At 41.2% G+C, this 72,089-nt stretch overlaps 1 long non-coding RNA gene across 3 annotated transcripts; it reads right to left on the bottom strand.

Moving 5' to 3' along the window:
* Positions 1-30,152: 30,152 nt before the first annotated feature.
* On the bottom strand, positions 30,153-67,139 carry LOC119886567. 3 transcript variants are annotated; one of them, XR_005441514.1, is made up of 4 exons: positions 66,990-67,139; positions 40,289-40,418; positions 33,108-38,874; positions 30,153-31,380 (listed from the first exon to the last, which is right to left on the bottom strand). It is a non-coding gene; the product is annotated as an uncharacterized LOC119886567 (long non-coding RNA). The 3 variants fall into 3 exon arrangements; XR_005441512.1 differs by having other exon boundaries at positions 30,153-38,874; positions 66,990-67,135; XR_005441513.1 differs by having other exon boundaries at positions 30,153-33,255; positions 66,990-67,132.
* Positions 67,140-72,089: the final 4,950 nt, after the last annotated feature.

The raw sequence follows: 72,089 nt of genomic DNA, 5'->3' as shown, positions 1-72,089 counted from the left end.
TGGTTCACAAGGCAGCTACAATTTGTAGACCTGTTTGCTGTAGGGGCTTATTTAGTTCTCCTGGGGTCTAAGAAGGGAGAAGAAAACAAATGGACTGGAGGACAGAGAAAGGAGACATTGGAAAAATTTGACTATAGTGTGCAAGGAGAGTCACCGAAAGGTGATTGAACAGAAAGAAGAAAATGACAGCGAGGAAGACTTGATATGACACAAGAGAGAAATAATTGTGAAAAGGTGCATGGAGAGTTAAGTCAGGGGAAATAGAGGAAGATGGACAAAACATGTCCAATATAGGATATGCTCAAGGAGGTGAGGGGAGGTGAGACACTGTGTTGAGAAGGAGAGAAGGATCACTTAGGTTAACAAGTGAAAATGTGGGAAGAATAAGCAACCACTATCCTGCATGCTTTGTCTGCTTCCCCTTTACAGTATCTCTGCTCCCTCATTCCTCTCTTCTTCCCCACTCCCATTCCCACCCCCCACCCACCCACCCCGTCTCTGGCAGAGTGTTCAGGGAACACAGTCCTCCTCTGTCAGGCCCCCACACCCGGTCTTCTGCTTCACAGGTAATTAAATGGATTTCCTGTCTTGTAGTCGGCAAGAGAACATGACCCTGCACTCTGCCAGAGCGTGTCCAAAGGCACTCCAGGGCCAGCTCCCTGCACCATCTGCATCTTAGTGTCCGAGTGGAGCAGTGGCCCTAAACAAACACACTCCACCCTGGGGACTGTCAGGCCACAGGCTCCCCAACTAAATACACTCCATAGATACAGTGAGCGGTAATGAACTATGGGGAGATGGAGCTGTAAATACCAAAGACCTAAACAAAAATAACACACAGTGCTGTATCTACTTTAACAATATCTGAGCTGCAGTTATTATTCAGGCTAGGCCAGTTAATGATGTATAGAATTGCTGTGATTTACAGTAAAGAGGATGCGCATTGTCTAAGAAGTCTCTTAAGTTTGAACTGAAATGTGTAAGAATATATAAAGAGAGTACAACCTTCATTCTACGCCATTTATGAACAGAGCCAATTTGATCTTCTCCGGATCCAATTTAAGATGATATCCAATATGATATCTTAAGAAGCTGTGACTTTTTCTTCTTTGTTCTTTCTTTTTCTTTCTTCAAAATTCATAATGTATAAGCGCATTGTAATCCAGCCATGTTTCTAAAATGGCAACACATTCTCATCTCAGTGCGTCATTAAGCTTTCAGACAGCCTGACAGAGCGTAGTTATTTGACACTAAAGGTACCCTTCAGCATCCGTATGAAACGTTGCAGTTTGCTACTTCGCATCAACACAAATTGCATGCATTCACCGACTTAGGTTTAGGCACAAACCCCTGTGATGGTTAGGGTAAGGGGCTTCGGAAGGGCTGTCAACGCCTTAAAGAGGTCATATTACACTCTTTCGCTTTTTCCCTCTCCTTTATTGAGTTATGTACCTTTTTTGTGCATGTAATAGGTTTGCAAACTGAAAAAGCCCAAAGCCCACCCCAAAGGGAGTTCCCATCTCCCACAGAAAACACTGCTCTGAACTGCCTGAAAACAGCTCGTTTGTAGTCCAGCTGTTTTCCTTTCATCCCTGTAACGACACAGAAAAATGCGCGTCATATTGCTCGCCAAGCGCCTAGTCCAACATGCCCTCAAAAACACCAGTGGAAAAACACTGAGCTGCCGCACACACCTCCCCTCTCCCTTCCAAACATTAGCTAGGAACTGCGCATGTGCAACTCCCAACAAAGATCTTGTAGAGGTAAGATGTATCACTCAATAGCTAAAACAAAGCATTCACCACACAGGGTGAAAAGAGGAGCTGCAGCAACCTCTTTAAACACAAACTTTGCTAGCTAGCTAGCTATCAACCGGAAGTACTAGTAGCTTTTTGTGGTCGCCCCAGGGCGTCTCATATACACGCACCCAGCGTGTCTATTACAGATGCCGTGGGTTCCTTTTGTGTCAAATAACTACACTTTGTCACCCTTTCTCAAAACATTGGTATTTGATGCCCTGAGATGAGAACGGAAAATGCACTGTACACCTTACCCACTGCATGCTCTGTTGGGGTACTGTTGTTGTATTTGGTAGCGCAATTAAATATAATTGGATAGATTTAAAGTGGCTACATTCAATTCAGTTTTAGAATAACAATGTATTAAATGACAATTTGAAAACAATGTGACAATGTGAAAGGGCTCGCTTGTACTGATGACCCAAGCCAGACTCAAAACTTCAAACTGTGACAGATGTATCATGACAGATGACATACTGTATGGACACTAATTCTCTGATGCCATGATTATGTTCTACAAATGTGTCTTTTTCCCCTTTCATGTTAATCTCTGAAGAAACCAGAGGATGTGGGAGATAAATGCAGTCAACAGAATGAAAGCCAGCGGTTCCCAAGGGCAGCAACCTACTGTCCAACCCCCCACTGTGAGGAACTTACTCCATCAGCAGGGCCTGAGTGCACTTCAAATAGAGGCCCAAAGATTATCGGCGTGGGAGCAGATCTCTCTCTCTCTCTCTCTCTCTCTCTCAACTGCTTTACTTCAAGCATCTTGACACAAGGCTTCATACTTCTGTCACGAAGAAGAATTACACCTGACAGTCCGCTTACAGGCGTGTAAGAATGTGTGTGTGCACACAGGAATGCACTGAGCTCAAAGCATCCACATGTTGTTCAAATTTTACTGACAATATTAGAAAGTCAGTACTGATGAACATGTAACAGTTACTTTGACATCTCTATGTTCTGTTTAAGCTGCAAATTATTATCATCGCTGAACTGTTTTTAAGGTACATTTCACTCAAATGTTGTGTTTTTATCCAGGTCCATAAAAACTTTTTTTTAATGACAAGAACATGTGAAAAAAAAGGTTTTGCCAGGATAATCCTGAAAAGTTCTACATATTTTTGTCAGGATAATGTTTGTTTTTGTAATACTAATTATGGTCACAAGAGGCTGAAGTGCACATCTACCCTATGTTCGAAATAGGACTAAAGCATTCATGTTTTTTTCCAGGTGAAGCGACAGTAATGTTACAGTAACACACTATTTATGTAGCGTATGTTTAGAGTGCTTAAAGAAATTAAAACTCACCCAGAAGAAAACATGAAAAAAGTAACACCACTTGTTTCAGTACGATTCAATTTTATTTATATAGCACCAATTCACAACAACAGTTATCTCATTGTGATTTTCATATAGAGCAGGTAGACAGTACTCTCTGTGATATTATTTACAGAGACCAAGGCAAGGAAAAACTTGGGGGGGCGGGGGGGGGGGGGGGGGGGGGGCATTATGTCGCGCATTTTTCTGTGTCGTTACAGGGATGAAAGGAAAACGGCTGGACTATAAACGAGCTGTTTTCAGGCAATATCCACACAGAAATAACAGACAGTAAGGTGGTGGTGGTATAGACTCCAACTTTCCCCTTCAAGATATCCTGATTGGCCACTTCAAATCTACAATATGAGGAATAAATAATAATAATAATAATAATAATAGCTTTATTTGAATAGTACTTAGCAGAGTTAATTTTATTAATATTGGGGGCTTAAAAGGTACAATGTATAAAAATTGAGACACAGGCTGTGTTCAAAATGGGCTAAATTGCTGTCTCAGAAGGTGTCTAACAGGACAGCGAGGCATTGAGTGCTGTTCGATACGGCGCAAACAATCTCTTCCTGTCATGTAAGATGCCTTCAAAACTGGCAGTAACTGGGGCAGTTTGAAGGAATCTTACTGAGCATCGATGGTGACTTGATGCCGCCTATTACTCTTAAAACAGCGCGGCTACGGCCGCCGTAGCTTTCGAAAACTGGTTAAGACAACGGACAAACAAGCAGAAATCATACAAAAATATACGTTTTAAAAGACTGTAACCAACCAAGTTTGTTCAGTATGATTTCTGAGGCATTTGTTAGCCGTTTGGCTTTTCACTAGTTAGTGAGCCGGGTGAAAAGTCAACAGAACTGTCCAAATGGATCAGGTGGGTTCTTGAGAGGCATCAAGCGGGAGAGGAGTGAGTGGGAGGTCGGGCATCAGAGAGACAGCAACATGGTGTAGAGAATATTTTCACATCCAACTCTGTGAATTAAAAGTGATGCGGTACACCAGCTCAAGACAGTCATACTCACATCTCTCCTGCTAAGCTGACATAGCTAACTACCAAATAAAAAAAAAAAAGAATGTATTTTTATATGTTTAAATTACAAATTACTTTAGTTTTATTTAAATCCCTTTGCTCATACCAGTATTTTGTATTTTATATTGATCCATTTGATGATCGAGTATTTCCAATTTGCTCAAAGCTCTCTCTGCCTGCAGTAACCACTGGAGACTGAAGGTGGACTTCACTATTTCCCTGGCCTAATGACTCTACCATTAGCAGGCAATTGAGATGAACCAATAGAAATCACAGCTCACTCTCAGAATTCATTAACTGCAAGCGTGACGAGTCACAAGAAGCACATTGAGGGAGAGCAGGGCAGTACTGCTCAACGTTTTTTCCCTCACCATGACTGCTGAACATAAATCAGACAATGAGACATCGTCATCGAGACGGAGCACCCCTGGAGTCTCTCTACTAGTCAGGAAGGAGTATGCAAATGAGGACCTTGACCCAAATCAAATTCCAGAGCTCGTTCGTTAATTGCAAATTACAGACCCCGGCAACCCCAATCAACGGCCTTTTAAGGGAATGATTTCAGACTCATTTTTCCAATCCTCAGAAAAATATGAAAGGGCAAGAGGAAGATGCAAATGTCTGGATTTGTGATGAACACAGCAGCGTGAATGGAGTGGGATCCTTAGTGAAAGCATTGGTGGTCAATCCGGTTTGCCAGTAAACAAAGTGATGGCTATTACCAAGGACAGCGGAAGTGGTCATGCTGTAAATTAGACGGTTATAAAGATTAGAAGTCCTCCTCCTCAGTTAGCCCGCAAAATGAAAGCCCTCCTTATGTGGAGCCAGTTGTCTTATTACCGCATTAGAATGGGCCAGAATGTGGCAATCTTCCTCTAGCATTAATATAACATGACAGGCCAGGAGACATCAGTTTGTTAAATGCAAATCTCCCCAGTGTTCCTCTGTTGTTTTGTCAACTGCCCTGCAGGCCCAAAGACAGCAAATGAGTCCCAATTCATATTATGTTTTCTAGTTTTTCACACCTCAGCTGTTTTCTAACAGACTGCAAATGGGGGAATACAATATGCACAATTTACGTACTCCCCATGAATGTGGAAAGTAGTGCATTTTGTTTCTTTGCATTTGGGATGTGCGCCTTGTCACCTAAGTGATTGTGACAGGTATTTTGCTTTCATTATTTCTACTATCTGTTAAATCAGCAAAACAGTTTCTCTCTCTCATGCCTCATAATGCAGCCGGTAAGAGGAAGAACTAATCATGTCATGATGCCTATGGCAACTGAACTACTGTATTATCCTGAGCAGAGAACTGCATAGACCACCCACAAACAAATGCATGCCGACACACACACCCGCACACGAATACACACGCATGCATCCACTTCCCCACAAATGCTCTTACTTGTCTGTGAACAAACACACACTCAGACACATTGCAGGAAATCAGGCTGTTGGGAGCTGTGAATGAAGCAATATTGTAACCTCAACCTATATGGCACTTTCCCACTGTGGGTTCAGCCAATGAATTATCCCCTCCAATAAATCCTGTTTGGAGGATAATCCTTTTCCCATCTTCTGGACAGACACTTTCTGTAATGAAATGGCCCCAGGTCCTTCCCTGTAACCCAGTCCCATCCCGGCCCTCTAACTCTGCCTGTCTCAGGGGAAAGAAGGGCTTACAGTGTGGCTTCAACCCCACTCAACCTCTGCTCAGCTTCAGTGGCTTGATCACCTCCCACCTGCCCCCACACCTAACCCATCTTCCCGTTACTTCTTCCTCTCCTTGCTCCAGGTGCAACTTCATTTCCTGTAGAGCTCCACTACAGTACCTCTGCTGCGGATCTCTCTCGGCTCCGCTGTCTGCACCCACTCATCCCTGCTTTGCTCCTTTCTCGGTTTCTCCTCCCTTACTCTCTCTATTTCTTTCCCTGTTCAGCTAAAAAACAACAAAAAAAGATGCCAAGCAAGCTCTCCCCTCTTCTGATGATCTGAGTCTGGGCAAACACCAGCAAAAACGCTTCTACTGCTGTAATGAGATGTCTTGCTGCGTCATATTTGCCTTCTCCATTTTCTAAGAACCCAGTTTTGCTTGGGTCCCGGATTCCTGGTCAGCAGGGGGGATGTAGCTGGCGTTATAGAGCAGTGGGAAGGCAACCTAAGCCAGGGTGGAGCGGGAGGTGTAAATGACATTGGTGGAGAGCCGAGAGGAAGCTCTCTGGGGCCAGAGATGGATGCAGGATGCAGTGCAGAACTCTGGGAAGTCTAAGCCAGGGTTTTACCCAGTAATTGGGTTGCTTGGAGCAGCTGGCAAGCTGGGCAAGAAAAGCTTTGTAAACAATGCTGCACGTTTGAACACTCAAGCACTGGTGAAAATGCTAGTCACTGAGGGAAAAATGTTTCATTCATTTAAAATATAAAAATCAAAACAATGTGATCTATCTGCAGTCTATCTGCACAATCATCTGCAACAACATCCAAACACCGTATTACACACAACCACATATGCACATATTTAACAATAAAAGAATTCACTTTCATTACATTACATTCAGTTGGCAGGCACTTTTGTCCAAAGCAGCTTGCAAGTGCATTCAGACAACTTTGGCGATTTGGGGGCAGCGCAACAAGCTGTAAACAGAACATGTCACCACTGCATAAAGTTCATATGTTAGCAAACAGTGGCTTATACACATCCAGCAGGTACAGAGTAACATCAGGATTAATTTGAAGTTGTGTTTCTGGCAACGTGATGAGCTCTGTTTTCTTTTTTTACTAACTCCTGGGGGAAATTTCTGGCTTTTTAGCTGCTGTTCACCAGCTAGTTGCTGTCTGTCTGTCTGTCTGTCTGTCTGGTATGTGGTGCTGAGCAAGTAATGTACAGTGGGTTGTTTTCTTTTTCTTGTTCTAAAAACAGCTGTCTACTGCATCTGGAACCACTGTTGATAAAAACAAATGCAGTAGTGAGGCACTGCAGCGTCCACTCTGCCCTCAGCCCGACATGAGAGGATGAAGAAGTTGAGCTGCCCCGAGGGCTTGTCAATCAATGCTGCTGCATGAACTGCTCTCCCTCTCCATCCCTCTCCCTCACGCTCCTCAACCTTTCGTTCCACCGCTAACTCTCCTGCCACCACCTGAACTTTGCTATTATGTTTTTTAAAAATAATGTGCTTTTTCCACATATTTGACAATTGTGAGGAGCAGACACACACTGGCATAAGAGACGCCCCTCCCCGCAGATCAATTCACCAGGCGATTGTCTTTTTAACTTCATAGTTGCAGAAAAAGCAATGCCGGCTAATCCAGGAACACATACAAAGTTTAATTTATGATGTAATTATATAGATAAACTCTAACGTTACATGTGATTTGGAAAGAGAAGAGGAGCAGAATCACTAAGAGACTAGCCTGGTTAAGGGGAGGAGGAGGCGAAATAATGCCTCCTATTTGTTTGGAGCATGTGGCCAGCAATTACAATTGTACCTTTAAAAAGGCAAAACAAGATGCTAGAAAGATCTGTGGAGCTGAGGAGAACTGTGGAGTTTGTAATATCTCTCTGTGTGCTTTAATATAAGTGACCCCTTTCACATATACTGTAAGTAGTCAATTGATTCAATGTTCAGTTGATTCAAAGAGAAGAAAAATATGGCTTAGAGCAGCTTTAAATGTTTAAAGTGTTAATTCAGATGTAAGTCATCCCACAAACCCAATTCAAGAAGCCTGGTTTAAACTATCAAGTTAAATCTACATGCAAAACTTTAAACCACCAACCTGGGATATGCTAAAAGGGCAAAAAAAACATACTTTTCAATTAACAGACAACTTTCATTTTGCTGTAGGTGACACAATGGACTCCACAGTGAAAAAAAAATACTTCTCTTTATCGTTTTTAATTCAATTTAGACTTCAGATTGATACATGACATGAAACTAAACATCTTACATCTGTGACAGGCGGATGTTTTCAGTGATCATCTTAATTAGATGTGTGAACATACTTGTAATATATGTGGTCGAAAACATATCAAAAAGCTTTCACTTGGCCGAACAGGAGCCGCTCAGCTGGATCCGGCAGCAGCCTTTACACCTGGTTCTTTCTTTTTGTGTTGTGTCTTTTTTGTGTGGTGTTGTCTCCATCTCCCACACCCCCGTATCCTCCGTGGGGTCTGTCAGTCCCCCCCCCCCCATATCTTGTCCGTGGACACCTGGCTGACACGGAGGCTAGAAGGCTGGAAGCATCCCCTACTATCATCATCTTTGTCTGCCAGACATGTGCCACACTGGCTGCCTGGCAGGCCTGGGAGTGAACCTGTCCTCTCTCTCTCTCTTTCTCTCTCTCTCTCTCTCTCTTTGACGGTGGGTGCACGTTCAGAATAGGCATGGGCCTGCATATAATTTGAGTTAATGTCTTGGAGAATGTTTTGGAGATTTAAAGGAAGATAGCAAGATACAGATGCAAGAACACATATACACACCAAACTAGTTATAAGCATTACAACTCAGACAAAAGCCCCAGCGTAGAAGTTTTCCATTTTCCATTACTGCCTACAAAAACATTAGAAAATGTTATTTGTGAACTGATTCAAAACATTCGGATCAGATCGGTTTTGAGCTTCCTGTGCCATCTGTCTTCAACTCCTGAGCAAAACATATACATTTCTTCAAAGACATCTGATGTCTTTGATCACATATTTAACCTGTGTTTACCTGGGAGCCAAACTGTATATCAGTGAGCCTTTGTTTAGGCTTTGATATCCATGCACGACCCCCCACCCCCACCCCACCCCACCCACCCTCCTGCTTTCCCTTATGGGGCTGGGAAATGTTAATCTTTGAGATGCACTAATGTTTTCAATTAATTGGCATCATTAGTGAAATGGTCGACCCACGGTGCAGAGAGACATGATAAATGGGCAGGTGGAAGGAAGGGAGCATGAGAGTAAGAACCTGTGTTGTCTGGCAAGTTGATGTGTGTCAGGACATGTGAGGTATCATTATCCTGTGTTTGGCATCTAAAGAACAGGCTGTACATATTTGAGAAGCTATAATGTCAAACTCTGAAATGGGTTTGAGAAATGTAATGTTAATGTGTCTCCCATTAGGATGTTAAGTTTCCTTCTGCAGAGACCACTGACCTAAATATGAAAGAATATGGCTGAACACGATTTGTTGTTGGTCTGGTTTTCTGGAAGCGTGAGTGTGTGTGTGTGTGTGTTTGTCAAGGCTATGTCTTACACCTACACTTTGATCAAGTAAAAATAACAAGAATGTAATGGACCTCATTTTATTCCTTTTTTTTAAATAATCATGGATTTATTGGAGGAACACTCCCTCCTCTCTGTGATGCATCTATATGCCAATTTATCTGCACGCCCCCATGATTCTGTCAATAATTCTCCCCCCTCCCCCATGTTCATTACATAAGTATCATATATGGCGAGGGCGATCACACTGAGAGCCTCAGCAGTCTTTATCAGAAGAGGAGAAGGCAGGAGAAAAGTGAATGTGAGTATTATGTTATTTAGTTAAGACTTTTGGGTCAAAAGCTTATATTTGGAAGGTTGGTAAAGCAATTTGGGAGCTTATATGAGTTTGTACAATAAATATAGGTACCTGCATATGTGCATATAAGCGTAAGTGCTTGTTCTGTACTGTATTTTGAGGTGTTGAGCAGCATGGTAACACATGACAGGTTGCCTCATTTGTGAACATCATTAATACTGTAGTCATTTCCCATGATACTCCTGCTGAGGTCGGGGGTGAGTGGTGGCCAAGGGGAGGGGGGGGGGGGTCTATGCACTGCTCCTTTAAGAGGGGCATTTAAAGAAGCTGCCAAGTCAATAAGCAGGGGATTTAGTGTAAGGAGTTGGGAGCCAGCATTTTAAAAGGTCAACAGAGTAGTCTTTAATGATTCCCCTATTAGCAAATTTTAGGGGAGAGGACGGCTCATTTGGTACATGTCTAGGCTCATCTATGTAAAATAATATGACACCTAGGAAGCCAAAGTCAGTCAGCAGCTATGTGACTTTGAAAGCTGACTTTCCAAGACAGCAAAATACTTTTTTAAGCATGAAACATCATTGAGATTTAGCCATTTTAAGAGGGCTTAATGGTTCCTGTCTCTACAACACATTCATTTCCCTTTCCATTGACAAATTGTTCACACTAAATTATGATAATTATTTTAAATGATGGATAGACAAGAAAACTATGCACATCAGCGCACCATATATACAGTAAAAAGTTCAATTAAATAATGTATGTTTATTGAGACACATGACTGTATACAGGTTTGAGGTAAATGAAGCATTCAGCCTGCACAAACATGTAGAAATGCTAAAATTAATTAGTGGGGAATATAATTAAATGAGATCAGAATGCACAAAGTTGAGTTGTAGAGCTTCCCTGTTGATTTTCTCCACATCAATGATTTAACTAATTAATTTTATCTATTAATATTTATGCATGGGGAAAATTATTCATTAATGAAACGTCAGAATTGAATAGATATCTTTTCTCTGTTTCATCTTGACGTGAGGGTGTTTTGACAGCCCTCATCCCATCTGGAGATCTTATAAGAGCAAGAACAGACTGCTTATGAATATTGACATTTCTCCAGTCCGGAAAACGGGCAATTTGTGTTGAATTATTTCAGCCTATCAAGTATGTATAGTTCTGAATAGATTAAACAAACTTTAAAGATTGATTATCATTCAAGCGAATATTTTTTGGCAAACATCAATTTCCTGATCTGAGCCCCATTCAGGATTTTTTACTTTTATTTTGCACCACTTCAGTGAACTGTGTAGCGAAGGCCTGCTGATTATTGTTGGACAGATGGTTCTCCTCATCAAATTTCTTTCTACAGGTTTTTCTGCTTATCCAGCTCCAAATTAAAACCCACAGTGGTATTATTTTCATAAATTTTATATTATTTAAGCATTTCTTTCCCAGCACCTCTGAGTTAGTGGAGATCGACAATACCCTTAGGTAGCCTGAAAAATACTGTTTTTGATCCAGTTTTGTGTCTCGTCACAGTACGTGATGAGGGCATATTGTAATTAATCTCTTCTCCTATCTGACTGTTAGATCTTTCCCTGCTAATGTTGTCCTGCTGGCCTGATCTGGGGAACATTAGTTGTTTTGTTTTGAAATGTGTCAAGCATGAAGGCGCCATTAACAACTAAGCCCCACTGGCTGCCCTCCGGCACACTGTTGCGCATTGTTGCTATATCTATGTGATCTTTTCTCTTTTGTGTTTTTAAAATTGTCTTCTGAAGGATAGCTTCCTTTTGATATACACGTCTAAGCTCGGTAGAGAATCCTTTGTAGGGACTTCAGGTAAAGCATTGGCCTTTGTATTTATTTAAAAGAAATTGACAGCGATGGAACTCTGCCGGATCTCAGTATTGTAGTTAAATATTGTTATTTTAGTTACACAGAAATCCATATTTGTCTCCATTTTAAAATTAATCACATTCACTTCTGCCACAATCTTGTAGAAACAAACCACAGATATGATGGTATAACTAAATCATCGTAAGGTAATCGATGCTGTAATGTGACACTGTTTTTATTAAACAAGTAATCAAGGATTATAGGCACGGCAATAATAACTTCTTATGAGATTCATGTGCCTGTGTGTGTGTGTGTGTGTGCGCCTGTGTGTGTGTGTGTCCTTTCTTTGTTTTCCGCACTACTAATGAGTTGACCTCAGCCCCACAAGGCCAGGAAAAAATATCTTTAAAGTGATAAGCACTACTTATTATTTAAAGTCACCACCACTGTCTAGGGTATTAGTGGGGTACGTTAGTGGGGGGGTTTTATTCATCTTTCTGCCACCCCAGTGCTGAGTCTGCAGGCCATTAGTTCTGTAGAAGCACATAGGGACCGACCGTGGAGTCTGTGAGGTACAGTAGGACTTAGGCAGCACAATGTCTCACTTTCTAAAGAATATTATTTTACAGAAGCTGAAAGAAGAGCTCATAATGGGAGAATAACCAGTCATAGAAGCAGAAGCTATACTGCTGTGTGAGGATTATTTTCGTAGCATAAAGCAAAGGAAAAGGATAACCTGATATTTCACTGGTTGGATCCATTCAATGTCAAGAGAGGTAAAAAAAAAAAAAAAGGCTTCTGGGCAAAGTCATCATTTCTATCAATGTGGCACGCTCAGACAATATCTGTGTAATGGTCTCAGCTGGCAACTTGTGTGTGTGTGGGTGTAGGTGTGTGTGCGGTGTGTATATGTGAAAGAGAGAGAAACAAAGCGAGTGCACAAGTAAGGGAGCACACTTGAAAGAAAAAAAAGAGAGACATTCTTGGAGTCATTTGTAATGTGGCAGCCATGCTCTTTCCATCTCCCAGGGTGTGTGGCTCCTCAGTGGTGTGTGTAGCCTTGAGGGAAACACCAGACAAGGACAGAGCTGGGGTTGCTGCTGACGCTTCGTCGGGGGAGATACATCTTGTAACACAGCATGCTAAATGACAAAATGATATCTCATCAGAGGGCCACCCCGTGTGTGTGTGTGTGTGTACATCTCAGAGGGAAAGTCCCCGGATACCTCAATGTGTATATGCTTTCATGGAGGAGCGCTGTAGCATGCTGTTTGTAGAGAAAGCTTTGAAACAGGGTGCTGGGCTGCTGTTGTTGTACTCCACTGGCGGAGTGGAAACATTGCAGGGTGTCTGCACTAGGGCTGCACAATATATCACCGGAGCATCGTCATTGCAATGTGCTCCTGTGCAATAGTCACATCGCAGAACAGTGCAATATCAAGCAAGTCAAATAACTAACTTTTTTGCAGCTTGATAGAAAAGGAAAACTTGGACAGTTCTCATTTACCATGTCTAATCTACAACAGAAGTTTGTCTGATGTAGCATCCTTTACCGCGATTAAAGAGTTCTTGGATACACAGTTGTAACTAGTGAGTGATGAGGAGGCACTGCATGCACAGTGAACGAGCAATCCCAATATTATTCTCGATCAGTTGATCAATTCTTTTAGGATGCTCAATTATTTTCAAATAGAGCAACTGAAGTATTCTGGTGAAACTTCCTGTATTTTTTCATATCGCAATATCTATTGCAAAAAAAGAAAAATGTTGCAATGTCAATTTTTCCAATATCGTGCAGCCCTAGTCTGCACTGCAGTGACTGACTGTCACACAGAACAACATCTGGACAAGTAAAAAATATATATAGTTAGAAATGTCTGCAGTGTACACATGTACCACTTAGTTGAGCTTTTTACTGGATGAAATGTGTATCAGCCTACATCAAAGTAATCCACTGAATGCCCACAAATGAAAGAAGAACCACACACTACACCTGAAGCCAAGCAAACTGCCAGCTTGATAGATTTTTTTATGTTCACCCGCACTACATAATGCATTATAAGCCGGCAATGGTCATACCGCATTCCCACCTCTGAAAGGTCAAAGCAGCCATCATGATGGTACCAGAAAGATCCACAGAGCAACCAGGTCAAAGGTACTCGAGGGGCGGACAAAAGCCCAAATAAAGCTTTTAATGCGCCAGCTATTGATCCCTTCACTGAAATAAACTCAGGAGTATTGGCAGGCCCAGAATCCCACTTTGAAGGGACTCCATAATGAAGCTGGTCAATGCTAAGCTGTCTGCAATCAATCCCCCACATAACAGTTAATTACAAGTGAGGCTGCCATCAAGAAAAGAGGGGAGAGAGGCGGGCTGAAGGCAAAGAGAGGGAGAGGTGGAGCGCTGTAGGATGAGCTTTGTTAAGGCGAGGGGGTGGAAGAAGAATATTGAGCGGTTCAAGGCAGGAGATATGAAAATGAAATGCACCAAGTAGAGCGTGTGTGTGTGAGTGTTTTTCTAACATGTTTCCTATATAAACTGTATAACAGGCATCTCTTATTAGCCTTTCCTGTTCTGAGCGTGTCAGTTTCTCCTTGCTAATAATGCTAAAATGTGCGCAGAAACCTGCTGTCCATGTCCTCACACCACCCTGTCACTCGACTATAGATGAATTGAGACTACAGCTTTTTAAAGGGCTCTTTTCTTTTCTTGTCATTTGAGTGCTAGGTGTACAGCACAGACAGCCTTTTAATACCACTGACTGCAGTTTTTCTATTCAGGAATCCTAAAGGCTTACTGAGCTTACTGTATATGACTGATGAGATACCGTTTTCCAAGCTGCAAAATTCTTTCAAGAGTAATGTAGCAGAAATCTGTTGTGGTGCTAAATGATACCTATCTGGTGTATTCCTGAGGGACCAGTGGACTGAAGGCTGTTGTGTAAAGCTTTTGACCTTTGTGGAATCAGGTCTTTTCTTTTACTGTTCCATCTCCGACACTCACCTCTGTATTGCAGCTTATGAAAAGAAGTGCTATAAAAATGTATGTGCCATGAATGCCTAATGTGACTGTAAACATCTCTGTGACACCTCCTTATGTTCCGTTCAGACAGTGTAAACAACTGGTGTCACTAGCAGACCGGCTGAGAACTGTCTGTGAAACCAGGGTCCAAACACTGAGATCTCCTAATGACTGTCATCTTCTGCCCCTGTTTGTGCTTCTGTGCATGTGTTGTGTGTGTCTCCCAGGCTAATGGATTTACTGGAGATGGCGTCGGGTATTTATTACCATGTGTAATTGAATGCAATGATTATCGTTGTTGTGTAATGTGATTTTAATGTGGCAGCGATGGTTATGTATAAGGCCTAATGACTTTGCCTCCAAGGGGGTATGGCTCCCAATTAGAAAAAAAACTAAAATAAAAATGGGGGGGGAATGTATCGGAGGATGATTTCTAATTCCTCTCTCTTCCCCCTTTCTTCTCATGACAAATAAATGCAATCATTTAATCAACGTGCTACTCATTTAATCAAAGTGTCTTCTCAATAATGAGTTTGCCCTTTTGGAGCCTTTGTTTACATGGGTGGTCATTAAGTCAAAGGTCTGTGCACATCTCTATCTGTGTTTGTATTCCGAAGGTACAACATTCACATCAAGCCAAAGCTAAGGATCCTAATTGCTGACATATTTTGCATGAACTGGATAAGCAACTGATTTTAAATCCTGACATATAATGCATTATTAATGTCAACTATATCTGCCTGAAGACAGGGGGATCAATAAGTGTAAACTGAATCATAATCTTGCAAGTCCTACACATACCATACCATTCATGATAGTTGTGAGTTAGATTTTAATGTTTGTCGTGGCCAAAATCCACAAGCTAACAAGAAGGGGGAAAAAGCTCCCAATAAACACACAGCAACCCATCCACTGTTATTACACTCCTGCTTATTGACCTCTCACTTTATAGTTTGCACTGTACTGCAGGAAAATTAAAGCATCCCCAAATAAGAAGCTCTTGTATGCAGCTGCTGCAGAAATTGAACTCACAAATACACGTGTCAGTGTGTACGCGCTCATACACAACCGTACACAAATACACTATAAAACACCTTCACCTCTCCACTGCACACAAGCCTGCTCATTCTCACTTCGTTGTAAATCTTTTGTAGTGCACGTGTGTACACTTGCAAATGCTAGCATACGTATACACACACACACACACACACCTACACACAGCTCATACACCACACGCACACTCACATTACACAAAGCTGAGGCTTTGCTTGACATTATTAGTTTTGCATTTGGGCGCTCTGCCCAGAGTAACAGTATGGATTTTTGCCTTGGCTACCTATAATTGGATGAGTTAAATTTCTCCATTCATTACATGTGCATCTGACCTCTGGACCCCGGCAGCTCCTGTGTTTTATTAGCACTCTCATCCCCTGATAATAGGGAACCCTTTCCCCACCAACACTCTCCCACTCTCACACATATTGTCTCCTTCTTTACAAATTAACCCTTTGTGTTCTGAGTCTCCCTGCCCAAGAGGGACACACACACACACACACACACCGAGCAACATGGTAACCAAAATAAACCTTTACATTATGAAATTAACAGTTTTAGAAGAATAGAAAAATAAGTCTGAGTTCTTTTTCAGTTTGATATTTAACGATTCTTTGGAAGCGGGTGACGTTTGTCCTCAAACATTGTCCACTACAAGACTGGCATTTTATCAAATTTTCCAAAGTTACATTTAAATTAGATTTTTAGATTACTTGAATAAATTCTGACCTTATCATTTCTACAAGACTACATATTTTTTCAACAAAAAGTGAGTTTGGATTAGTATAAAAATATATATTGTCTACATGGATTGTCTATTTATGTTTCATGCCAGAAAACAGGTGAAAAGCAGAAGACAGTCACAGATTTTTATCATTGTGGCTCAGTAGGAGCTATGTGAATTCTAGGGATTTGTAATCATTCACTGCTATATCCATGGGCTTTGTATGCATACCATGGTCATGTATATTTCATCGGAGCATGTATATTTAACATAGCAATGTATACCATATGTGGGCATGATGAATGGATACTGACAACAGTCCTTGACATCATATGCACAATTACTCTTTGCCCCTGCAGTAAATCCTCGGGTTGAACATGGTAAACAAAAAAGCAGGGAATCTGTCTGGAAGATGGAGGTTGAGCAAGACACAAGGTCAAAGCTATTGTGGACTTCATCTGTGGCTTTATACAAATAACATGGATTGAGAATCCATTTGTCACTGAACACTTCACGGAGATAATGTATGCAGCCACAAATGTCCACATCTAACATTACTGAGGCACAGAGAGGAGAAGGCTTTCGCAAGTCCAGAAGTTTAGGTTTTCACATTCAGATCTCCCTCCTCCCTTAACGACCAGGTGACACCTTATTGATCGCAACCATCATTCAAGGCCGAGAACCTAAAGCCTTGTGTGGCACATTCAATGACCTGCTGTAACAGTAATGTTGTTGGCTATGGCTCTCTGAGGGCCTGATGCACAAGTATCCGCCCGACTGCTGGCTTTTGGATAAGAGAGTCTGACAGCTGCAGAACAATGCTAATGGCTGCTCTCTTGTAGCAGCCAATGTGTAATCAGCTCAGCACTCTGCTGTTAAAACTTTATAACAGTAATGTATGCAAACATGAATTCCATTTATTCCCCACCAGGTCCCGACAGGCAGGCCTTAAAGTTGCAAACTGTCTTACATCACAAATTACTCTGCTGGCACTTAATGCATTTTATATCACTCATAATCCTGGTGTTCCACACTAATTAGTTGGAGTTGCCAGCATGCATATTTCTCCTCATTATTTGGTAGCATCAAACTCTTTTCCTACTCATTTTCAGCACTCTTGGGTAGAATGCAGTTTTCATGGTTTTTTTATAGCATTATTTTCTTGTAAGAGAAGAATCTGCCACTAGTGAAGAAACAAAAGTCCTCACTGGTGGCAGATATCTCTCTTAGCAGACCCTGAGCATGTAGTTAGGTTTTGATGAAAGCTGTAAGAATTTTCAAAAGTAATTAAACTTTATTCTAACTGAGCAAAGCAGATGATTAAGAGAATGGTACTGTAACTGTTTAGTTCAAGGAGAGATGTGCTTACTAAGTGAATGGCACAATATTGAAGAAATAACATACAACATTATTGTAACAGACCCTTTTTTTTATAGAATTTTAGGCCCATTTCTAAATGATCATCTATGTCCAAAATACTTGAAACATTGTTCTTTCTCAACTCTCTGAGCTGTGCTGGACAACTTTCAGTCAGGTTTCAGAGTACACCATAGCAAAGAAACAGCACTGATTTGTTGCTTTTTCGGTGATTCTGGAAATTATGCCATTCTACTCTTGCTTTACCTGAGTGATAACGTGCAACCCTTTGCAAGAAATCTAGATGTTATCTTTCTCAGCATTAAAATTTAACATTAGTAATGTTGTCAAAGGTATCTTTTTTTCATCTGAGGACCACTGCAAAACTAAAATCCTTTCTCTCTCCTTAGGATTTGGAAATCATTTAGCATGCACTTTTAACGTCCAAAAATAATTATTGCAATTCCTTGTTCTCAGACATTTGTCACTCATTATTATCACGCTTGCAGCTTGTTCATAATGTGGCTGCTAGATTGCTGACTGGTAGAAGGAAGAGGGATCATATCTCCCCGATACTGACTTCTCGTCACTGGTTACCAGTCAAATATAGAGTATTTAAGGTGCTATGGTATGTGGTATAAACTTCCCACTATTATTAGGTCATCCCCGACCACCGAGACTGTTAAGTCTAGTCTCAAAACATATTTTTATTCCTTGGTCTTTGAGTCAGTCCAGGGACACTCATGCTTACCTGTCTTGTTTATCTCATGATTCCCTTTATTGTTCTTTGTTTTATTATTGTTGTTAAAGCACTTTAAAATTTGCTTTATAAATAAATTGACTGTACATATGAACATATATGAAGTCTACTTTAGTGTGGATTTTTCCATTATTTTGCTTTTCCGTAGCTCGGCTGTATGACAGTACAGTACTTTGCCATTCAACACATTGCATTCATTGCTTACTGTTTAATGCAGCAATTAAATACCTTTACTTTGTCTTTTAAATGATTGCATCAAGCAGTTTTATAGTATTCTGCACTGATTCTACATATGGAGATGGGGAGTATTTACAATGAAAGTCACTGATATTAATAATCGGCTTGCTCTTGATTATTATTTTATTGTTTTGGGGTTTAGAGTCAACCGCTCACCACCTTTGGACTTGAAATTGTAGCGGTAGAAAGTTTGTAGTTTGCTCCTTCACAAAGTTTAAAGGCAGTGCTTAGCTTAAATTCTTTATCATTGCAGAAAATGCATCAAAACATCCAATACTTTTAGTCATATTTTTGACAAATTACAATTAAATACATTGCTTCTTTCTTAGTTTTAACTCCTTTGATGAGTAGGCATGTATGTTCAAATGTACGTGTTTTTCAGATGGCTGGTCACCAAGGAGACCTGATATATTTATATTTTTAGACAGTCTCTCCCAGAAAGTGTTCATAGTGTTGCACAAACACAAAAAGAGAGCTAAAGAGAGAAGTTCAAACCATAGCTCCCTTTTCACCTCTGCACTTCTGGCCAATCACGGCGTGAAGTTAGAGTGAACATCGGATCGTTGGTTTCGAAATGTTATTGAAACGGTCGGAAACGCCCCTCAGTTTAGACATCTGATGAAGCGTTCAACATTGGTTGTTTTAAAATTTGCTTAATAAAAAAATTGACTTGACTTATGTACATATGTACTACTAAGTCTACTTTAGTGTGGATATTTCCATTATTCTGTTTTTCCATAGCTTAGTTGTATGACAGCACAGTACTTTGTCATTCAACACATTCACAGCCACTCTAGGGGCCTTTCCGAAACTAGATCCTCACCACTTCCACTCCGACACGGAGTGTACTCTGGTCAGAGTCACCCTCACAGCCAATTCGAGCTCCCTACCCGCGTGGTGTATACATACAGAGGACAACTTTCGGACAAACTACCCTCTCCCCCCAGCGTAAACAGGATCTGACGTTAGCGCTGTAGCCTAGGCCTACTCACTGCTATAATACGTGTATAAAATAAACAACAGTTGTATGAAGTTTAATTTATAATTATTATTATTTTTCTTTAATGCCTTTGTTGCTTGTTACGTGATCCCCCTGTGTATCTAGTTATGCCATGTTCTATTCTGTCCTTTAATGTAGGCTATTTTATTTTGGCTGAAGATTTTGGCATGAGATGAATACAATTCAATAACAACAACAGCTTTATTGTCAATCAGAAAAAAGCCTTTTTTAATTAAGCACAATGTTAACCGGCAAAATCACGCAGAACTCGCATTTGAAAGAAAGGTCCCCCATCGTGCAGCAAAGGGTGTTACACACCTTCAGCAAGCCAGCATCGGTGCTCACTCGGCATCTGAGGGTTTAACAACCCACTACCACTCCGCCCTCACTGGTTTCCGATGCCACTCAATGTGGCGGACCCTCCACATGAACGCGCAAACGGAGTGGAAGTAAGTAGGGAGAGGGAGTAGCAAGCAGTTTCGGAAAGGCCCTAGGTCAATCGTTGACTCGGTTTTCCATGAACAAACTAACTGCAATCTTTTAGGGCCATCCATCCTACAGTGGATGAGTGTGTCATTCTTAAAAGATCACTTCACACCTGATCATATTAAAGGCAAGTTAGTGTGAGATCACTGATTCAAAGGTGACCTGTTTGAGTGACAGAAACAAACAGTTAGGGGATGTCATGGATCTGCCTTCAAGTAAGAGGCTTGATGGATACACAGTGAAGTGTAGTGCTGATATAGATACTGACCTTGGAGATGCTGTAGATGTCAGGATGTCTCACACATTCTCATTGACATTCAGCTTATCCCTCCAACAGCACACACATGATATGTGATGGGAATGGAAAAATACACAATATCAATATCTGAAATATGCCTGTGTGTATCTGTTTGTGTGTGTGTTCATGTCTGTTTATTGGACAGTGTTTGAATTAATGGCCATGCGTGCATCACTGCAGTACACACTGAAATAGTTGGTTTTCTCTGTATAGCAGCAATACTCCTGGAATAAACAACTTATAAGAGGCTGAAAGCATATGTTCACTGAAAAGCTCCTTACTGATTATAATTTCTGTGGTTGAATGCTTTATACTGCAGCTAACTAAATTATCCTAGAGAAGAGTTCACATATCTGTTAGTATAAAAACGGTAATTATGATTTCTTGTATATTAACTGCAAAAACAGTATACTATAAAGATTAGTATATACCATATTCTATATAAAATGAGTTTGTTGTATGGAACTGGGAGGCAGCTACTGATGTTTTCCCAAAAACAATACTGGGTTTAACTGGGACTACAAACAGTCCAGTGAAAACTGTTATTGACTACTTGGTTGGTGGATTATTTTGCATACTCTTTTAGCAACACAAATACTGTGCTATCTTCATAGCTACGTACTACTAAGGCAAGGATTATACTTTCCGCGTCCACAAGTACGTGAGGGTCCACGTGACGAAAAAATCGTCATCAGAGGGGGTATGCGTAGGGTCTGTGCGGATGTCCGCGTGCCTCCCATTTTTTGTGACCATGCGGACCTGCTTCGTCTAGCGCTACCAGGGCACCAACCGATCTACTGCGCATGTGTGGAACGTGTCCGCCAAGCTGACTCCAGAAATTAGTATAAACAGAATTAGTCCACGTCCGCGAGGTCAACAACTGTCCGTGTCCGCATCCGCGCCCAAATATGTTCGAGGTTTAAAGCCTAAGTAAGATAGTGTTTGGGTGAACTAACCCTTTAACCCAGATACGGCCAAACCTTTGACTGTAGGCTATATACACGTATAAGAAGTCACGGCTATAGACGGGTTTCTGTGCAACATCACCGAGTCATCACTTTGGAAATGAATGCACTTTACTGGAACAACGATTAACCTGAGGAGTCAACAACCAGCTGAATTGAAAACCATGCAGCCTCTCAGACCAGAGGATGCTGTATCATATAGGCTATGGACATGGGCTATTTAAAAATAATAAAAAACAAAGCAGGTCCTTACGACATTTTAACTAATCATATTCATAATGCAGCAATGAGTATGATTTTTACGAAAACAGTTTTTTTTAACGCCACCATCTGAGATAAAAAAAAAATCAAGCAAGTGTCCCAACTTTTGAACTAGCGTTTCTGTTTTGCACATGCATTTATAAGTTAAGTATTTAGTGCTTTTACAAAACACAGAACGTTGATTAATGCTCTCTCCTGCCGAGTAACATTAGCTGCCGGAGTTTCTTTATACAGACTACGTTTCACGTTGCTGTGCTGCTTTAGCAGGTGCTTCAATACAAAATTGTTCGCAGTTGAACGCTTTTTGCTGGTCGCACAAAGTTTACAACGGAAGACAATGTTCTTTGCGTCTCCGAGTGTGACACAGCTGGACCTAATGGCAACATTCAGCTGTGGAAAGAACGCCTCTCTCCATCCTTCTCCATTCTTCCTTTACCTTTTTGGCTAGCAGCTGACTTGAACAACATTAGGTCCAGTGTCGCTGACCTGCAACGCGGTCGCACATGTTTTATTAATATGCAAAATTAAACACAAACAGATCCAACTCTGCAGTTTATTATTAAGTCAACAAGAATTTACAAACAATGCGTAATCTACGTTGATTTCAGTGGTTGACTACAGTCTTCTGACCGGCTACCAAAGCGCTTTTGCCCCCTGGCTGCGTGTGCATCCAGTAGTGTTTGTATACAAGAAACCCGTCTATACAGTCCACGTTTTAATCAACTTGTAATCCATCATTGTAGGTCAAGTAGTTGTTCAAAATGGCAGCAACATCTACTTTTTAAACTAGCATGTGCAATGTTCGTACAGTCCAGTATTTTAGAAATAAGCTCCAACCATATTTCAGGTTGTTTTTAAAACTCACAGTTGGTCTGTGGGCCGTATTTTGGCAACTCCTGCCAAAGGATGATTCAACCACAGTACAAATGTACAAACACGTGTGCCCATTCTGCACATCTTTTTCATATCAACGTAGCTTTATGGGTTCCAACAAAAATCAAATATAAGTACAGACTCTTTACATTTCACATATTTATACCACATCAGAAAATGAAAGAAGCATAGTGACTGGGCCCATTGCAAAAACTTTCTTGAAGTAGTTTTCACTGCTGATGCCAGTCTTTTGGACACTGTGACAAATAAGTGAAGGGCATCTCTTTCTGGTCCAGCCTGGGACCTGATGTACGCAACTTACATCTGATAGAAACTATCTAGAGGTTCTTTGACACGTCTGAATTTGCCGCATGAGTTATGTGACTCAGCAACGGACCAGAATTGGAATCCAAATGTCTTGGCATTTAATTGCCACCTGTAGGTCACTGGCTTAGCAATCCAAAACCCAGCGGTAGATCAGCTCATCAGAGTGCTGACAGACTCCCAGCTTCTCTCTCTCTCTCTCTCTCTCTCTCTCTCTCTCTCCCTCAGGTACCTGATGTCAGTGTAAGGTGCCATGCAGGCGGTGATGACCTGGTCAATAATCAGTAATAAAGATGGTGCGCTGAGCATGATTGTGCAATGATTGGTCTGTCGATAGTGTATTGAGCAGACACACTGAAGGCCAGACAGATGCACACTTTGGAAGCAACTGAGAGGCAGAACAACATGGTCTGAAATATGGCAGTTATATCAGGGCATTAAAAACACTAAAACAATGCGGGGTGAAGGCTAAAGACTATTGTAATAGTTTTTCTGTAATTAAGAGCCCATATTATTATTATTATTTGTTAATTTGTATAATTTGTTTCTTAACATTAGAAATTCAATATGATATAATGTTTGTTTGCCATGAACTTACCTGTGACTTTTATTATAACTGGACAGACTCTTCAGTCACAAAGCCGAAAACTGACATGGTAAGTTTAAATAGATATAGAGCACAGTTAATTCAAAATACGTCCATTCAGTTTGTGGTTTGTATTGTCACACAGCATTAAAATCTGAGAAAAAATAAATAACAACAACAATGTTGGGCTCCAAACTCACCTTTAGTGTCCCTTTTCACAGGTTTTTCCTGGTGTGGTGAGGATGTACAAGTTAATCACTCAATTATCTCTGAACACAAAATATACTTTCTTTCGATGACTATGCTGATATGAAATTTGTCAAAACGTCCCAGCACCTGTAGCAGCTGTTGGCTAAAGATTTTTCTCTGGTCTCCATCATATCAGAAAAATTGTCTGTAATAGAAGATCGTATCACAGCATTGCTGGATTCCGAAATCAAACCACTCAGTCCAAATGATTTTCTCTTTTCAGACAAAGCTCAGGCTGAGAGGGATGTGGGCACTGTTGTTAATGCTACTTAGATGGGCCACAGGGTTGCAAATTTTCCCCACTGCACTCCATATTCCCCAGAGGAAATTGAACATTGTCATGGATGGATTAGCTCTGTAATGGTGAGACACATAGCTTGAGCAGAGGAAACCATCTAAAAAACGTTGGGCAAATGAGGGAGGGGAAAAAGGTATGAAATTCATTTCATACCTCTTCAGGCACACTCACTTGAGGAGTTCTTTTCCACAATGCTAAGCCAACACATAAGCAACTTTTTATATTATTTATTTCTCTCTTTAGAAGTTACAATGCACTGCCATCTTTCTCTCGTAACACAATGGCCTTATTCTAATCATCATCCAATCATAAACTATGATATAACAGATCTGTAAGCACATGATTGTCTATTGATTATTGCAGTACATCAAACATAAAAATTATCAAAATAGAGTAGATTTTCATGTAGTTGGAAATTCTTTCTTAGTCTGTGGTAGGTATTTCTTAGAGTACTGTATGTTGTTCCTCAAATGTAAGTCATTTTGTTTAAAAGCATCTGAATGAGTAAATGTAAATGTTATCTTAAAATGTATTCAAGTCTTATTTAACACAATATGATTTAGTCTCTGGCAGACTTGCCTTTTTGCAGCTGACCTTTTGAAATGCAAAAGATGTAAGATTACACATTATTTATTATGAAGTCTTTGTTGTAGCATGACCAGTATGCTGTAGTTTCTGCCACATTGTATTGAAAAGAAATAGTCTCTGGTTGAGTGCATTATGTAACATAACGCTGGGTTGATCAAGTCAATTAGATTTTATTTATATATCCCAATATCACAAATCACAGTTTGCCTCAAGGGGCTTTACAATCTTTACAGCATACAACACCCTCTGTCCTTAGACCCCTTGCTCTATTGTTCTATTATATAAAACAGTTTTCAAGACAATATGTCAACCATCCAAAACTCAGTATCTGTGTCATGATCCATAGTGGTGCAGCTGTGATAAGTGATATTTTGACCCATGAAAATTGTGGAATGGTGAAGACACAGATGTGATGCGACCGTAAGTCATTCTGGGCAATATGTTAGCTACTGCTCAATATTTGGAAAACATTTTAATTCAGCGTATTTACTGCTGAACTATAAGATAACATATGGTCTTATATTACAGATTCATCCCAGCACTCACTAAGACACTGTAAATTATCTCTCTAACAAATGTTTTGCACTGGTTTTTTCCCTCTCTATGCTGCTGAAGTGTCCTTGAGCAAGACACTGAGGTATTTTAAGAAGGTTTTCATATATGTTTGGGAATGAGTTGAATGCAGTGGCTGCCAGGAGCGTATAATAATTACATTAAAATCACTAAATAACTGTATGTAGGGGTGTAAAGATTAATCAGAGTGTGCAACTTGCCCCACTCTTGCTGGCTTGCTACATTCTCCATTCATGTTCTAGCCATTACAACGCTCAAACACAGAAAGAAACTGTGTACAACTGCCTGAAATCTTCACATTGCATTTGCAGTCTGACAGTAACGTTACCAAGAGGAGCAGTCAACACAAGGCAAGTAATGCTAGTGTAAGCAGCTGATGCCACTTCTAACTGGCCCCATCTCCTTTACAGAAGCCATGTGGAAACGCACATATACATGTACATACTAAATAAATGGAAGGCTGATAATGCATTTACTATAGTCACACTATTAAAAATGAAATATATCAAATCTTCATTGGCTGAACCGAACTGTATTGAATCATTACAAATCTGTTGATATTGTTTTTTATTGTATTGTGGAATGTATATCTAGCTATGTAATCGTCTGAGAGGGAGGGACACACCCCTATTGGCCTTACAAAATTGACAATAGTAATGTAAGGTGGTCATGAATATAGTAAACAGGCTAACTCATACAAAACATTGGTATGGTTCTTTTTTTATGACTTCAACAGAAGCAGAATGACAGTTTAGGAATGAACTTTACTTGCTTGGTCAGGCTGTTGGTTCATAGTGTGTAAGATACAAACATAATGAAAATCTGGGAATGTAACAGACAGCAGGTGCCAAAAGTTATACTTTTTCTGTCTTGCCTTTATCTAATTCATTTACTGCAGAGTCTGGTTTTCTGGCAGGGTGGTCAGAGATAATGTTAATCTTGGTCAGCAGCGGTGGGAAACCATGCAGTTCCCCACAACACAACAGATTGGAATGATAGCACAAATACAGTCAGAGGCAGACACAGGGGACTTATCTCCACGCTGGAAAGTTTGCAAGTGGCCATGTGTGACAGTACAATTCCTGAGTTACTCTGTTATGTTGATTTTATTGCATGTTATAATCAACTGCTGAATAGATGTAACTAATCCTATGCCTGTTTTTTGATGTCAGGTGTTCTTTAAAATGTTGATCTTAGTTGAATATAATAAAAAAAACAACTTCATAGTGTGACTGAAGGACATAGACAGTTGAGAATGAATTCAAGCTGATGAGGGATGTATACCACTGAGATAAAGAGAGGAGCGGAATCAATAACCTTCTCCCTGGCTCTTTTTTTATTTCAGGACAGGGATCATTCAAGTTTCTAATTGACAACTCATCAGACTCCCCACTATTATGACTTCATTATATCTGCAGAGATAAAAATTAATGAGAAGCAGAGGCAGTGGATGGATATGCCAAACTTAGCATTCATTTACATTAAAGAGGGAAACTCTCACTTGGCCGGAAGCATATCTGTAATGACTTTAATCTACGAGAACTTCTAATTTAATACCATAGTTCATTCATTGTTATTATTCTTTATGACCTTGTATATTTATTACTTTAAGCTCCCATCTTCTAATTCTGGTTGATGAACCCTCATTACATGCATTTATTCTTAATGTTTACTTTTTCTAATCCCATTCTTCTATCAATTCTGGAACCCCCCCCCCTTCAGAGCTGCATTCCCACCTCCTCTCTCGCTCTCTCTGTTTCTCCTCCGACAGGGATACGTTTCATTACTGTAGTCAATCTGGGCTCGGTGGACAGCTCCTCTGCAGCACTGTGCGCCTCAATATAATCCTTTTAATTAAAGGCCTGCCCCCCACCACTGCTGCCCTACTCCCACCTCTGCCCTTTTCTAGCACGGCGCCAGCCTTTTGTTCACCCAGGCACTCACCCACTCGCTTCATGTCAAGCCACGCTCTTGCCATTTGAAAAGGGGAGACGTCACCTTTGTCTCTACCCCTTTCATGTGACTTTAATCTCTGCCGCAATATTGCAGACAGTGTTTTGTGTGTGTGTGTGTGTGTGTGTGTGTGTGAGTGACTGGTGCTGTCTGTGTGTGAGGTTCATCCAGCTTAGGGCTCATCAGGGTTAAATCAGCCTTTAAAAGAGCTTGATTGCCTGTGATTGGGTACTGATAAGAGGCCAAAGGGCTGGGTGGCATTTAGGCTGAACTGTGCTGTAGATTCTCTATATTGATTTACTATTATGAAAGCCCTTCCCACCTCTTATTCTTCTCTGCGGCCCTTTGAAAAAAAAGCATCATTTTCAATCACGTTGATGAAAGTCAGTGGCTCAGGAGTTTGTCCTTTTTACTTTGGGTCATTGGGCTATTGTACGTGTAAATGTTAGGAAAGAATTCAATAATATCAACATATGTGGCATTATTATTCATATAAGCTTTCCTACCCTAACTGGAGAAATCTACACTGAAATTACAACAGTAACTTTGTGTCATCATCTGTCACAGTAAAGCAAAGACTTATGTTACCGACCACAATCACCCAGACGGTGAAAACAAGCTACGTGCATTAGTCAAAATTCTGACGAATGGCCTCAGACAGGAAACGCTTCTGTTCAGATAGTTCTGTTTTCACCTCTGAAAACTCACAGATTAACTTCAGTCAAGCTAGCTCAACATGACACCGGTGACATAAACCTAAAAGGCTCAATACCCTGGAGTATTTACCATCACCAGCCATAAGGCTCTTTCCACCTCTCTGCATCTTTTTCTCCATTTCACAGCTATCAAAGGAGCTTTATTCTGCCACCCCCCACCCCCCTTCCCCCAACAAGCCCAGCATGGCACTTGTCTCCTCACATTCCCCCCATGACTCTCTGATTGATAAGAAAAACTCCTTAGCCCTCCCTCCACCCATCTTGCCCTTGACCCGTCTCCATGCACTATTCATTGGGGTTTTTTAAAGTCACATTGGGCTTGCTTGGATTGTCCGCTGTTTGAAGCGGGGGGCGTTATCAATCTCTCTGCAGAGAATCTCTCCACTTGCCGGCCCCCGACCCCTAGGGTTTTATGCATGCGTGCCGGGTTGCGAGAGTGAGTGCACCCTGTCCCAAGTAGACAGGGCATTTATTCACTCAACTCTCAAAGTCTGTCGGTGGTTGGCGGCCATAACTATAACGGTCTCAGCCTCGGTCTGTCTCCCTCTCTCTCTCTCATTCTCTGTCCCATCTTTCAGCCTGGGATGTTAGCATGCGCAACAAGCAGCCAGTGCTTTGGCCCTTTGACAGGCAGACTGTGGGGAATAAGACGGGTGAGAACAGAAGAAGACGAAGGAGAAAGAGGCACAAGTCAAAGCGGTGCCCTCGAAGGGTCAACTCGGTTTGCTGGCGCCGCCTCATTGAGAATCGCGCAGCGTTGAGCTTAATGACCATGCATGGATGAACGGCAGAGGCCAGAGCAGTGCCGCAGAGAGGACACTGTCACGGAGGAGAAAACTGGAGAGTCAAGTGCTTGTGTGCAGGATCACAGACAAAATGACATATGAGATATGGCAAAGGAGGAATCACTACGTTGTACATTTGTTTTGACCTTCTGTGTCATTCACAAATCATGCCACCCTTCCTTCCACGTTGTCTCTCATTGTGTTGTGATCGATTGAGGGAGACAACTGGTTATTCACGAGCACCACTCCGGGTCAATACGGTTCTCCCTATCTGCCTTCAATGGGAGACTGTTTTATTCTCTCATTAAATGGGATTCGACACTGCCACCCCGTGCGCATTTAGCCGTATCTCTCCATGACAACCAATTAATGCATGTTCAGACACCTCCAGGAAATGCCCCCTACAATAACCCAGACAAAGGATACGGAGGCATTCAGCTAAACATTGGATTGCAGCATAGCGTCTCTTCCCTCCCCCACCCTCCTGAACCATAAAGGGTTAACTTCCTGTGGCCACATTTTCATTTCCTGTAGTGCTGTTCATATTGGTTGGAGGTGTTTATGTGGAACTCTCTTTCTCTGTTTATTACACTGCCAATGACAGATCAGTTTCTCTGACCCCTCTGGCTAGCTTTAAATAAAAGGAGTTTATTCCAAGGCAGCGGCCACACTGTAGACTGCTAACATGAAAGCGCCTGAAGAGTGCCAGGAAAGCAAAAGGCCAGTTAAAGGGAAATTATATTCCTAAACAAGGTTTGACAATAAACGCATGAGTGGGACAGATAAACAAAAGGTACTGTACCTCCTCTTATTGCTTTTCAACAGAGTGTATGAAAAGGCACAGGGGATTTGGTGTGCTTGCTGTGCTTTGTTTACTGGTTCTACTAAATATTTTTGCTCACCTTTGGCTTTCCTCTACATCTGACTCAACCATATGTTGTTTAATGGCTGGCTTGTCGTAGATGTGTAATTCAAAGTCACATTATCCCCACTTGCTCAAAGAAACCTTTTAGTTAAAGTTTAGATATACTATAGGCATTAATATGAGCAGAATCGATTTTATTTATAAAAGGTACAATGTTGTTTGTTATTATACTGCACAAGGTTGTATAACAAAACAAAGTTTGTAGTGCCTTCATGCTACACACACAGAACTTAACATATAATTAAGTGTATATTAAAATATGGTAACATACACACACACACACACACACACATATACACACACACACACACATATATACACACACACACACACACACATATATACACACACACACACACACACACACACACACATATAATATATACACACACACACACACACACATATATACACGTATACACACACACATATACATATATTCTACCCATATGTATCGATTGAAAAATTTTAAATTAGCCGAAATTTTGCAGGAATTCATGAGTGGATGTGGCCATGGATCATATGTCTTTAACAGCGTCAATTTAATAGATCTGATTCAAATTGCTGTGACAGAGCAGCAAATTGCCCAAGGATAATGCAAGAAGGAAAAAAGACGATGCCATAAATGATCCAAGAAGTATAAAGACTGAAAATCAGTTCAATTTATTAGATCTTGAACAAGAATAACCCTAAAGCAAAACCCCTCAGTAGCCTTTCAAATGTTATGATACAGCGTTGACAAAAGGCGTAAGGATCCTCATACACAGACATGTCTTATATCATTACAGGCAGCCATTATGTCAGGCACTACTGAGCATGCTCCGAGATGGCCAACAGTCCATCGGGGGTCGTTGTTATCTCTTCACAGAGTCGCTTCACTCGCCGTGTTCCCCTCAAAGAGTCAATGTTGCGGCACATCAGAAAGAGCCCTCGCCTCATTAAGCCATTGATATTCTGAGATGCCGGCGCCCTGCTGAACACCATATATAGGGACACAGTGTGTGTTTTATGAAGAGACTCCACTAATACAGAGGAAAAAAGACATCATCATGTGGATATAGGTGCTGTGTGTGTGTGTTTGTGTGTGCTTGTGTGTGCGTGTGGGGGGGGGGATATACTTGTGTGATTATTGTGTTCCATAGAGACGGAGTGAGAGAGACAGCGTGTGTGTGCGTGTGTGTGTGTGTGTGTGTGTGTGTGCGCGCGCATGCATATGTGTGTTTGGAGGGAGGAGGACTCAGTATCACAGCCACAGCCCGAGGCAAACCCACTGTTATAAATACAGCATTCTAATGGTGACTTTATGATGTTGCCTGTGTGAGACTATGGCCCCCAGGGGACCACTTCCCCACAGCCCTTCTCCTCCCTCATCTCCCTTCGCCTTCTCCCTTTTTCTCTTATCCTCTACTATATTCTCCTGTTTCCCCTCATTCAGAATTTACAGCCTAACTGGGTAAGATAGGAGCTGTAAATCCCACCCCCTCCCCATTCCCTCTGCTGAATTATTTATCTGAAGGCCCTGTGACACAAGCAGCAGATGAGGACCCTGGTTAAGGAGATAAAAGGTGGAGAAAGTGGGGCCTAATTGACCATGATGGTGGGGTAATGGAGAAATATTCGGAGCATGTTTGGGTGGGGAGGTTTTACTACGTGCCAAAGTGTTATGTGCATACTAAAGTGGTGTTTTGGTAAATAAAAGTAGACTTGTGATTGTGTGTTTGTGCACTCACATTTGTGTGTGCTGCATGAATATCATCAGTGCTAGGGACTTAAGACATCTTGAGCTATGTGTGAGTCAGCAGCAATGTCAATGAGTCATTTGTTTCCTTTTCCATCTCCAAAGAAAACGCAGACCTGAAAACAGCGGAATGGAAAACTCTTTAATTAAATCATCCAAGCTCTCAGCGACACAATCATCTCACTGTGTAACATCTCTATCTTGCCTTTGTTTTCCCTCTACTGATGCAACCACTTCCTATATATTGCACTGTTCAAATGATAAATGGTGATAAGAGCGGGCCATTAATACACTGCACTGCAAAAGTCAAAGGGGACAGGACAGAAAAGTGTATGTGATCCCCCCCACATCCACACACACACACACTTGCTCTTACAGTTCTAATAGCTCTGCAGCCTCTATCAGGGCGGCCTGATTTCTCACCCTTCCATACACTGTATTAAGCAATGACATGGCTTGATCGTGTTGACCCCGGGATGTCAACCATCTCATTCCGATGACCTCCAAGTTTCATTCTACCAAATGCCTCTGGCTCGGGGCCAGGGCCCTCTATAGAGTTAGGGTGTCTGACAGGGAAGGCAAGGGACAGAGGGGGCTGCAGGGGGAGAGAGGTAAGGAGGAGGATATCTGCAACACTAATAGATCGTTATCTCTCCCCCTCACCATTGGCCTGGAAGAACACCAGGAGCAGCATGTCTACTGAGATAAATAAAAGAAAGCCTCCAGATCGATCCTCCCCACCCCTCTGATTTTCGAGAGGCCTTGCTGTGACCTTTCCACAAGATAAGGTGGTCACGAAGGTCAACCCCCCCCCCCCCACCACCACCCGTCCATCTCTCTAAGGCAAACAAAGGGTGGGTGGTGAAGAATCAGAATGGGTAAATTTGTTCTCTAATGCTCTCCACCCACCACCCCACCTCCGGAGGGGTCCCAGGGAAGATTGACAGAGTCACAACAGCGGATTGATGAGATGACGACTGTCAGCTTGACCTTTTCTGAAATGCATCAGGGGGTCAAAAGATGGCACGTTCCCCCCGCTCGATGCAGAGGTAAGCAGTGCCACATCCCAGGCGTCACTGTCTTATTTGTGTCAAGTGACAGCAAGGGAGCAATCTAAAGAGCAGTGGTGCTGGGATCACGTCTCTGTTATTCCTCAGTTGAGAAAGGTTATAGAAACAATCTATAGGAATTTAGATTCACTGCCTGTCATCAGCATCCCACATAACAAGCCACTCTCTCCTGAGGAGGAACCCACATTCACTCTAAGACAGAAGACAACTTGCTGCTTAGGCCATTTTGGTTCATATGTATCGGTACCTGGTAGAATGTACATTTCTGTTGACAGCTGTTCTCTCGATGGTTGTTCATTGTGTCAAGACGAATCCAAGAAGATCATTCGGTGCTTGAACAAAGAATCGTCAAAAGACTGCTGATGTCTTTCTCATTCTGTCACTCGCAAATATACTCTTAATTTACATTAGTTTCACTGGAGAATTCAGCTCCGACGCCATGTCCTTAATTAATGTGCAGTTGCATTCCCCTTGCTTTCACTTTGCAAAAGTCGATAACCTGAATTCAAGAGGCTTTTGAAACCAAACAGCAGGTTCGTGTTTACTTTGAACAGTTACCTTATTATACACTCACATAATACATAGACAGCATCAATTTGTTTTCCTCACTGTTGTCAGGTTTGACTGAATAGGGACAGCATGTTTGGTGTGCTGTAGCTCATAACCTTGACACAAGTAAATAAAGACATAAGCAAGAGTCCAGATTAGGTCTTATCTTGAGTAAAGGTGCTGCGTGGTGTCAGCTGAAGAGGCTAGGGGATGAAGATAATAACCTTTTTTTTCCAGGTGGGAGAGGACACCTTTAATTCCCTCTGTGTCCCTGTGAAGAAAGAGTATCCCTCAATGTCTTATCTCTGCATCATCTCTCTCTTCTCGCTGAGCGAAGAGCATGGACACATCTTAGAGATAGGGCAGCAGCTCCTACAGATTAGAGGCCAGCACATATCCAATCAGAGAACTGTAGTCACTGCTGCTAACAAATTCAGGGGGGAAAAAAGTTAGAGTGTGACTTGATAACATTTCAAAACGATAGCACGACTGACTTGTGTTTTTTATTTTCATGCATAATGTACTCTGCGTAATGTACGGTATGCTCCTGTATCCCCAGCGACGGTGTATGCATGCCGAGGTTGCCAGTGACTAGAGCTAAACACTTAGTGTAATTGAAGAAGGCAATGTGCAAAAATCAAGACAGATTGGTGCTGCAAACGGGGGCCACCTCCCTGGAGCCTCAGTCTATTAACACTGTCACTCTGCTCATCAGCCCAGCACCTGCCCGTTCCCCCTCCCGGCTGACTTTAATCATGCTCACTAATAAAAGCCATTATATCACACGTAGTACATCACCTGCTGTTAACATGGTGAATGCCACATAGGCAACTTCAACAGAAAGAGATAAAAACACTAACTATAAACCCACATGGTAAACTTGACATACTTCTGGACCAACGGGATCACTCAGGCGAAATGATGAACCTCAGCCACAGGGGGGATATTATTTGGCTACCTCCCTACCTGTCTTAGAGGGACAGATAGCCCATGTGGATGTTTAGAATGATTACATGCAATAAAGATGAATTGCTCCTCCTCTGTGTTTATGACTTGGCGTCGGTGCGTTGTCAGAGGCAATATAGCAGAGATGGTAAACAGAGACAGGTGCATTTGTTTACTGCTAATGGGAGCTAGTAAAGCAACAATGCTAATGTCCTCTTCAGCAGCAGACTCTGGGCATCTGTTTGGTGGGAAGACATTATTTTCAATACACATTAGTAATCAAACAAAGCAGTCATGGCAACTGATATGTATTTTTGAGCATGGAGTAGAGTTGCATTCGCCCCTGGTCTCCTAAGGGCTAGCATGATGTGAAGGGTTATGGAGGGAATATCATTGAAATTGCAGTGTTCACTTGGGCTAGCCAAATTTATTTAAAAGGGAAAACAAACGTAAATGGTAAAATCATTACCCATACTGCTCATTGTAAACATCCATCACAGTTTACAGACTGACTTACTGGCTAATGTTAACCTGTAGTACTTGTCACGGTTGTGACAGTTTTCCAGTGCAACGACAGATTATTGCTGACATTTTCAATTACCTCACCTCAAGTGTTTTTAATGTGTTTTTTCCCTATTGGACTGTCATGTAAAAACGCTGTGTTCCCAGATCTTAGCATTTTCTTTAGTGGCTGTTGTCAATCAACCTTTAGAAAAGACACTATGAAAATCAGACCGATGGGGTATGAGAGACAAAGACAGATTGACATATTTACCCTTTTTGTGCACTTTATCAAGGGTCATAAAAGGGTCCTTATCCCCCTTCCTACAATAATGAACGAGAAGCCTTGTAGGCTCCAAGTCCATTGTGGTCCAAGAGAGTACAAGAGATGCCAGGGAGTGGTACAAAGCTAGTGTTGTTTTCCATAGCTTAGGTGATGATAGCTGAATTAGTCACTTCTGGCCATTTTCAATTCAACTCACTTCCTAAAAGATTTAATAATATATCAAATAATGTTGGAACAATCCACCTATTGTTAAATATATAATTCATCTTAAAGAAATAAGGAAATGTGTCGTTCTTCTGAAATTTGTGAAATGCCACTTCATAGCCAATATGAACACAATGTACTAGTGATAGACCGATTAATCAGACAGCAGATTAATTGGGCCGATATCTGTCATTTTGAGATCAGCCACTGCAAAACCCATATTGGTCCACCACTAGAATGTACTGCAGCAGAAAAATAATTTTAACAGCCTCTTTTGCTTTTTCACTTGAAACAAAGATTGGGAATCCTGGTCACTTTTCTCTCTTGCAGAGAAGAAGATCTCAACAACACTCTGAGGAAAAGACATTTCACTTTGCAGCGACCTCACTAATAGCAAAAGTTTATAGTTATTTGTGTGTTGTCAGGGGGAATGAGTCGTCAGTGGCTGAGGTCGACAGCGAGCCAAGTGCCTGAACACGGACCCGTGCTGCTTTGATGGATGTAGGGAAGAATACAGTGAAGTGATGGCAGAGGAAAAACTCCCCCACCCCACCATACCCCCTACACCTACTCTCAGCTACTCCATAATGGAGAGTGCTTTCGAAGACAGCAAAGCCACAACGTGACGTCAGAATCGAGTCTCAGGGAAAAGAAATCGGGAGACAGAAGAACAAAAAAAGGGAAGGAGCGAAAGAATGAAGCGGGATGAGCTGCCAGTGAAGTGTGTTGGTTGTGCGTCAACCCCTGAGCCTCAGATGCAACACAAGGAAGGAGAAGGAGGAGGGGGTTGAAGTGGAGGGGGAAAAAGGAATAAAGGGAGGGAATAAATCAATATTTCTGCGACGTGGCCACTCAAGCCACTGCCAATGACAGCAAACATCATGAAAAGATATGGGAGCAGGGAAGGGGGAAGAAATGAAAAAGATAAGACGAGAACAGTAAAGTAAATGACATCTGAAGCTATTTCCTCCAGGGCCCTGCCTAGTGTTGAGCCTCGAGGACTCAGCGGAGTTATGGGCAGAGTTAAATTTCTATTAGCTCTGAGAGGAAATTTAAGTTCTCTGTCTGTGGAGGAAGACTCAAGTGCGACGCAAAGTACCCCCATTGTCATGTGACAGATGACAACAGGGCGACCTTAAAACAAGTCACAAGCTTCACTACTAAATAGTTACTGTCAGTGAAATTAGTTTAAAGTACATGGAAGACATCTTGTGTTAATTTAGTGCAATGAGATCCAGGGCTTTAAAGCAAGCAATTTGTGCACATAGGTCAATATAGGCATCAACTGTTGATGGGAAATTTTATTCCTAGGTGCTACTGACACCTGACAGTGGGAACAGTGATGACAGTGATGTTACAATAATGGCTGCAGTTATGCTATTGCTTTTACAACACATAGTTTCACAGCTCACAATTAGACACTTCCTCAGAGTCTTTTCTGATTGACATCCTGCAGCTGCTACTGTTACGATACTCTCCAAACAACCATAATATATAGGGACACATGAATGAACCACTGGTCTAAATGATTTCTCAGGAGGCTAGATCAAAAGACTCATTACGTGGGTTGAGTTCTTCTTAGTTCCAACCCGTCCAGTGTGCTGTATTAAGATAAAGGACATTTTGTCATGACGTGGGAGGAACCTTTCCCACCAAGATTTGACAGCCATCAGTACATCACTTTTCTTACAATAACTGGGTACGCAAGGGTGGAGGAAAACTGTTATTTTGGAGTAAACTGATGCATCTTCTTCCTCTTCTCCCTGCTGTGGTGCCCAAAGGCATTTCAGAAAAAGGCCTTGACTTAAAATAGTAGGAAAAAAAAACTTATACATGTTGCATGACTAAGAACGTTGTTTGAAACCTGATAACAATGAATAACTCACTTTATAAAGATGGGTATAACATGTATGCCTTGCTCTTAACTGATGTGATTTATCCCCCAGTGATTTTTTTATTGTATATGTAGGTATTTCGTATATTTGCATTGTATGTTTATTCACTTGTGTATACAGCATAATTTGTGTATGTTAATGTTACATTTACACTTACATTGTATATATGCATGCACATATGTCCATTCATGTATGTACTGTATGTATCTCTCCAATAAAGACCGAAATCTCTATGTGTCTGTCTGTCTTTCGATTATGTCAGGAACTGTTCATCCAATCGACTTCAAATATGGCGGGTATGTTGCTGTGGGCCCATGGGAGTGTAGTGTCGTGTTTGGCGCAATTTTAACACACAACATGTTCAGAATTAATAAATATAATAGAGAACAGAGCTGAGCAGCAACAGCGAGAGTGGGGTATGCTCACCGCAACAGGGCTTATATGCTCCGATGTGGAATTGTAAAAAAAACATCACCCAGGTTCGATATAGGCAATAATATAGGAATGTGTTGAAACAGAGTTGTAAGCGCTAAATATCTAGCGGTATCTCCGCCATTGTCGTGTTCCTTCAGTGTAATTAAGGCTGTAGGTCAGGGGTCGTCAAATAAGTGAGAGTGTCCATTTAATGCAGTTAGTAATGCACAGGCCTTACAAGTGAAGAGGCGTCACATTGGCCCCTGTGGACAGGCACTGCACTAGTTTATATTTACTTTCTGCTACACTGGTTTTAGATTTATTTTTCTTTTACTGTTTTATGTACTTAATTAGTACTATAGGACTCTGTCCATGTCTTACCATTACATATGTGTTACCATAACAGAGACTCAACCATATTTACTTATATCTCTGATTTGCATTGCAATGTGTCTTACTAGGATTCCTCTCTTAGTGCTGGAGCTTGTTGTGACCTGACTGTCTTTTGTACAGTGACATTACAAGCATTTTCAAGGGGACTGCTTAAAGAGGTTGTAACTAGGGATGAGCGAGTACACCACTATCGGTTTCTGTAGCCATACTCGAAATGGGCAGTTATATCCCAGATCTGGGCGGGAAGGTTCCTATATTTACTCTGATGATACTTGCACTTACTGTATATATTATGTAATCCCTGGGTTTGAGTTAAAAGGTGCTTAGCAGCGTACAAGTGTTGTCATATTAGGCTCTGTCACTTTAAGAGGGTAACCTCTGACTCTGAGGAGTGACAGACTATGATGTTTATTTTAAGAGAGCCCTCCGATTCGTCTATGTAGATAGCTATGCTTGACTAATAGGCAGAGAGGAACGGATTTACACCGGTCAGCCTTCTGCAGTGTGTGTGTGTGTGTGTGTGTGTGTTTTCTGTGGAGTTAGCCAACAGCTGCAAAAGAAAGAAAAGTGTAATTTAATTAAAATACAGAGACAGTTAGAAGCCTGGCTAGTTTATAATAACTTTGTCACACAGATACACAATTTTGTATATTGTACTGTGTGTAAGAGCTATACTAGTCTGCAAATAGCAACAGGTTAGCACCATCACTAACAGCAAGCTAACGTCGTACGGACACTGGAGCCCCTGACTGCACCGTGTGTTTCGTGGAAAGTACTTCTGGCTTCGAGGGAGACCATCCTGTGCCCGTCTTCATCTTCATCTTTCTGAGAGGATTGCGAAACATGACAACAGCGGGATTCATTGACATTGCTGTGAAACTGAGCTTACAAGCGCTACAAGCGGTAAACATCGCTGCCCAACAGGCACTCCATTGAGCAGCATAACAGGTGGGGGGAAACAGCTACGAGCTCAGTGACAGTCAGATCATAACATTTATTAAACTTTATTAAATGTGGAAAATGTTAAACAGCACTGTCTCCTTACATGAGCCCAGTGGTGAGTGAAAGCATCTTTTACCATCCTGACTCCGTGTGTGGGCCAAATTGTTGTGCTGGATATGGATTACGGTTGTTGTCATATTGTTGTTGCGGCTATAGAAAGGGTCTGAATCCCTAAAACGTTGTCTGTGCGTGTGTGCATTGTGGCCTTCAGTGGTGTTGAGCTCACTACTGTTTGCTTATGGCCCTGTAGGATCATTTGTTCTGAGCTTGGTTTGGTCTGACATAGGCTATTTTCACATGGGGAGCCCTCCTCCTTTTTTTACAAAGCCTGACCGGAGCGACCTGCCCACGCTGAAACACAGACACAGAGGACAGTAGCAGCGGTTAAACACCAGAACATAGCAGTAGGGTATTTCTGATTGTTTGGCAAAAACACTTACAATGCCAAGAAAAATGCAGATTTTTATAAATGGCATCAACGTTTTGGGAGATTCCACGATATATTGCATTTCACAGTTAAACTTTTCATCGTCAAATTCCGCAATTCCATCTGCCTAATTATATTTATTTTAGTCATTCCTTCAGGAGGTGCGGGGGGGGGCCCAAAACAATAGTTGGGGAAAGTTGGCAAATTTAGCTATGCCGACTTTGCTGAGCCTGCCCAATGAAAGATACACAAATAGTTATTGAAAAGCCAGGATGCTAGCTAATGCAGACATATCATGTTGGCTTGATGCAGTCAATGTACCGATTTCATTCAACAAGCTTTAGTTTAACGTCAAGCTGATAAAAATATTACTGTAAAGTTGCAGTGGGAGTTTGCCTAAGGCTGCATTCAGACTGCAGGCCAATGTGACCCCAATCCAATTTTTTTTGCCCATAAGATCTTTTTGTGCGCTGCAAATTATCTTAAATTGTGTGTTTTTTACGCACTTCAGGGAAAGTCAAACGGGTGTTTGTTTATTCGGAAAGGCTTTAAGCCTATAATACTCAGTGATAATATTTTGATTTATTTTACACAATAGTAGGCCTATTCATTTCAAACCAATTCATCCTTCTGCCATGTGAGTCGTTGTTTCTCATTTCTTCTCATTTCTCCTCTTTATGTGCGTACACATGGTTCAGAGTTTACTTACACATTGCACATTTTCCCGTCAAGTTTGTTTTTTTATAGATCAAAACTTTTGCTTGGGAAGTGGCGTACGCACATTTCCAGCCCTGTTTTGTACATACGCACTGTTTATAAATGAGACCCAAGACCTATTTAAATGCAACCTGAGTCTGGACACTCAGGTCAGAATTGATGCAACTTCACTCTAGAGCAGCTGTAGTCACAGTCTTGCTGTAGACGGAGTCACGGGGAACAAAAAAGCTCCACAAAAGCCATTATTAAGGGTCTCTTCGTCCTCAACCTCGCTATCATCTGCTCACAAATTCCCTGTCTTACACCTGAAATCCACTGGACCGCGAGCTCTTTTATGAGTTATGTGCATGCTTTCAGGCCGCGGACTGTTCACACCGGAGTCTGATATGGGCGACATTTAAGCACTAATGTGAACTGTCAAACAAAAAAAATTGGATCTGGGGAAAAAAATCAGAAGTGAGCATTAAGGCCTGCAGTCTGAACGTAGCCTAAAATTCCAGCATTTTGTGTGATGCCGTCTCCAGTGTGTTGGTTTCTGTGTTGGAATCTACTCGCTCATTATTTTGAGCATGTGCACGAGTACGCGCTTGGAAAGGTAGTGGTTGCAATCTGAAACCTCACCACTAGAGGATGTAGGAGAGAAGAGGAGACGAGTGTCAGCTGGTGGGAAGATGGGTGGGAATCGGTGGGAGTTGAGACTCTAAGTGGAGGAGCTGTCTCTTTGTGGGTAGATGTATGGAGCCCCCAGTTTCTGTATGCAGAAAGACAGAAGGGAAAGGAGAAAAGAGGTTTGAGTGTGAGAGATGTGAAAACTGCACTGTAAAAAGTCCTTCAATGCAGTGGTGGTTCTAGACCAATTTTATTCAGGGGGCCAGGCTGGGGCCAGTTGTTTTGTCAGAGGGACACATTCAATCCGGGATAAAAGAGACAAAGGGAATGTTCAAGTTTTCAAAATGTCTTGTTTAGTATATAATGTAATGTTTTAGTATGTTTCAGTAACTTACAGTTATTTGTTTCAGTAACAGGATCTTTTCAGTAACTTAGTTATAATTTTATTAATTATACAAAAAAAACATTCCTGTTAACTTTAGCTCAAGTTACAGTACATTCTTTGATACAACACTTCTTTGTAGGGCTTAATGAACAGTATCAGCTCTAGTGTATGAGACTTTTTCTATTGTCTACAATGCTGCATTCAGTTTAATTTCGTCGCAAGATATTACTATGATCACTGTAGAGAAGGGCTATTCAATTGGGCCGGATTTTAAAACCAGAACATTTTCTCACGAGTTGGGATCATTAGGATTTTATTGACACACTTGTATTGGTAATCCTTATTGGTTCAGTTCTTTATCGATGCTCTTATCAGTCCTATTTATTACTAAATAATTGCATATTTAAAAAAATAATAATTTAACATTTCTTATTAACTAAATTGTTTCTAGAGCAGCAACATGATTTACAACAGCAAAGTCACTAATAGCTCACTGGAAACAAATCTAAAATGTCAGTAAAATAAATCATATTCCTGACAACATACTGAGTGAAGTTTAGAAAGAATGAACAGCTCAGTCCCTCCTGTCCTCCTCCTCCCTGGTGCTGGTAGAGAGGAAGGCTGGTCTGTCTCAACCATCAGCTCAGTGTATAATATGCCATATTTTAATGTAGGTGGCAACTAAGCTGAACAGTCACTAAAGACTTTCACTTTAGCTTGTTTGTAACAATAAGCTATTAGCTGAACTAGCGCTGTGCTTGTAAATCCAAAACGCACGTGTGTGGAGGCGCACTGCATACACAAAGCGGAGAGGCTGCAGGTCGGACAGTTGTTGAGCCTTGATTGGCAGTGATCGGTACAGCACATTTGAAACTCAACCATGATGATAAGGAAACCATATAGTTCACTCTTTAGCTACTTCCATTCGCTATACATTTAGTTGTACTTTTGTTGTCATATCTGTTAGATTATGTGCTGGCTACATGGAGGCTGATTCACAGCTTCAATGGCCCTGTCCATACGACTTTATTTTCAAATGTAAATTTCTTTCAACAAATAAATAGAAAGGAAAAGAAAATTTAAGTTACAGAAAAGTAAAAAGTGTGAATGTTCCTGTAACTTGCCATTTTCTACCATAAAATTGATTTTGTTGTACTTCCTAAAAAATATTTTTTCACAAAACTCAGTTTAAGGACCTATATCATAAGTAAATCGTCAGGACACGCCAACTTTTCAGTTAGTAACCATAGCAACAGCACAACTCGTCTGGGCATGTCTCACACACGGCTGTAACGGACTTGACCAAACTGCTGTGCTGACCTGACCAGCGTTTTCAGCTGAGCTGCGGACAATACATCACTAAACATATGTAAGTAACCATTTTTACTTGTAAAAGTTTAATTTTACTCGAATTTGCATGGCTATATTACGTTTTCTCATGCTAGAAAACCACTCAGTTTTACATTTAACTGATATAATAACCCCCTTTACCACTGCATAGTACCAGCTTGACTCTCCTCGCCTTTGTTTGGTTTTCCACTGGGAAAAGTTGTACCTGTACCTGTTTCCAGGTACTTTTTTTCTTATCACCTCCGTTGAGGTTCCAAGCGAGCTGAGGCGATACAAAATGTGATGTGAAAACACAGCAGACTACTGAATGGTCAGAGGGAATCGTCACTATTCACTGCATCATCATTGCGCGTGCCAGACAGAAGCCAGCAACAGAAAGTTTTATATTTTACAGTTTTCATATGTCCTTTCATCACTAAATCCACTTCTGAGAAGTTGTTAGGTGAGAAATCAACTGTGCAGATTTTGAATATTGACAGTTTTACGAAAAGTGATGGCGGAACAAAAATGTGCTTGAAAGTTTTCGGATTTGAGGGGCTCCGCAAGTGGCAACGGGGCAAGCCTGCGCCAAACCGCCCAGTTACAGACCCCTCTGGTCCCACTGTCACAGAGACCCCTGCAGCAACAACGGCAGAGGAAAAAACACAGCTGTAAGGTTTTCATACGGCTTACCTGTCTTTATATTCTGAGTAATGTTGACACTTTTTAACTTAAATCAAGAGAAAGCTGTGTGTAGGTCGCTGGTGTGTGTGTTGCATTGAACATTACGTGGCGGCAGTTGTGTGTGGAGTCGCTATGACGACCAGCTACATTGAAGGGTGCCATCTCTGGGTACTATCTGCAATGGAAAACGGAGCACTAGTGATGTGCGATACCACTTAATTCCTATCCGATCCAATACCAAGTAATACCCAGGCTAGTATTGCTGATACCAATACCACTTTTTACATATTTTATTTCTAGTTTAATGTGACCTCCCCCCTCCCGTTTCTGTATTTATGAGAGAAATAAGGAGTAGGCTGTAGCCTTACCAATTCAAAATAATAGCTGCATAATGACAAGACATCAAACTACTGTCATATTCTTTAATTATAATGAAAATATCTTGCTCAGAACTGCCGCTTCATAACATCATCCTATTGTGACAGACTTAATGTCAGATGTTTAGCGAAGTTTGCAGTGTTGCCAAAGTATTTCACTGTCTTTATACACACACACATCACACACAGCGTCATTATTACCTACACAGCTAAAATACAGCCAGACGTGACGTGTTTTTACAGTCAGCCAGTCAGTATTCAATCGCGGGAAATGTAAAGGGCTGCAGCAGCTCACTTCAAAGAAGCTCCGTCACAGAGCTGTAGTGCAAGCATGACTTTGACAGGCGGAAGGAAAAGTAGTTCCTATCAACCGAGTAGCCTATAATTAGACCATCCTGGTGGCAGTGAGATACTTATGGTAAAACACACACTCACTCCAAATTACTGGAGCAGGAAAAGTTGGTATCAGAAATATCGATACTTTAGGATCAATCATCACTAAGGAGCACGGCCAAACCGAGTCGAGTACAGTCGGGTAGAGGCAAGTTGAGCTGGTACTGGTAATGGAAAAACGGCATTAGAGACATTTTGGTTGTTGACAGGTAACATTATTAATGTAGTTTTAATGAATGTTAAGATATTTTGTCTCAAACAACTCGCTTAAAATAACCATGAAGCAAGCTTTGGAGAAAATTACATGAAATGAATTAATATTACTACTAGCTTTGACCAAAGCAGGATGGCGGGTCCTGCTTCTCCTCCACACTCTTAACACAGACAGCCCGGTAACAGGAGCATCCTGTGGCATAGAGAAGAACTCCACATGAAAGAACGTCCATTTAGCGGGAGACTCACAATGGTTGGACCCTAGTGAATGGAAATAAATGTAGATAAATGCATATTTCCTAGCTTATGACGTATCATTACAGGTTTTAATGTTAACTGCTGGGTCTGTATCTCCTGCTATATTTCCTGCTTGACTGCTGTGAGAGAGTCAAATCAATTTTAATGAATCAAAGACTGGCTGTCCAAAAATCAAAACATAGCCTAGTTTTGTCAAAGTATCAATTTGTACAAAAATATTTTCATATGGTTATCTTCACCTCTTTTGTGTGTGTTGCTTTTTCAGGAGACCACCAGATCTCCTCCGAGGAGCATATCAGCTACCCTACAAAGCTACAGGCCAAAAATACATTCCAAAGATGAAGAAGGGTTAAGAGCATTCTCAGACTTCCTAAATGCCTGCCTGCAAGCCATGCCTTATGTGAAGGGTCTAGAAATATTAAGTGACTGTGAGGAAAACCAAAAGCTAACACAGAAAGTTCCTGATTGGTTAGCATCCCGTTGGAATTGCAGAGTTACGACAGCCCTCATGGAAAATAAAGAGTTTCCCACTTTTGAGGATTTCACAAAGTTTGTGTTAGTAGAAGCAGAGACAGCATGCAACACAGTCACCTCCGGCGCCAAGGAATGTCGTCACCGCCACACTTGTGATGTGTGCAAGGGAAGGCACCCGACCTGTCTCCATGATTAAAACTACAGAAAACATGAGTTTAGAGAAAGGCCTTTATCCGTTGTGAACACAGCTTTAAACGCAGCAGATGAAACCACAGTAGCCATGCCACTCAACATCGCTAGAGGGTGTCAGTCCTGCAGCACTTCCATGATCGTCCCTGTGTGGGTGTCCTCTGCTACAAATCCATCCCAGGAGCAGCTTGTCTATGCATTATTAGACACTCAAAGTGACAGCACATTCATCGAAAATGAGGTAAGCAAGGAATTACAAGCAGATGCCTATCCTGTGAAACTAAAACTTGGAGAGATCATGAAGAGTGAAAGGGTTTCCGGACTTTGTGTGAGAGGCTGCAATTCATGCTTTCACATTGACCTACCTCCTTCATACACAAAGGACTGCATTCCAGTGAATCATCCAGCCTGTGTCATAGAGTCGCAGTAAAGGAACTCCCTCCTGTAACGCCGTTGGATGTGTTAAGTGCCCTGGAGTCAGACTTTAAGGACACTAAAACAGACGACAAGACTGTCTCACAAGAGGATCTTGTTTTCTTGGACAAACTCAAAGGGAGGGACATTATGAAATGCCCTTGCACTTTAAGCAACCATACCTGATAACAAGAAACTCGCTGAAATCAGGCTGTCACTTAGGCCGGAAATTTCACAGAGATGAGAAATATAAGAAGGACTACACAGCATACATGAATACATGGTCATTGAAAGAGGTGATGTTGAAGAGGTAGACGAAAACGGAACTAATGGTGAACGGTGGTATATTCCCCATCATGGCATATACCACCCTAAAAAGCCTGGTAAACTGCGCGTCGTGTTCGACTGTTCAGCAAAGTACGGCGGCACAAGCCTAAATGAACACCTTCTTCCAGGCCCAGACATAATCAAACAACCTAACGGGCATCCTCATACGGTTCAGACAGCATCCCGTAGCTCTCATGTGCGACAGAGAAAATGTTTCACCAGTTCCATGTCCAGAAGGATGACCGCAACTACCTGCGCTTCCTGTGGTGGAAAAAGGGAGACACAGACACACCACCTCAAGAGTTTCAAGTGAAGGTACATCTCTTCGGTGCAGTGTCATCCCCTGGCTGTGCGAACTATGGGCTGAAATACTTAGCCAAGGAAAACAGTCACTCGCATCCATAGGATCTCAGTTCATGGCAAGAGACTTTTACGTTGATGATTGAGTCACAAGTACAAAAACTGTGGAAGAGGCTATTCAGGTGGCACACGAGGCAAGATATGCGCCAAAGGTCGTCTCCGTCTTCACAAATTTGTGTCAAACAACCATGCTGTCCTACAGTGCCTACCCTCAGAGTGTGCAATTGATGCCAAGACAAAGGATTTGACCTTCACCAACATACCACTAGAGTGAGCATTGGGGATTCACTGGAGCATTGAGACAGATAGCTTCAGATTTAACAACACTTTGAAAGACCAACCAGCGACACGTAGAGGCATATTGTCCAATGTGGCCTCCATATATAATCCCCCTAGCTTCCTTGCACCATATGTTCTCACTGGGAAGAAGATCTTACAGGAAATGTGCCACCAAGGTGTTGGCAGGGATAACCCCTGCCAGAGATACAGAAGCCACGGTGGGAGAGCTGGCGACACGACTTCACCAACCTAGAGAAGACAAACATAGCTCGATGTTACATACCTGCCAATTTTGGAGAGTTTGTAGAAGAGCTTCACCACTTTTCGGATGCGAGCACCAGCGGATACGGGCAATGCTCTTATCTGAGAGTCAGGAACCAAAGAGGAGACGTTCACTGTTCCCTAGCCATAGGAAATGCCCGCGTTTCTCCCACAAAGTTGATCACAATACCGAGGCTTGAATTAACTGCAGCAGTGGTCTCAGTCGGTGTCAGCAACATGCTCAGAGAGGAGCTTGGGTCTTTTAATGGGAAAGAGTACTTCTGGACAGACTCCAAGGTAGTTTTAGGCTACATAAATAACGATGCACGGCGCTTTCACACCTTTGTTGCCAACCGGGTCCAGAAGATCCACTATAGCACAACTCCCTAGCAATGGTTTTATGTCCCTACAGATGAAAACCCAGCAGGGAGAACTGTAAATTAACTGCTTACATCAAACTGGTTCACTGGTCCCATGTTCCTCTGGGAAAAGAAAATATCTACACCAAAGGATGTAGTATCGGACCTATTCATAGGAAATCCAGAAATCAAAAAGGTACAAACGCTGCAAACAAAGACCACAGAATCAACGAGTCTTGCCGACCGCCTGTCTAAGTTTTCATCATGGTCCCGAGCCATCAAGGCTGTGGCGCGCCTTTTGCGACGGGCTAAGAAAATGATTTCAAGTGCTCTTACTACAGTAAGTGAACAGGAAAGGGCTGAGCGTGTCATAATCCAAAATCTGCAAAGTCAAGCATACAAGAAAGAAATTCAGTTGTTAAACAAAGGAAGTCAACTACCATGTCACAACAAACTGAACCACCTTGATATTTTTCTTGACACAGCATCCTCAAGGTGGGAGGAAGACTCCGCCACCCGTCCCTTGCTGACCCATTCAAGCATCCGATTGTCATCCCCAAAGAGCACCACGTGACAAAGTTGATAATAGCTCACAATCACGAAAAGACAAAGCATCAGATCCAGTGGCTTTTGGATTCCTGGAATGAGCAGAGCAGTTGCTTCATACATCCGCCAGTATGTGGTGTGTCGTAGACTCAGGAGACTCCCAGAGAGACAAAGGATGGCTGATCTTCCTGTGGAACATGTAGTCCTCCCCACCATTCACATATTGTGGTATGGATTGCTTTGGTCCTTTTGTCACTACGGAAGGACGGAAAAAGCATAAACAATATGGACTGCTCTTCACCTGCTTTTGCTCACGGGTCATCCATACTGAGATACTAGAGGATTTGTCCACCGAGGCCTTCATCAACGGCCTGCGATGCTTCATTGCTCTTCGAGGTGCAGTCCGTCAAATCCAGTGTGATCAAGGCACTAACTTTGTTGGTGCTAGGAATGAATTCAAGGCAGCGCTAAAGGAGCTTAATTCACAGAGGCTGAGTATGTTTCTGTCTGAAAGGCAGTGTGACTTTGTCATGAACGCGCCCCACTCCAGTCATACAGGTGGCGTGTGGGAGCGACAGATAAAGACAGTCAGGAGTGTTCTGAACTCCACTCTATCACTTTCTGATGGCAGACTCAATGACGCTTCACTAAAGACTCTACTCTATGAGGCCATGGCCATAGTCAACCACTCAGCCCCAATCATCTGATCAACATGAAATCCAGCGCAGCACTGCCTCCACCTGGCACATTCCCTAGAGAGGACTTGTATGGAGTGAAAAGATGGCCCCACGTGCAGTATCTGGCGGAGCAGTTTTGGAGTCGCTGGAAACGGGAGTATCTTCACAACATCACCGCAAGGCAGCGTTGGCACTAGCTGATGAGGAATCTACTAGTAGGTGATATTGTGATGGACAGACAAATTTCTGCCCAGAGGTGAATGGAGACTTGCGAGGGTCTTAGAGACTGTCAGAGGTAAGGATGGACTCGTAAGGAGAGTGAAAATCTCATTTGGAGATAAGAGACTAAACAAGAAAGGTGAGCGCCTTGGAAAACTTTCCGTGGTGGAGCGTCCAGTGCAGAAGTTAGTTCTGTTGTTAGAGGCTTCTTAAGCCCATGACTGTTAAAGAACACTTTCTGTCCTAATAGAAAAATTATTCGTAGTTCATGTCATTTTATGTAAAACTCATAATTTTGGTGGGAGTGTAAATAACCCAGTATATGTGTAGCTCTACAGAAGAAATATTATTGTTAAACAGTCATTTCAGTAGGCTTTATTATGTATTTTACCTGGTTTAAACCCTAGTGTCTTACTTCCTGTTCTGACTAGTGGTGCTTTTATTTTGAAAGCCACCCACTGGCACCTTAACTAGTTTTCCTGCTACATGCGACGGAAAAGAGGAGAAACAGTAACATGCACACACAGTGAAAGATTTAATGTTTTAGCACAAGGTTAGTATTTATCATAATACTGTGATATTAACATGGTGGTGGTGCTGTGAAGGTGTTCCACGACACCATAAGCTGTGGTCAGAAGATTGTGTCATTAATTTTGCATAACTGCATTTATTGGCTGTTTAATAAATGTTGGAAACCGATACCTCTTTTCTTTGTTAAATTTATGCTAATGCTAACTAATAATTTGAAGTAAATTGCACTTTTACAACAGAAAAATTAATTGGTCAACATTTAAAGAAAATAAGTACATGAACTGATTCAACATTTCTTTCAAATGTAACTTATTTTAATTAAGTTTGATGTGGTTAAAATGCTGTCCATTTTGACAATGGCTGAACTTAATTTTTTGGCATTTTTTGTAGACTCTACTTAATATTTTAGCATACACTAAAATGTTTATTACTGAGTTTTCTCAGCTTAAAAAATCAAGAAGTTCGCTAAACTAACAAAAGGTGGTTGGAAAATGTTGCCTTATTTTTAAGTTTATATAAGTTAGATCTAAGTAACAGTTTTTACAGTGTGAGTCAAGGGTAAATGAATGGAAAATGTATGCTTAGGTATCTGGTGTGCGGAAATGGGATGATGAGGTTTTAGATCCCAAATCTAGCTATAAAACTTAATCAAGATTGCTTTTAACCCCATCTGCAAAAAATGGTTAAATAGAATGGATTATCATCTGCAACATACCTGTGATTAGCAACACATTCTCACTCCCAAATTGTCACATATGGATGTTTGGTCAAGGACCCCTCGGCGTCGCTTTTTAATGCTCTGGGTACCCCTGGATGTATAGGGCTCCGTGGTCAAGTTAGCATGAATACATATGCAACGTCCGGTTAAGACTTTCAAAACAAAACTAGTGGTTAACATTGTGAAACATCGCAATTTGGTTAGGTTTAGGCACCAACACTACTTTGTTAGCTTTAAGAAAACATCATGGTTTGGGTTAAAATAACAACTTAGTTACAAGACTTTACTTTCATAAGTTTAATAACTTATCAATGCAATGTCAATCAATGTTGACTTTTTGTTTTGTGTCTCCTGGGTGAAAGTCCAGTTTCTGGCCACCCATCCACCTCCTTACTCAGACTTTTCTATTATTTAAATCCTATACCTGCTTTTAGAATTCATAAATGATGCTACAAGGCTCCCCCGCGTCAATATGTGACGACAGAGTGTGAATGGGTTGTGATTGGTGTTGACATTACTTCTCTGTACTGCTGCACTGGAGTTTTCCAACAGTTATATAGAGTCCCTCTGCAGTGTAATTGAACCTTAACATAAGTTAACACAGTAACTGTACTGTTTCCTATTGTCTGTCAATGACTTTGGCAAGGGCGTAGATTTGGTATAAAACACTTGTGTCTTTATTTGGTGTGAAACCAATGCTTTATGGTCACTTCAGCCATTTGTCACCTTAGTCATTCATGCAAGCCCAGTTTGTGGCAGAGTGAAGGGTTGCTCCTTAAATTTTTACATATTGGATTTTAATTAGGTCAGAAGAAAAACATATGTAGGGTTTGCAAACGATGTCAAACACACTAGATATGAGAAAATACATGCATGTGACTGTCAAAAATGTGCAGAGACAGATCAATCAAGTGAGAATCAAATTTTTGATCACAACCTTAAAGTCCTATAGCCCACTTCCATAACCACCTGCCTTGCACTGAGCCTCCCAATTCCCTGCTAAATAAAGATAATGTCTCCCCACAAATAGTACAGTACATGCACACACACAGTCCTATTGTTTCCTCTGTTGTTTTCCCAGTGCATTTTATGTAATAGAGGGGGGCCTGACTTTGATAGAGCAGGTGATTTTAGGCTGTGCCGTTAGCGGCAGAGATATAGAATATCTTCCTCAGGCCCACGGATAGCACTTTTTATGAGCTGCTCATTGCTGGAACTACATCAACCTGTCCAAGGCCACCACTGCACCAGGGTCTTTAACACCCTTCCTCCATTACCCACCTCTATCATTCCCTCTATCACATAGGCCTAGTTTTTTTCCCTCTCAGTGTGTATTTGTGAATTTTTATAGGGAGAAAAGGTAATTTATTAAAAGTGATGCTTGTAATTGTTTTCCATTTTATGTTAAAATAGACTATAGCAAATGACCTGTATGAGCCGGTGCTCATAACAACATATAGACGTTAAGTATAATGTGAGGTAAATGTCACAATCACTGTAATTTCACAGACTATGACTCACAAATATATATTAGAATATGTAAACACAAAAGATGATCCACAAATAGAAATCAGTGACTTGTACTTGAAAACCAGAATTTGAATGAATGCAAAATGCTGCAAATGTGAGTCATATTTTTTCACATTTGTTTTCAGAGAAAACACAACTTGTATCTCTCTAATGAAGGAAGGAATCTGTGTGTGTTCATGTTTGTGTGTTTGTATTTTGATCATGTCAGGAATAGGGCTAAACGATTCGTTGATCACATGACACACAAGAGTAAAGCAGTCTGCAGAGGAAGCATCAACTTTGCACGTTACGCTGTACCTTGACTTGTACAACGGCCTCACGCTTGGTAGAACCTGACACCGCAGAAACTTAAGTGTCAAACAGGGAATATAATTAGCACCCGCCAAATGCGGGTAAATTGTTGTTGGTGGTGTAGCAGGTGAAATCATCAGGCCATCCGCCACTTTGGCGGACAGGGAAAATGCACAACAGAAAGACACATATCATTAGCCTATTGTGGCGATCAGCACGCTCAATGTGTCACACACACACAGACAGCCACCAGTCAGGTCAGGAAATATCTGTAACGGCGTTTCAAACTAAACTCACCATCTCCAAAAGAGGCCCAGTCTGTCCTGAGTTACCCCAGACTAACCCCGGATACACACACGTGTGCGCCGCGTTTAGTTGCGTCACAGTTTTAACCCGTCCTCAGCTCGGCGTCAAATCACATTGGAAGCGTTTCAGAAGCGTTTCAGCAGCAGAGCGTTTAGCCCGCCCCAAGTTGTTGACTTGTTGTTTGTCATTTTGTGTGCTTCTACAACCGATCACAGCGCTCTGTGAACCGTCCCCCCCCCCCAGTTCCCTGCAGGGCTCAATTTCCCACATGGAGCATTTCAGAATAAGAACGTTTTGCCTGCCTGATTTTGCTGAATTGTTTAGATTTAGTTGATTTGGTAAGTTGTAGACACGAGAGGCGTCACTTGGTTTTATTTTCGTTGGCCAACTTTTGTATTCAACCTCAATTTGAGTATTTTTTTGTTTGCCTGCTGGGATACAGAAAAGGAGGTTTTTGTTGAAAGATGGAGATTTGAACCAAGATAAGGACGCATTAATTGGTGGTTGAACTGTGGGTTTTGTATTGAGCTCTTACTATATAATACACTGTGGTGAACTTAGTTTTTCTTGTCATCTGTAGGTAGGCCGACCTGATGATATTATATGATATTATTTAATGCCATGACTCGACTCTCAAATTATCTTTCTCTGAAATTATTATAATGTGATACTTTTCCACCATTGCTCAGAATAATAATTCATGCAATTCATGGATCACCTAATTTCATCATAACATACAGGCCTGGCCTACAGGAAAGAACAGTGTATGTTTAATCTAACATTGCGTTGGTCATACCATACAATGATTTATTGCTCGTCTGTTTTGAATAATATAGAAGATAAAGAGCTTAAAAGATAACCGCATATTAAATCGCATATGCAATATTGGTTTAAAAAAAACGCAATTAGATTATTTTCCAAAATCGTTCAGCCCTAGTCAGGAATCCTCATAATCTGACTTCAAACGTGGTGGGTGTCTTACTCTCATTCAGGGGAATCAAATCTGAGGTTTCTTGACGGCTATTTCAGAGATGTGTTGAACAAGCCACAGACTTTTTTGAATGTCTTTCGGACCTTTTCAAAGTAAAAGCTCTCAATGCTCGATAAAAAGCAAAAAACTTTATCGTACTTTTATTTTGTAGGCACAATCACTTACTGAGATCTATTTCAGCACCAGCCGCTATCAAAGTAGTTATGTATTTATTTAAAAAAAACAAAAACATATGCACCTTGGAATGGGCACTGCATTAAGATGTACACATTTATGTATCACAGACGGGTTTTGTGTTTACATGTGTAAGTCATAGTCTATGCATTAACAATGATATTTACACCCATAGTATATGCACACAATTACGAATGCACTCACATGTACATTTATATGACATAAAACAAGGGGAAAGACAAATTCTTCAATAGCCAAGTGCACTGTGGTCAGTCTGTGCTGTGTCACACTCCCACACACACTTTGAGCAAACCCCCCCCCCACACACACACACACACACACACACACGGCCAGTCACCCTTTTACCAGAGATCAGCAGTCAGTTTTGGCATTTTACATTACCAGTTGCTCTTCCTGCTTCATAAAACCCTTCCCTAACCTCACAACCACCCACTTACCATCAGCATAGTGCTCTGCTCGCTGACCCCAGATCTCTATATCAGTAATATTTCACCCTTAGATCAACACATCCATGATAAGGCGAGGGGATGTGAGAGGTTGGGAGATAGAAGATGTGGAGGGTGGGATGCTATATCAACAGCAAAGCCAAATTATTGCCAATCAGATTTTATTCACAGCTCAACTGCTAGACAAATTGTGGCTCATGCCGTTTGCCATGGGTCAGGGCACTGCATAATTTCATTTTAATAAGTCATTTTCCAGGGTGGGATGACACTGTAACACACGCAAGTACACATGCATGAATACACACTCACATACACTCACACATTGCAGAAGTATCAAGATTGTGTGACCATGTCTTGGGGGTTGATACTTTATGGAATAAAAGAATTGGATACACCGGCAGTGATCTTGAGAGTGACTTTAGTTTGAGAGAAGGGCAATACATAACAAATGGAAACTTGATTGAAAAGCTTGCACAATTCTCTCTCTTTGTTTTGATTGGATTTTGCTTAATCAACCATCAGGGAAAAGAAAAAACACAATGAAAACATATCGTAAATGAAATGTGTATTAAGATAACATTTTTACTCCTCTCACCCTTTTACCCATTCTTATTTACAAAGTTAAATATAAAAAAAGTATTATCAGTAACTCAATTGTATGTATTGTAAATGTATATATTAGTATAAATTGGTATATTTTAAATACAATTGAAGTTTTAATGTAATGGACTTATACTTTTATTTTCACCAAACTTCCACATTATCAGTACTGAACAGCAAATGAGCACTGCACCATGAAACTGCAGGTACTATGAATGCACGAATACCAAATTATGTCGGTACATAAAACTTACCCGGATTTTGTCTTGGAGCATTTGATTTTTTTTTTTTTTAGAGATTACTCTGCACCCATCTGCTCCATTACAGTTTTCCACAAGGTGTGAGTTGAGGAAAATTGATTGGATTAATATATATCTGGGCAAATAAACAACTTGTGCCTTGGGGGGCATTCTGTGCAGCATTTCTTTAGAACTCCTCAGGAATCAAAGGCGCTAATATCAACGTCTGCCATGTGGAATAACATCAGGCACTCATGAAAATGCAAGTCCCATATATATCAACTTCAAGAAGAGACCTGCGAGAGTTACCGTGTCAGCGATGAGATGTACAGTCAAATCAAATTCACAGTGCTGCTGCTGCAAAAAAAAATCACTTCTAAATAGACCATAAAGTCTTGATAAAAATGTGCACTGGATTCAAAGGCTGTTGCGCTGGCTGCCTGTCATGTTCATAACTGGGTCTTTGAAGTCGGCTGTCAGTGGTCGATGCCGAACCATCTTCAGAGGTGCGTTAGTGCTCTCCCTCCTGTTCTTTCAAGTTCCCCTCCAGTGGCCAGTTTGTGGGGTGATGTTCACTCTGAATGTACAGTTGCCGCTCTGGAGATAGGGCTGGTCAATTCTCCTGTCTGAAATATCATCCTCCTAGCAAGACATGTTTGCGTAAAGTCTAGCCATCCTCAAAGAGAATGGAAGTCTGCAGGCATATTCAGTGGGGTGCAAAACACAGGCTTCCCAAACACAGAATTTCAATGTACTGTATTTCTGTTCCTGCTTTCCATATTGAGAACTTTGACACAAAATATAATTATTTTGTGCACAGCAGTACACCAAAGCTCATCAGACCTACAGCATATAGTCCTATAAACCTAAACGCTTATCTGTTTTCTGTTTGTGGTTTATATTTGCTTCCCGCAGTATATTCTGAACTTTGTGCACTACGAGAAACTAAATGGGATATTTGATCTTCGAGTGAGAGAAATACTGAGTCAGCACAGTCAACCATGACGGCCAGCGCAAATACCACCAAGTCAGGAAGATACAGTCCAGGGTGAGGAAGTGGAGATAGCAGCGTAACTAAAGATACAGCCTGCAAGTAGAGAGCAATAGCCCTCAACAGATAGAGAGCCCTAGGGCTAGAAGATAGGCCCACAGAAGTAGAAACATTTGTGACAAAATGGCTGACATTATCTTTTAATTAGATTCACACTGTTTACTGGCTTGTTTGTGCTCTCATTTATACATTACACATATAGCTTTTCTTTATCTCATGTAGGGGGTTGTAGAAGGTGATGATGATGGTGGTGCTGATGGTGATGTAGAGTCGGTGAAGAAGCAATGCTCGTGCTACATTTTCTCTAATATAACTGAACTCTTCAAATAACCTGCTCCTATTTTACATACCAAGTAAGTAACAGAATCATAACTTGATGACAACTCAATTCATTTTTAAAAATCTAAATGCCAGAAATGGCAGAAGGCAGTACAATTGATCTTTCTGAGCAGTAGCTTATGTGGGAGGTAGAAGTTCACAAATTAACTCCTCCAGTTTGTATGAAATATTCTATAATGTGATGCATGCACACATACATCAATTTAATGGAACATGCAAATTTCCTCATTAAAGATGGAAGTCCCTCCTATCCATAATTAGCTTGTTCCCCTCACTGGCCCTGAAGCATTTACTTTAATACAGTCTGAGGCCAACAAGCTCAGTTAGCCTCTGTCTCACCGCCCTGTATGATATTATAAATGCTGCAAAGTTGGGCAGTTATACTTCCAGATACCATATGGCAATTTAAGGTATGTATTTCAAAAGATGTATTAGGGAGAGGGATGACTCAAGTTTTCTAACCAGATGAAAACTGTTTTTTCCTTTTCTGTTTTTTTTTTCTTATTCTCTCATTTTTTAAAACTAATTCAGAGTCAACGCCATTATCAGCACACCACCTGTGCCATAGCACTTATTACTCTAGATAACAGGAGAAAGTGAAGACTTGACAAAAGGGGAGAAAAGCATCAAAGCTGCTTAGAAAAAAAAAAAAAAAAACACACAAAAAGGGGACTTTTTCTACCCTGCCTAACATTAATCAGACTCTGCCTCCGCTCCTTCTACTGTTTGTGACACTGAGCTGTGCTAGTGGTAATAAAAATTTCGCCACAGAGGCATTTACGTAACTTAATTTGTATTGTAACAGAATTGTTCGGCATTTTGGGTAATATGCAAATCCACTTTCTTGCCATGAGGAGATAGATTATCTCTGATCTTAAGAAAAAATAAGATAAGATTAAAACTGGAAACAGGTGCAAACAGCTAACCTGGCTCTGTCCAAAGTTTAAAAAAATGCACCTAACAATGTAACACAATATAGCCTAACCTTTATTTGTGAGCATTAGAGATCGCTGGTAGACGGGTTTTGTTACCTTTGTATAGAGCTAGACTAGCTGTTTTCCCGTTCTTCCAGTCTTTATGCTACGCTAATATGAAGGCATTGTTGGAGCAAAACAACTGAGCACCTGTGGAATTTGTACTTGTAGAAAATAGTCAAAGGTTTGTCAGAAAATCTGAAGTCAGAAAGGAAAATACTTGATTAGCAAACTTTTTTTCCCCCCCCATGCGCTCATGTTTGCACTAGGGGTGGGAATCACCAGAGGCCCCACTATACGATATTGTGAAGATATTTATGTTGCGATTTGATTTTATTATAATATATATATATATATATATATATATATATATATATATATATATATATATATATATATATATATATATATATATATATATATATATATATATATAGAGAGAGAGATAGATAGAGATAGATAGATAGATAGATAGATAGAGAGAGATATATTGCAATTCATTACCTTTCTTCCAGCTTCCAATTAGGTCCCTAAAGTCAAACTTTGTCAACATCTGTTTATCAGTCCTCTATGTGGTCCTGTTAAGTTTTCTAGTGGGCTAAAAAAGCAATAGATTATTCTAGATTATTCTAGTACCAAAAAGTTAAAACTCCCATCTGCAATTTATATCGATGCTTGGCGTCAGTGTATCGATACAGTATTGCTATGGCAAATATCACGATACTATGCTATATTGATTTTTTCCCCCACCCCTAGTTTGCACCACATTGATCAGTGAAATGTGGAGCAAAACTGATTTGTACTGTAATGGGAAACGCTGATTCTGAGGGGATCTCTGCGCCACCACTTATCCCCTACTTACAATGCTGTTCTTTCATCACTTCCCAGGAAACTGAACAAGCATTACCTTTTGGCCTCAGGTGAAGATACCAACGATGGTCGTTCAGACTCGGCCACGTGGTTCTAACATAACAACGTCTGTCGTTACCACAGCCAGGAGCAGTAACGAACCATCGGTATCGATGATCCTAGCTAACGATCCCACAGAGGTTAAATATCTGAGCTTTCCTACTGGTCATTTCAGAACTGAAGAAGTCTCTTGGATGAGGGACGAAATGTCTCCTAGTATATTCAACCAAGTCCAGTTGCCCTTGACTTTAACCTTCTTTGGATAACTATGACCTGAATGACTGAGAACCTTCACAGAGAACTACTTTCAATGTCTGCATGTTCAGTTCCGCAGCTACTTCCTCTAAATCCCTTGGATTTTTCAGGGACTGGTGGTAAAAAGAATTTCAGTTTCAGAGTTTCAAGAGGAAAAACTCTAAATGATTCCAACCTGTCACTACCTTGAAGGAGTCATTCTCCACTAATTCTGAAAGATGCTTTGAGGGAAAGACTGTTTCAGTCTAGCTATGGGTCCAGTCGGTCTCCTGGTTATAACGGCAGCCCCATCTGGAGCTATGCTAATCTGTGCCCTGGTCTATTGTCCACATCTCCATTCCCAGTGACATCACATAAATAATCATGTATGCACGTCCATGAATTGTGCTTTCATCTAGTGTTATGCTAATACTGGAATCAAGTTATTTGACATTAGAGAAAAAAATCTTTTTTTATCTATTGTGCAATATGCTCTACAATCTGAGCACTTGAATGATCTGAACAGTGAGCAGGGCCGACTCTTCATCTCATTAAGTTTCATAAGGGGGATTCACTTTTGTATAAGGCAACCTTTCTTTAGTGACAGTCTGCCCTGAAAGAAACAGCTGTCTCCTTAAACATACTGGAGCTGAGTTCTGTAACTTTCTTCGGCAGCACTTCCTTTTGTTTGCGCTCTGCTATTTTAACAGCTTTATGAGTAATAGTGTTGTGTGTATGTAAATTTATTGCGCAACTGCTTCTGATCCTGGCATCCACTAAAAACTCTCAAGTAAGGGAGTCTTGGCTTCCTTACAGACAAGGAATCTTAGATCACCCTCCTTTGCAAACAGCCAGGGGTTTCTCTCCTTCCACGATCTCCACTGTCCATGTGTGTGGTAGTCCCACATTAAGTGGAATTTATACTTCTGTGTCAAATCGACGGTGTAGCCTCTGCGTAGCCCCCTACCCTACGCCGTCACCTACGCCGTAGCCTGACGTGCACCTCCTAAAAAATGTAACTTCACGTCGAGGCGACACGGACCGTAAGCACTGCGATTGGTCGGCTGGGTAGCCTCGTAATGCCTCCAAGCAGGACAGGAAGTGCCCGTGCTTTGAAGTAACTTTTACTCTTTACAGCGGTGGATCAATATATTTGACCGTCACAACCCGAGCAAAATGACTAATTTCACTATCAGAATGTGATCCGCTTGGTCGATAACATTTGAAACGGCTACACCAGCCGCATGTATACAATTTTACCCCCATTCCCATTAGCAGAGGGTTAAATCGGAAGCTAGCGCTAGCTTTAATTTTCAGTTGTCTAAAGCTGTTGTCCATTCTTGTAGACCCATTCGGCAGCACCAACGTTTTTTACAACAGCATGGTAGCTAGTCTATACTACAACTTTCTTCAATATATTTTAAAGATAATGTTGGCTGATAATATGTAGTGGCTTCTTTTCAAAATGGGTTTCAATGTTCACCGCTCACAAACCTTCAACAGGCATTGTGCGTGCATTCTACTGTGCACCGTGGTGGTGCAGCCCTACTGTCATTCACAGCGAGAGAAAATGGAGCATATTCTTTTGAAAAACATGTTTCTTTTAGCCTATTTGTCTTGCTATGGATGTCTCTGAGGGCTTTGCTGGAGTTGGAATTGTTGGAAATAAACATTCATCTATCTGTTGCAGTGAAACAAAAATGGTGGTTTTACGATAGTTGGAGACAACAGGATTTGTCAACTGCATCACATTGTTTCACTTTGGTAAATACATTCACATTTATGTTACCTAGTCAGGTGAAGACAGATCAACAACAATGGGGGGAAACTGCCCCTAAGCATTTCAAAGTACTAGCATCATCCTAAATTTGTGCTTCAGTTGCAGAACTGTAGGCTGCTCACATTTTGGATCACGGTTGCTAAAAACATTTTTGCACTGCAACCAAGACAGAAAATGCAAACAGATGGTTTTTCATGGGGGTTTTAAACAACAGGCTTCCTATTATAGATTATCATTATAGGCTATTTACATGTTTTTTGTTCAGACTCGTTGAATCTGCCACTGTTTACATCGGCTTTGCAGTCTTCTGCTTAGTATGTCTCCCCACAAGCTGTTGTGTGATTGGGGCGAATGCTCATCTACAAAGACACATTAGATCTCTCACTAACAATATCCTTGTTTACCTCTACTGATTCCTTGTTCCTGTTCGTTTTGGTCCCCAGATCCCCTCTTACTTTAAATACAGCAGTGGCGCTCATTCACTTTGTTATGTAAAACTATCCTCGGCTGATGGCTGATCTCAGCGCTGTACTTAAAATGTACATCATGCCTCCATCCTGTGCTGACACTATACTTCTATATACTCATTTAGTCTGTCTACATTGCTGAAGCACTGTGGCCACACTCATGCGTCTTCATACCTGATGTGGTATGAAGATGCATATGTTATTTGAAATAATGGTTATGGGTTAAATGAAAATGACTCAGAGGACCCTGAGTGTGCAGGATGGGGTGCAGGTTTTTGATTGCATTTTATTACCACCTTAATAACTTTCAGATATGCTGAGACACAAGAATGTTCTCTACTGCTTTTCTTTTTCACTAACCCTTTTAATTGTGATGTGAGGTCACATTTTTTAATGCAAATGTTTGACTGAGTCTTGAAATTTGTATATTCCTTGATAAAATAAAAACACCTTGAATTACATACTCATATGTGGATACCAGGCGCCCTTGTTGAGGTCAGTCGTTTCACAGCTTATAGGTGGGGATTCTGGATGATTTTTTGCATTTTTCTTTTTGGTCAATCTCAGATTCTTTAGTACTATTAAATAATGCATTTTTCTGCATGTGGTGAAGGGATAAAGTGGCTGTTAACGTGAGCTCCGACCCAATATGGGGCTCACCCTGTCAGGGGCCAGGTGAGCCGCCTCCACGCACACCACCGTCGCTGTGGAGGTAACTTTCATGCTACGCTGGGCAAACATTTTCCAGGTCACATTTTTCAATTACACTGAGAGGCAGGTCCCACAAGGCAACCAAGCCCCCCCCCTCACCGAAAAATACACTCAAGCACGCACACACGTACTTCCACACATACACTCACATAAACAGACTAACCTTCTCACCCCCTTCACTATGCCAGTCCACACAAATCCGCATTTCATCTTTAGCAGCACAGCATCTTCCCCTCCACCGCAAATCTTAACAACACACAAACACAGCTCAGATCTTGGGGGAAAAGGGCAAAGTATGTTAATAGGGGAGACTGCAAAACCCTCAAGGAGCCTGCAAAAAACAAATAGATTATATTGACATTTTGACAAGAATGTTTTTGTCTAAAAAATGTCAATGTATATTTACCAATCTACTTAATCATAATGAGTAAATTGTTGACCAAATTAAGCTAGAGGCAAATTGCCCATCAGCAACCAAGCACAAGACCCTTTGGTCTATTAAATCTGTCAAGGTTCCTCAAGTTCAGCATGAGGTGTCTATCTCCGTATCTGAAGACTTTGAAGTCTCTCCCTCTGTCTGTTGCCTCAGGCGTGTGGCGAGATATGAGGAGAGTCTGCCTCATCTGCCTAATGCTGCTTGTGTAGCTAATAGTCCAGAAAACACTGCTCTGTGAGGCCGCACACGAGCACTTGAAAAGATTCATCTTTGGCTGTCACCAAATGAGAGCAACTTGCCACACTCTGCTACTCTGTCACTCACGGTCCAACCGATCTAAAGGTATGTGGTTGGCAGGGTTTAAAGGGTGGCTAATAGCTGGGTCTATTGAGGAAACAACTACTATACTATTCCATATATTTCTTATAATCAACAAATTCTATTAAATACCACAATCAACAGTGAATTGACCTGAAAGTACTGCATGTGCATCAAAAGCCTGATCGCTTATTCATCTGTGCCATAGAGCACCATTGTTGTCCAAAAAATATTATAAAATATAAAAAATATACTACAGTCATGCTAACAGCTCTGTGAGGCATGCTAACATGCTCACAATTACAATGATAACATGCTGACGTTTAATAGCTTTAATGGTTACCACACCACCTTAGTTTAGTTTGTTAGCATGCTAACTGGCATTAAACACAAAGCACAGCAAAAGATGGTGGGATGTCATTAGTTTTGCAGGGTATGGTACTTAAGAAAGAGTATGGGGTTACCAAAGTTATTGCAATTCATCCTAAAGGGAACATGAACATCTGTACAAAATTTTATTGCAATTCATTGAATAATTCTTGAGATATTTAACTGTCATTAACGGTCATGGGATCATCAAATTCATTAGGATACATCATCTGGGAACCATGAATGTTCAAATACAAAATTTAACTAGGAAAGGCTCCCCGATAAAAGTATAATATAAGAAGGGACTTAAAAGAGTTCACTGACTCAGCTGACCTGATTTCTTCAGGCAGGCTTTTTCCTTGAGCCTCGGGGCCGTGACTGCAAATGCTCTGTCCCCTTTAGCTTTCCAGCCAGGTCTCTGGAACAGACAACAGACTTCTGCCTGCGGATCTCAAAGTACGTACCGGTGCGTACGGTACTAAAAGGTCAGATATATAGCAGGGCGAGAGGCCATGAAGCAGATATGCTCACAAGTCTTTGAGCTAGAGTCCAAGTCAAAGGTAAAGGTTAAGGTAAAGTCACTTGTGGTTATAATGAGTGTTGTATCATCTGCTGCATTCATTACAGGCTGCTTATAATACTGCATAGCTATAAGGAATTCTGTAACTTTAACCTGTTTTTCACTAACAGAGCACAACTATGTAATGTGCAATGCAATTAATCACAGCTTATAAACTACTGTAAGTCAACACATCCCCCAGACTCTCAAACCAGTGTAACGTTAACTAAATAAAACAGTAACGTTACATGATCAACAATAAACCTGTAACCTGTTTGCAGCCAACGTAAATAATTAATGTGATGGCAGCCAGCGGGACATAATGATTACATTAATCGACTGCCAGAACTTTGGCAAGCAAATAAACGCTCATTCATCTTTTCATAACGAATGACAGTCAGACATAACCGCTAAAGCAAGAAGCAAGCTAACGTTAGATGGCCAAACATGTTTACTAACCTCAGGTTACCTATTTTGCGTTGAGAGCTTCTTTTGTTTGGGTCTTTTTGTATGAAGTTTTAAAGTCAAAGTTTATGATGAATCCCACAGCAGCTGCTGGTGTTTGTTGTCCTCTCTCACGTGTGGCTGCGCGCAGCAGATACGCAGTATGTGTTACATAGGCAGGTTATAGGTAACGCAGGGAGGGGAATAACAGCAAGCTCAAAAGATGTTTCCTAAAAATAAACATTGTTCACGAGTCCCACACCTCGAGTCCGAGTCAAGTTTGAAGTCTTTTGAGAACGAGTCTCAAACTCGAGTCCCCATCTCTGCCATAAAGAGCCTTAAAAGTAATTAGTAAAATTTTAAAATATATCCTTAAATATACTGGAAAACAGTGTAAAGACGCTAAAAATGGGAGTGATTGATTTTGATCATATTATGTGATTTGTTAACAATAAGAAAAATAACATAGTGATCCATCTTTGAACTCTAAAAATCTCCATCAGTCATTGCCTTTTGAAATCTTCATGAAAAGCTGACTGTTGATACATTAATGCACTCACGCAAACAAGTACAAAAGAAAATCGACAGTTGCATGTTATTCACAGGTATCACACAGTGAGCAAATAAATTAAAGATGGCTTATATCCAGATAATAAAATAATATTAAGGCATCCACACTCAGAACATAATAACACATCAGCAGACAGCATGAAGGTAAACACCAAGTTAACTCCTTAAAAAAAATCTTCCAAGACAGTGAGATCCAAAAATGACAAGTGAGATAAAGAATGGTACACGTGGCTGGTACGCCTCAATTTAATTCTTGTCAACAGATAAAAATGGCCATTGCTGAGCAATGAGTCGTGCAGTTGTGTCAGACTATGCAGACAGAGAGGGTGGGACTGCAGGCTACCTGGAACAGAGCCAGGGACACTGGGTCACCGGGGTCAGAGCAAGCTGGCATGACTGGTGAAAGCACACAACAAGGCACACAAGCATGCACAATCACAGATACACACATACACACACACACACACGGTACGTTTAAAAAGCATGATTAAAAACACTGTGGAACTGATAACATTCCCGGCGATTTACATGAGCACACATGCAGAACATCTTTGCCCTCCTCCCTTCATTGTACTCTTGTGGTTAATCTTGTTCAGCAGCATGATGATTATGATAAGTCTAGCTGTAAAATATAAATGCAAATTCACAAGCATCTTCCCTGACAAACCTCTTGGCAAGAAAGTATCATTATATTCTTTCGGCAGAAGGAGATGAACATTTTAAAAAGAAAATACATTAAATCAGACAGACATTACCAATTTCCTTTCTGTCATCTGCCAGACTTTGTCATACTCTCATCCATCTGTTTCTGTGTAGTATTATGCATGTGGACCCATCAACAACAGCAGAACCCCTGGGCACGACTGTCTCATACCTGCTGAGTCTCCCCGAAACGCCTGCTGTCTTTCATCCTACCATGAGCAAAACAAGTGTTGGGCATTGGTGTTTTTTAAAACTGTATCCCGACTACAATGTCTGTTGATAATCATCCGCTCCCGTATGGTAGGTTTGTCACAGGACAGGTGTCTCAGCACAGGTAGTGTGGAGCATCAGCATCACACAGGAGTGTTAATTAGACACACCAACAATAGCGTCAGGGGTGCTGCGACTGACGTATGAAACTCCCACAGCGATTAGCACACACCAAAACGTTTTGACTCTGACAGGGTTTCTGTTCCTGAGTGCACCTGAGTGACTATCGTGGAAAGGAGTTATGGGAAATTTAGAGACAGGCGATGGAAACATAAAAATTTCATGCAAAGAACATGAAATTCATGCTGACTTGGAAAACAATGTAGTTGTGTCAATTACAAACGGGAGGCTGTTTAAACACAAAGAGAAAGCGAAAGCTGTCACAGTGAGAAATGATATCCCTGGTCCAGGTGATAATGTATAATAAATGCAGGCAAAGTTCCTGCGCTAGACTGATTCAATCTTCATCACAAGGGAGGCAGAATACACTGGGGAGCAATCTGAGTAAGTGCTTGCTCATTTACTTTGCCTTAACGAAGCAGAGAGAGCATGCTACACAGCCTCCCTCAGATGGAAAACAGGACAATTTGGACCATGGACTAAATATGCTGCATGCAAACATATAAACAAATTAGCCTACTTTGTAATGGGTAAAATACACTCATGCAGTAATTTAATTGCAGGAGTGCAGACTTAGAATTATGTACAATTTACACACTTTACATCGCACTCTTTCACTTTATACTGTTTACAGATTAGCTCTCGCTCTTGTCACATTGTGTAAAACACACACTAAAGCAAACACAAAAAGCACAGGGTTGCGGCGTGCACCACCCAACATCAATCTAGCCACATCCAACAGCTGCTAATTGACAGCAGTAAGTGGATAGCCAGAGGAGGGAGGGTATTTTAATTACACACCACATCTCCATGGTTACGCGGGCGAGAGGACGGAAGGCATGCCAACAGGTTGAGATGGAGATGAAGTGAAATAAAGGCGGGGGGGAATCATGGGATGACATTCTCACAGGCTTATTTCTGCTGAAATGATGTTAACCCTTCAGAAAATAATCACTGAGCACAGAATCATATTGTCCAGGCTCTGTAGCAGCTGGCCTTAAATACATATGGGCTGTGTATATAATAACAAGAGCTTTGGTGGTCTATTTTTGCTGGCAGAGTGTTGTGGAGAGACAACAGCATGCTCCATGACTGCTTGATCACAGTAAGTCATGTTTCATATCACGGCGCACTGTGATGGGATCTGAGGCACGGCTGCCTTGCCCTATTTTTTTTTTTGTACGATTCTGCTCCCTCTTTCACAATGCCTGCAGATTAGAAGTCAAAAGCCGGCATCTGCAACAAGAGCACTAATCCAGTCGGTTAGTTCACCTGTAGATCCTAATCCTTTAACGCCACGACCAAATGTGTGAAATTTGTTGTCATAAATGTGCTTATTTTTCCTGTATGCCGTTGGGCTTTCTGATAGGGGTGGGGTTGTGTCTCCCTCTCTTTTTCTTTGCTGCTTTTTGAATCAGAAGAAAAAGGGGGCAGAGGGCAGGTTTTCTGCCGTGATCTCTATCCCATATGTGATGAATTTTCAAATTCCTCTTAGCCATAAAATTGAAGTCTCCACCGTACCCCCTGCCCCCTCCATTTCTCACTTCGAACCTCTCCTCCCTTGAGTTTTATCAATTTGCACAATCTGAGTCCTCCTGTTTAGCCGTGAGTTGCGACGTGTAGATTATCTATGGAAGAGATAAAGAAAAAATGACTCCGGCTTTGCCTAAAATGACCTCAGATATTACTAGTTTACTTTCCAATTCTGCAAATCCAAAACAAGTTAGACTTTGAAATGCGAGCACTATATGCCTGACTTCCCAGATCTATCCAGCCAGACTCCATACAGACAAATTCCTATTCAAGCCTGGAAGGTCAGTGCAAGGCTAAAACTGCCTTTCACTCACAGCAGGGCCGAGTACAACTTGCCAGGGTTAGCTCTAATTGCGAGGTCCACAGCACTATATTTTTGCAGAACACTTTTCAAATATGTTTCCTTGCAAGAAAGGTATTGAAAGGTGCATGTTTGAATAGTATGTACTATCTGCTCTCAGCACTAAAGTTTTGACATCACATACCTGACATCATCTCTGCTCCCTGAACACAGTGAACTCTGGGCTCCAAATGAACAAGCTAGGAAAGTGCTTTTCAGCTCCGTGTAGAGCACTATAGAAGACTGCAGGAGCTAGAGTTCAAATCACCAACTCCACCCCTGATATTTCAGGGTACTCTAAGCTGCCCAGCAAGAATCAGGGTTATTTCTTTCATATTCTGTGCATATATTTTGTGAAATTAGTAGTGTACTCCCTTGAATTAATAATTTAGGCACATTGATTAAAACAACAGCAGCAACCTGTAATCCCATAAAATACATGAAAGGGATGTCAAAGATAACACTATGCTGTTCACAGCCAAATCCTGCAGTATTATCATATATCTCATTCTAAAATCAAAATAAAAGTTTTCAATACAAGGGGCCTAGTTAGTAGGGCTGAACAATTAATTGCATTTGCGATAATATGGTGATATAATAAAATTAAATGTTGTCATTGCAAAGGCTGCGATTACACTCTGGTCACATGCCACGCGACAGTGAAGCAGGCAGAGGAAGCATCAACTTTGCACGTTACGTTACGTTGTCCCTTGACTTGTACAGTGGCTTCAGTCTTGGTAAAACCTGACACCGCAGAAACTTTAGTGTCAAACAGGGAATAAAATCAGCACCCGCCAAATGCAGGTAAATTGTTGGTGGTGGTGTGGCGGGTCAAATCGTCAGGCCATCTGCCACTTTGACGGGCAGGGAAAATGCACAACAGCAAGACACATTAAGTATGGTTAGCCTGTTGTGTCACACACACACACACACACACACAGACAACCACCAGTCAGCTCAGGGAATATCTGTCACGGCGTTTCAAACCAAACTCACCAGTCCGAAAGAGGCCCAGTCTTTTCCTGAGTTACAGCCTAGTGCGCCAGTGTGCTGCTCACAAGCAGTATCTACCGGGAGCTCCGGTGTTGTCGGAGAATCACTAAGCTTGTCTATTAGACAGGAGAGGCGTCACTTGGTTTTATTTTCGTTGGCCAACTTTTGTATTCAACCTCAATTTGAGTATTTTTTGTTTGCTTGCTGGGATACAGAAAAGGAGGTTTTTGTTGAAAGATGGAGATTTGAACCAAAATAAGGACGCATTAATTGGTGGTTGAACTGTGGGTTTTGTGTTGAGCTCTTACTATATAATACACTGTGGTGAAATTGTTTTTTCTTGTCACCTGTAGGTAGGCGGACCTGGTGATATCATATGATTTTATTTAATGCCATGACTCGACTCTCAGATTATCTTATCTCATTTCAATTCATGCAATTCATGCATCACCTAATTTCATGTTGTTTGCTATTAGAATGTAGTATGGACTGTGGAGAGACGTAAGAGGTCCTGAAACTTCAGTTCCTACTGCTACAATGACTTAAAGGTATTCATCTGAGGAAATTAATTAGAAGACATTTGATTTAGTAATTAGAGGAGATATATTTTAATACAAAGAAACAAATTATTATTATTATTATTATTCCTGCAAATGATTTTTTTTCCAGAGACTACTTATCTGTGCAGTTAAGTAGGTTTAAATTATATAATATAATAATAATAGTTTAAATCACAGTAAAACATGAATTGTAACTGTAAGTTACTGTGTAGGGTTTCATCTGTCATTGCTGTGTGTGTAAGAATAACTGATCTGTTGTTGTGTGCTGTGTACTTTTACGTCACTTTTGAAAGCCTTAGGCGCCCCTTTAGTGTCACTTTTAAACATTTAAGGCTCTGCGGTCAAGTTAGCAATGCTTAGCAACAACAAATATGCACCGTCCGGTTAGACTAGACACACATAACTTCAATAAAAATATTTAATGTTCACTTTTTGTTTCACAAGGGACACAAACCACCGACTCCTGGTTCACAGTCTGGGTTCTGGCCTTCCATTCACCCCAACCACCTCCTTACTCAGTCTTTTCAGTTAAATATCCTATACCTGCCTTTTCCGTTAAAAACTGCCGCTACTGCATTGAACTATGACTCTAAAGGGATCCCCAGTGCGTTACAAACTGACGCCGATGGGTCTCCCCGTTGACTACACTGACATTGGAAAAATGATTTTCTATCCCAAAGTGTCGATAAACTCCACTTTTTTCTAGAGCTCAAGTTAGTTAGTATCAGATAATGTCTGATCCTAACCAGTCTGTAAGGGTTAGGGCAGTCTTGTTTTGGCTCTGAACTCCAGCACATTGGATTTGAAATGAAGCAGCGACTGTGAGGCTAAAGTGCTGACTTCCCGCTTTAATTCAGCAGTGTTTACATCCACATCTGATGAATCAGAAATGGTAGCCCTTTTTATACACATTCCCCCCCAGGGGTAAAAACGAGTCCTATGTTGTTCACCCAATATAGATGTGAACACCCTCAAGCACCTTTAAAGCTGAAAGTCAGCACTTTAACCTTAAAGTCATTGTTTCATTTCAAATCTGACATGTTGGAGTAATGCCAAAAACAATGAAAAATATGCCACTGTGCCACTAACACTTACACAGTGCAACATACTTACACTGCCTTACACTGCCATTATACTGATCCAAGAATAGCAGCAACACGTGTCACTTAAATGAAGCTAGGGAGCATGAATAAGTGATACATACCAATAATAAACCATATCATCTTCCTTCTCCTCCTCCTCTACCTCCTGTTCTTCATCTTCTCACCTTCTCACTCATCTTTCACTTGTGTCCATGGAAATCAGTAGAAATCCACTGAACTTAGGAGAGAATTTTAAAGACATCTTTCACAAGAGAGCCTAATGGTAATGGTAAAGACGAGTCCCATGAAAGCAGCAAATAAATCTAATTAGAGGGGAGATATGCTCATGCGCCTGTAGGGTGAGGATTAGCCAGCTGCTGTTATGCAATCCATACTTGTCAGAAACTACAATCTGACTTGTGTTGCCTGGGATATTGAGATGTGCATTAGCACGGAGGAGATTATCATCATGAAGGATGGCAAGCTGTTTCTCTCCTCCATTCTCTCATTTAGTCACTTGCGCATTCAAATCTTCTACATGATGAATCACTTCCGTTGCATAAACAAGAGGTGTGCTGAGATGCTCTCTAAAAAAAAGTTCTGAACGAGGCTTTTCACTGTTTCACACCTCATCAGTGAGACTTTGGATTCTGTGTGCATCCAGATGTTTACTATGCTGCTGGTGAAGTGACTCAACTTCATGAAATGTCATCAGTGAACAAACCTGTATTAAAGTTCATTCAAATACAGTAAAAATAGAGATAGTTGCATGTGGTTGATCAGATTAAAGCTGCTCAAATCAATATTTTTAAATTAACAACGGATCAAATGTGTAACATAAAAAATCTATTGCTCTTAGTGATGAACCCACAGAAAAGCATCTCCCAACTCCGCAATTCCCCTTTTCTCTATGGAGCATTGTAACGTCTTTCAGCTCGTTGTTTTGGTTTTCTGGCCTGCAACTTTACTGTTTTAGGTCAACAACAAAGTGACGATAAACCCACTACTTGAACAGCACCACACAGCAAACAGAGTTAGTGACTGCTGGCGAACAAAGTTGATTTTAGCTGCTAATTAAGGACCCTTTAGGAGTTGATGGAGACCAAGACAGAGCTGGAGGAGAGTGACTTACGTTCGCTGGGTAGCCAGATATATGTCACCAAAACAAATGCAAATGTTGCTATGTATCTGGATGTGCATAGAGGTGTGTAGGTGTAACAATCCAGTCCAGCAGATGGCCAGCATTTTTTGCTGGCTTTAGGAAACATTTAGGAGTTAACTTGCGGTTAGTTTTTCTATTGCCATACAGTGCAGATTGTACTTAAGTTACTGTACTCTTGATTAAGTCACATAACAATAAAGAGATTTGAGATTGCTTCAATTTCAGACAACGAAAAAAACCCAACATTTTTTCCAAAGTTATTCACTGTATATTTCCACATTTCAACAAAAATTGTCAAAGGTCTCATATCCTTGTATCCTGAATTGGCTGACATAACGAGGTTTACTCTCAAGCCAGCATTCACTTGGTGTAAATATATTTCCTTTTTTTTTTCTTCAGATAGTGAATATTAAATTTTGGAATTAAATAGTCCAATGAATTGTGCATCTTAAAAGGCTAGAACTAAATTTTGCTTTTAGAGCATTTCTCAGCCTTACCATATTACAGCCATAACTGTTTCTTCTCTTATGGTGCAATGCTGAAAAGTAATAAAGGAGAGGAACTCAATGGCAACTCAGTTAATACTCCCACAGCATTTTACTCAGGATAAAATATTGGAAGCTAAAATGGCACCCCAGAGATGCATATACAAATAGCCTGTGAGGGAAAGTTTTCGCTCTTTCTCTCTCCTTCCCCTTTAGTCTCCAATTCTCTCTCTCTCTCACCATCTCCTCTGTCTTTCAATAGCCTCCCTTCTTTATGATTGTACGACTCACCCAGCATCCTTAAACTCTTACAGTTTCTCTCTCTGTCTTAGGGCATTGTTAGGCATCACTCTGTAAACATTCTGAAAGTGGAAACTTTCTGGTGAACGTGGTCTTGGCAGTCAAGCATAGCAAAGCAAAATATCCTTCCTTTTCCCACAGTGGCAGTCTGCGCTGTCTCTTAGCTGACATGTTCAAATCAATAATTCACATCTAATGTTGGTGTGTCTCTGTGTGTATGTGTGTGTGAGTGTGTCTACATGCATGTGATTGTTTTTGAGACCGCTATCAGCCATCAGAGAGGCTTCGGTGCTCTGTGCTCTGTGTGTCTGACAGATCGACATGTAGGTTTATCAGGCAGATCCTTGGTCTGATATCATTTTCACAGGCAATTAAAGTCAGCAGCAGGTGCTGGATCTCGGCTAATAAGGACTTAGATAGTCTGTACAAGATTAATTGACAGAAAAGAGAAAAAAATACAGAGCTGTTAGTTCAAGACAAGAAAATGTCTGTGTTTCTGCAGGAGTATGATGGCTTGTGTGTGTGTGTGTGTGTGTGTGTGTGTGTGTGTGTGTGTGTGTGTGTGAGCTGTGAGCTCGCCCGTGAACACACATTTAGGTGTGTGACAAGGCCAAGTACATTAATATTCTCACGCACAAGCAGATTGGCCACTGGCACTATTATCTTTGTAGAAAAACAAAATGAACACCACAATCGGTTTCCAAAATGGCCTCGGCACGGTGCAGCGGATAATCATATAATTTGCAGATTTAATTGGAAATATAAATCCCAATGCACACACCATTATGGGCAGCTTTGATATACACCTTGCCGATTGATGCATGATGACACCTCGCAAATGTGGAGGGTCACCCATGTCACTTTTAAATATCGCAGCACCCTGGGAAACCTGATTGGAGCACCAACAACACATTTAAATAGCTGTCCTCGCATATTGCTGAGCGAAATTACCTCTTCAACTGTCTCTTTCTGCTGCAGATTAGATTGGCTATTTTTTTTTCTCTGGTCATTTTCTCCGTTTGACAGAGCATGGCATGGCTCATGTTGTTGTTGCTGTTGTTTTTTTGCTTTAAATTTTACTAATACAGTTGGCGAGCTGTATTCCAACATTTCAGTCTTGTATTATATTGGGTGTGTGATAGCGCTATTATATCATTATGATATTTCATCTGGCAGTGGGGGAGTTCCTGTGCACTGGTCCACCTGAAAAGGCTGCAGGCTCCCTGTACATCTCCATACAGTATTGCAGAGTGTAATGCTTTATCAATAAACCACTGGACCGTTTGCTGTTTTCATAATGGAGTCATGAAAGCAAGTCCTGGCTCCTAATTACCAAGGCAAACAGAGCTTGGCAGCAATTCAGAGGAAAAAGTCGAGGAGAAAGGGGGCAGAAGGAAGAGAAGGGGAAGGACACAAGAAGAAAAAACCTTAAAAGAACACAGTTTGCCAGTTCATTCCCAACCCAAAGCTAATTAAATCTGCTGTAACAGGAGGAAGTTTTTGTTATGCCTAAG

Source organism: Micropterus salmoides, unplaced genomic scaffold (assembly GCF_014851395.1).
Source record: "Micropterus salmoides isolate LMB-PRFRI ecotype aquatic unplaced genomic scaffold, ASM1485139v1 Ms_hic_scaffold_4, whole genome shotgun sequence".
Lineage (NCBI taxonomy): Eukaryota > Metazoa > Chordata > Actinopteri > Centrarchiformes > Centrarchidae > Micropterus > Micropterus salmoides.
The sequence above is the reverse complement of the archived record's forward strand: the minus strand, read 5'-3'. Positions and strand labels throughout refer to the sequence as shown.